Genomic DNA, 72,089 nt, shown 5'->3' with positions numbered 1-72,089 from the left:
GCTGGTTTTTCCTACTGTTGGTAAGGGTATATTTGCCTTACTCACTAGAAGTGTCATGTGTGGGTAGGATTCTCACTGAGTGTATCACTTCAGGATTATATATTTTCTTGAGCACAAGTGTTATTTTTTTCTGGAATGTTTCACAAGTGTTTCACTGCTTTTTGTCTCACTTAGTGTTGCACATTCTTTTTGATATACATATGTGTGTGCATGTATGTGTATTTATATATATACTTAGATATATATAAGTTTTCTCTTTTTTTTTTTTTCTCCGTTTGTGTTATGTTAATGCACTATTTTGAGTTTCTTTATTTTTGAGGTTTCTCATAAAAGTTATTGGACACAATCAACATTGCAAGAAAAATTTCAAGTTCTACACTTTTGATTTATTGACTACCGAGACACTGGACTTTATGATTTTTTTCAGTTTGCGTATATAATTTTCACTGATATGGGGGAGATTTTGGGGTTTTAATATAGGTGATAAATTTGTTGAAAGAGGGAAGATTCTTTTTTTGGATTAATATATTTGATTTTAAACTTTCAGGGGTCGAAAGTATTTTTCTAATTAGGAATTAAAGTAGGTTTAAGGGTTTTTTGGTTTGATATCATATTCACATTGTATTTATAAGGATGAAAGAGAGTATCATGAAAACAATGCAAAATCACTTATGATAACAAATGATTGGGGGTTGTCAGCGATGGAATCGTAAATTCGATCAATTGGGATAATGACTCACTGGAACAATGTGAAAGATTGGGGGGATTCAGGGGAGGATCGAAGAGGGGGTGGGAGAGGACAAGGGGGGAGGGGGGAGAAAAAAAGGTGAGAGTAACAGCAATGACTCCATGAGCGAGAGAGAGGAGCATGGTGACACTCATGCACCACGTGAGGTGGGGCATGGGCAGTGTCCAAGGTGTGCCGTATAGGAATCAAGGGAGAAGAAGGTATTTGTCAAAGTTAGGCGGAAGGAAACAATCTACCCAGGGGCTCCAAACATTTAAGAATTTAGGGATCGTGTCAAGAATTGTGGCTTCCACCTTTGCATGTATCATAGCTTGTGTTATTCTGGATCTAACGGCTGTGATGTTTAGGGAGGGGGATTTCCAGGATTGGCTGCCGTAGTGACTTGCAGAAGGAGTTTGAATTCCGAATTGGAAATACCGGGAGGGCGTTGATTGAGTAGGGCTGTAGCCGGATTGGGTTGTAACGTGGTAGCGCTGTGGATAATATATTGAAAATTTCAATCCAGAAGGTTTGAGCAACTGGACAATCCCACCATACGTGCAAATACATTCCTGGGTCTGTACAGCCTCTAAAACAATTGGGCGAGTAGTTAGGGGGGTATTTTGCGATTCTCGTTGGGACCAAGTACCATCGCGTTAAGACTTTATAATTAGTTTCTAGAGCAACAATGTTCTGAGATGACGACTTTGTATTATACAAAACATTTGTCATCATATTTCTCTGCACGTTTCCACTCCATGGACAGTCACTCATACTGGGTCTTAGGGTCCCCCTCTGATACTGGTCATCTCCACTAATAATCACCACCGGGTGGATTCATAAATGACAAACAATAAAAAAAAAAATTCCCAGCTTAATTTACCAACCAGCCTACTTATCCTGTCTAACAATTGATGTTAAAAACAGGGGTGTAGTTTGCACACATTTTCAAATATGTGCATAAGCTGCAGAGGCCATGTCGCGGCACCCCAGTATAATCTGCAGTCCTTACTGTATAAGTTTTGAGAGCCTCTATAGTAGGAGCACACATATAATAATGGATAGATTGAGGGCAGGTATGCCTGGAGGGAGCCCACCCTCCTTAAAGGCACAGGGGCACACTGGACACCCAGCATACAGCCAAGGTGTCCAGTGCGCCCCTCATAAATGAACCTTCAATTTAATATTAGACTTGATTGAACTTATTGTACAACCAAACTTCAATATCTCCTGTTCCTTGCACACATGTCTTCGGCAATTTCCCCCACTGACTTTTGAAAAGAACTTTCTTCATTAGTACAACTAATGTTGGCCAACTAACCAGTAAACACACAAAAGAACACATGTTCTATGGCAGGGGTGGGCAAACTTTTTGACTTGAGGGCCGCAATGGGTTCATATATTGGACCCGGGGGCCGGACCAAGAGTAGATGAATGATGTGTATGTGTCATCCATAGTAAGTATAGTAATATTCCCCCATAGTAAGCATAGTAATTAATCCCCCATAGTAATTCATCCCCCATATAGTAATTCATCCCCCATAGTAATTCATCCCCCATAGTAATTCATCCCCCATATAGTAATTCATCCCCCATATAGTAATTCATCCCCCCTATAGTAATTCATCCCCCATAGTAATTCATCCCCCATATAGTAATTCATCCCCCATAGTAATTCATCCCCCATATAGTAATGCATCCCCCATAGTAATTCATCCCCCATAGTAATTCATCCCCCATATAGTAATTCATCCCCCATAGTAATTCATCCCCCATATAGTAATTAATCACCCATAGTAATTCATCCCCCATATAGTAATTCATCCCCCATATAGTAATTCATCCCCCATAGTAATTCATCCCCCATATAGTAATTCATCCCCCATAGTAATTCATCCCCCTTATAGTAATTCATCCCCCATATAGTAATTCATCCCCCATATAGTAATTCATCCCCCATAGTAATTCATCCCCCTTATAGTAATTCATCCCCCATATAGTAATTTATCCCCCATATAGTAATTCATCCCCCCTATAGTAATTCATCCCCCATCTTAATTCATCCCCCATATAGTAATTCATCCCCCATATAGTAATTCATCCCCCATAGTAATTCATCCCCCATATAGTAATTCATCCCCCATAGTAATTCATCCCCCATATAGTAATTCATCCCCCATATAGTAATTCATCCCCCATAGTAATTCATCCCCCATATAGTAATTCATCCCCCATATAGTAATTCATCCCCCCCTATAGTAATTCATCCCCCATATAGTAATTCATCCCCCATAGTAATTCATCCCCCATATAGTAATTCATCCCCCCTATAATAATTCATTCCCCATATTATTTCATCCCCCATATAGTAATTCATCCCCCCCTATAGTAATTCATCCCCCATATAGTAATTCATCCCCCATAGTAATTCATCCCCCATATAGTAATTCATCCCCCCTATAATAATTCATTCCCCATATTATTTCATCCCCCATAGTACTATTCCCCCCCAAGTAGTAAGCCAAGTCCCCCCTGTGTCAATTCACTTACCTTTGCTCCGCGCGTTCCTCTTGCCGTGTTCCCGCGCCGTGTTCCCGCGCTGTTGCGGTCTTCGGGGCGGACTGTGAGAGGAGCCTAGCTGCCCTCACGTTCGTCACGCTGCCCCGCCTACACACATTCTGACAGCCGATGTTTGCCACTCTCCGCGGGCCGGATTAAAAGGTCCGCCGGGCCGTATACGGCCTGCGGGCCGTAGTTTGCCCATTGCTGTTCTATGGTAATGTGTCAAAACCTTTAATTGTGAATGGCCAAGCAAATTTTGGTGTTATAAGTCAAATGCAAAAATGTCTGCACTCAACTCATCTTGAACCCCCTCAGCCCCATCTGCTGTACAAATATCTAAAGGCATAACACAATTCTCTTGCAATGCACCTACTTTATGTCGCCAGGATGTGCAAACCAGTAAGTTGGGGCTCTGCAGACCCCCTGACACCTAATGGCTGATTCAAACGCATCCAAAAAGTTGTGGAAATGGAAGAGCTCATAAGTATAGCTTAAGATTCCTCTTCCAAATGTACCCACATCAGGGTCTGTTGGCTCCGTTACCAAGAACCTACAGATTTCACCCGACACATAGTGAGCCCTTAACAAATCAGGCCCTAGACCGCTCTATATTTCCAGCATACTAACAGTATCCGAGAGAGGCGTAGGCCACTCAGCTCAACCTACCCCCAACTAATCCACCTCCTCCTCCCCTCTATCCTATACCTCCCCATCACCAACCCCCTTCATGGGCCCTGGGCCCTGACATCAACAGATAATAGATTACATCCTTAACCGGCTAACTCCTTCTATGACTCCTCAAAGAAGGAACATGGTTCTTAGGTGCTCTGTTCAGTATGAACTATGTCACTATGTCTTCTACAATGGTTCTTCAGATCCTTCCTACTTACACCTTGTCTTTGCTGTTCAGATGTACACTTCTTACTTCATGTACGAATTCATGATACTGAGTGACACATTGTATTGATGGGAACGGTTACCCCAGTCTATTTGTAACATTCTTGATTTCCCTGGTTTCCTCACTTGAGGATTTGTCTATATTTGTTGTAATGTTACTTACTTTAAAAAAAACTCTAATAAACGGAAACCTTATCTGCAACATACATAGTTACATAGTAGGTAAGATTGAAAAAAGATACCAGTCCACCCAGTTCAACCAGTGTGTATGTTCATGTCAAACATGCTATCCCATATCTCTGTATATTGTGCTTGCTAAGATGCCCATCTAAGAGTGTTTTTAAACTATCTATACTTCCTGCTGACACCACCGACTGTGGAAGGAAGTTCTACATCCTTACTGCTCTGACAGTGACCCCCCCTATGGAGTTTAAGGGTAAACCGCAGTTTCTCCAATTTCATTGAATGGGCCTGTGTCTTCTTACATTCCCTGAGACTGAATAGTTTATTCCCTATGCTAGAATCGCCATTAAGATATTTGTACATTGCTACATACAAAGCTACTCAAAAATAAATATACAAAACGAATAACTCTCGCCATAAGAAATAATCTATACAGATAGAAAGAAGAGTATTCAATCAGTGCATCAATAACTATATACATTTATTTTTAATAAAAAAAATAAATATATATATATTTTATACAGTATATATATATTTTATATTATTATTATTATACAGGATTTATATAGTGGCAACAGTTTGCGCAGAGCTTTACAAAATAAAGGGAGACAGTACAATTACAATACATTTCAGTACAGAAGGAATAGGAAGGCCCTGCTCATGGAGCTTACAATCTAAAGGTATCTAATATAGATACCTTGATGTGTTGATTTAATGCACTTCAATTTTTTTTGAATAGTATGAATGATTATTTTTTTACATATATTTATTCATGGGTACCGCTGTATTTTTCAAATAAATTTTAGTGCTATGAAACAAATACAAACATTTCTGCACTCCCCCTAAGCACCCTCAACCCCAGATGCTATAAAAATATTACATTTTATAAAAAAAAAAAACTTTATATGCAACACACAGCGCTACCAAAAAATAAATATACAAAACATTCCTACTATAACAAAAAATCTATACAAATACAAATAGGTGCTGATTTGGTGCAAGCTATCTGAGGTGGCTACCTCACTGGTGGGTACCCAAGTACGGTTGTCTATGCAGACCTGCTTACTGGGGGCTCATATCCTGGGGGTCTCTGATGCCATTATGAGATTGATACATACTATATGTATTGCCACTTTATGGTCTATTGCCTTGCATTGGAAGTCCAATGCTGTACCCTTGACCTCCGTCCTACACAGAATTGATACTGTAATGCACATGGAACGCATTCATTATACCCTATTGGATAGGATGCACTTCTTTGATAAGAAGTGGGAGTCGTGGAGGGATTGTAGACATCTACTGTATGATTAATAACATTCCCAGTGGAAGTCGTATGGCACATACTGTTGACAGATGTATCATTTAATCTACCTCATCATTTACACTTTTCATGTTTCTGCAATCTTAATTTTTCTTTTCTTTTTCTTTCTTACATTAATATACTTCTCTGTATTGTACTATTCAAAAGTGCCTTGTTATTGTTGAACGTTCTATTTGACAATGTTCTGTTGTTTTACAGTCTACTTTTATGCAATAAAATAGTTTGTAAACAAAAAAAATAGAAATAGGTGCATTCAATTGATGCATCTATAACTATATACAAATATTTAATTTATTAGATTTTTAAAATATATTGATTGATAAATTGACGTACAGTATTGATTTAATGCACTTCTTTTTTTTAAGTGTATAGATTATTTTGTGAAGTATTATTTGGGTTTATATATATATATATATATATATATATATATATATATATATATTTCTTTCTGGGTAGAACTGAATTTTGCATACAAATTTCACACCATAAAAACACTAGAAAAGTCACACCAATAATGGATAAATTCTGATTGGCTATGGCATAAATTGCTATATATTGTGATATATTGCTCTAGCTTGCAAGAAAGATAGACAAAAACTCTCTGAATCATGCTGGTATTATTTAGACAGATTTGGCTATAGCAGTGACCTGATTGCCCGATACGTTTACCAACATCTGTGTAATGTGATGGTCTAGGGTTGATTCACTAAATGCAAATAGACTGTTCATTTTAAAAAAAGAATTTTCCCCAGAGCTTAGTGAGTGAGGTGAAGTTCGGTTGACTTTCATCATCTTATCATGTCCAAGCAAAAATGCAGTTTTTTTCCCTTTCAATACACATGATTGGGTATTCTTTGCAAAAGGAAGTTTCACTACATTAACTAAGCTCTAGGCAAAATTCCCTTGCAAAGTAAAACTTACCTTGTAAAGTTAACATCTTCTTTGCCTTTATTAAATCAAACCTTTTCTGTCTGGAAATAATGAGAAAGAATAGTCTGCATGGGTCACCATAGTTGTTGTTTAAATTTGTTGACCTGCTATATGAGCCAGCTTATTGAACTCAGAGTAGACCTGTCACCTCTGGGTACTCACCCTCCGTCATGTTGTCTCCATTCACTGCACAGAACAAGGAGACCCCATGTAGAAGGAGGAGGGGTAAAAGTAGACAGACTTCCATCCTGCAGGCTGAGCACCGAGCAATGAAAGGAACATCAACTGATGAAACTCACGAGGGACGATCCTTACCAGTGGAAGAGCGTGAGCTGTTATCAGAACTTAGAGATCATAGCTCACAATTTTGTATATTTGGTTATAGTGATAAAACGGGTTTTTCAGATAGTTAGGGTTGGAATTGCTCCAAGTGCCACTTGCAGTCAGCTGACAAATAAACTGTTGAAAAATCAGTTAGTGTCCATCTCGAGGAATTAGAAGTATTAATAAATGTCTAAAAGATAATGTCTTCTTAAAATGTCTTATTTAAAGAGACCATGTTGGGTCTCTAAAAAAAGGAAAAAAGGCCCTTCCCTCTAATAAAGTAGATAGCATACATGCCTCTTCAATGACTTGTTTCTCCTACCTTCCTTCATTCCAGGGCTGCAGCCTCCATAGTCTCTTTAGCCTTCAACACTTCCGGGAGTGTTGGATGACTATGTTCCTCTCAACATGTCTAAGTCTCATCCTCTGACCTCTGTCACAACTGGATAGAGTTCAGGGAATTACCAGGATATCTAATGCCAGTGATAGAGGATCCTTGGTTCTGACCACAAACAGTGGTAACTTGTTATTGAACCTGAAGGCCAGAATGTACACATCTAGAGTCCCCAGTTTCTAACCTCTACGTCAGAATGAATGTAGCATTGTCTAACTGTACCCGGATCAGGCATCTCATTTCCAAAGTCAGGTTGGAAATTCACCAATATAAGGAGTTCCTTGATTAAATGGAGAGATGCAGAGAAAGATTGATAGAAGGAATGTGTTGGTTCTAGCCCAACTGAATGTTATGTTGAAGAAGCCGTGAGTGGAACTGGGTGAAAGAAACAGACTCGAATAAGGCTACCAAAATGTCCAGGACCCTTATGAAGAATCTCATAAGTGATATCTTTTTGATCTTAAGGTCCAAGCATGGGATCTTAGGGAGGCAAGTTAGTTTGCTGGAAAGAAAACCTTTGCTTAGACCATGTCTAGAATAAGGCCTAAGTATTCTAGGCAAAGAGAAAGCTGGAGAGCAGACTTTTAAAAGTTGATTACCCATCCAAAGGCCTGAAGAACCTGGGTAGTCATTTTAATGTTTTCAGATAGTTTTGAGGGTGAAGAAGAAGATTATCTAAGAACCCTGTGACCTGAATTCACTGAGCCCTTAATAGAGCAAGCCAGGGTGCAAGCACCTTTTTGAATAATCTGGGGACAGAGAATAGGCTGAATGGCAGTTTCAGTCTATGGCAAACACCTAAGATTTCCTTAGACCCAGATATCATTCACACCAGTTTTAAATCCAAATCCAGTTTCTTTCCAGTACAGTCCAAGGGACCATACATCGAGACCTTCTACCAGGCAGCTTATAAAGATCTTCTCAGCTTGTGCAATAAGCCACCTATCAGTTATAACATGAGCAATTCCGAAGCACAAGCCCTAAAAGACTTAGAGAACAATAAAAACATTGTCATCAAGCAAGCTGATAAAGGAGGAAGTCTTGTTGTACAACACACCAGTGATTACATCAATGAGTCCATTCGTCTCCTTTCTGATATCGATATATATCAGTTACTAAAGGCAGATCCCTTACCAGAATATCAAATAGCCCTCAAATTACTCATTGACAAAGCCTATAATGATAGCGTAATTAATAAGAGAGAAAAGTCTTTTCTCCTTCCCCCTATTTGTAGTACCCCATATTTTTATCATTTGCCAAAAATACACAAATCTACTACACATCCCCCTGGCCGCCCTATTATTGCAAGCACCAATAGTTTTACTAATGGCCTTTCTAAATACATCGACCATTTTCTCCAACCATTAGTTGTACAATTGCCGTCATACATCAGAGACTCCAGTCATGTGATAGAAATCCTCAGCCATTATCAGTGGAAACATGGGTATCATTGGGCATCACTTGATGTAACTTCCTTATACACATCAATCCCCCACCACATAGGCCTACAGGCTCTTCAATATTTCTTATCTTCTGAAAGTTCTATCAACTCCACCCAAGCCAAATTTATTATTGAATGTACAGAATTTTGCCTTACCCATAATTATTTTACATTCCTTGACCAATTTTACTTGCAAACTAAAGGGACTGCGATGGGAGCGAATTTCGCCCCTTGTTACGCCAATCTCACAATGGGCTTTTGGGAGAAACAATATATACAAATAAACAACCCCTTTGCCAAATATATCATTTTTTTTGGGCGCTATATTGACGACATTTTATTAATCTGGGATGGTGATTTGAATGAATTTTTATCTTTTGTCGCATATTGCAATTCAAACTACCTTGGACTTTCTTTTACTCATGTTTTTAACTCCCAAGATATAATCTTTTTAGACTTGGTTTTGTCAGTCACAGATAATGAAATTTGTAGTACAAATTACACCAAACCCACTAGTGGGAACCCATATCTACACTATTCTAGCTGTCACCATCCAGCCTGGAAAAATAATATTCCCAGTGGCCAATTCCAAAGACTAAGGAAGAACTGTTCAAAATTATGTGATTACCAAGAACAAGGTTCTCTCCTTTCAAAAAAGTTTTCTGAGAAAGGCTATCCCCCTTCCCTTATAAAAAACGCATATACCAAACATAGCGTATTGATAGACCGAACATACACTCAGGCCCGTGACCAGTCTAACTCGGTTAGGTTCATCACTGGTTTCAACACATCACATCGTGATATTACAAACATCATTCGCAAACACTGGCACATTTTACAATTAGATCCTAGATTAGCACCTAATCTCCCACGCGCCCCACAAGTAACTTTCAAGAGAGCCCGTTCTTTGAAAAACATTCTAGCCCCAAGCAAAATGTCACTGTCCACCTACATAGACAACGGCCCCCTTCCTACATTTGACGACAGAATTGGTATCTACAGATGCAACAAAAGAGGTTGTCTCACCTGTCAGTCCATCACCCATGGCAGATCACAGTTTTTGGACTCCCAGGGCAACAGCTACCACATTCGTCAGTTTATAACGTGTGCAACTGACCACGTCATATACGTTCTCACATGCCCGTGTAAGCTCCTATATGTAGGCCGAACCACACGCCCTCTACGCAAACGCATAGGGGAGCACAGAAGACTTATAAGAGATGGATGCGATAAGCATAGTGTCCCTAGGCACTTTTTGCAATCCCATCAAAATAATTTCAGCCTTCTTGAGGTCTTAGCAATCGAACATATTCCAAAGGGTACATTTACTGACAATGAAAGACTAGCCCGTTTGTGTAAGAGAGAGACGTTCTGGATCTACAAATTAGGTTCTATGACCCCCAATGGTCTCAATGAGGATCTTGAAATCCATAGCATTATTTAACAAGTTTGACTTCTAGTCCCCGGAACTGGGATCCTCCAGTGTGTTTTTTATTACATACAGTATTGTCTTCTTTTAATCCTTGTTTTTTAATCTGCACTGTCACCATGTATATATTCTGTGCACTCAATTACGAATACATGTTATTACGCATCTATTATATTTATTTAATTATGAACATATGAGCTACCTAATTTGATACCAGGATTGATTTTATTATATTCCTTTTAGTCATACCTTTTATACAGTCATTTTCATATGCCAAGCATTCACTTCTCCCTACTCCCTTCTTTGCCCATATACCCATAATTACCTCACTGTAAACGCAATTTTTGACATAGCTTCCATGAACCAGCGATGTCATTTTTAACTTGTGTGGTTTTTTTTTTTTTTTTTTTTTGTTATTGTATTACCTTTTATTTTACTAAAGATGAACGTATATCATGCTTTCCAATGCTATTGTTTTTATACATATCATTTTTTATAACTTGCAATCTGTACCTTTAAATTTGTATTCAGCATTGCTTCAGGACGAGCCGTCCGCTCTGATTGACACCCCATCCCCTGCTAATTACACTCAGCCAGCCTTCCCTTTAATGGTCTTCTATATAATGGCCGCCGGCCATGGTTACCAGAGACTTGACAAAGCGCAACTGCGCGAAACATGTCGTCTTGGTAACCCCACATATGCTCCCAGCTGAAGCCAACGCCGGACACTGCCTTCGTTTGCCATGGTGACACCACCCAGGACGCTGGTACGCTGACACCACGTGATTTGAAGCCGACAGGAGCATTCTTCGATCTCAGCTCCCCTCAGAGCGGACGGGCCATCCATTGGAATCACACTGTCCACTTCAGGCTGGTTAATTTTATTATACTTGCTACTTTATCTCACCCAATAAAGATGCACCTCCACTAAGGTGCTTGTCTGAGAGCATTTTCCACAGCGCCTTTTTTTCCAGTTTTCTGAATGGCAGTTTGACAAACTGGAACTGTTTGTCTCCTACTGCAAAGTGCAGAAAGCACTGAAGTGGTGGGTAAATGGGAATGTGTAAGTAGGCATCTGGAATATCTACTGATATCAGAAATTCCCCTTGTATCAGAGAGACAATTACAGACCTTACAGCTTACATGCAAAACAAGTTTGAAAGTAATCTTTTAAGTTATCTAGAGGGGCCAGAACAATCAGTCCTTTGGACAAATGATGGTTCAGGACAGGGCCGGACTGACAACTCATGGGGCCCCTGGGCAATAGGGGATCATGGGGCCCCTATGTCCTTGCCCAAATTCAAAAAAGACTATGAAAAAGGTACCAGGAGCATCTCAAGGGGCCCCCTACTGACCCCGGGCCCTCGGGAAGTGCCCGAGTTTCCAAATGGTCAGTCCGCCCCTGGTTCAGGATGGTCTGCAAATCTGACTGTCTTTGGTTGACTGGTTTGAGAGAAGAAATCGGTGAGATGGTAGAGTTTGAAACTTTATTTTTTTACCCTTTTGAAACCACTTATAGAACCCATAGGTCTGGGGTTGCAAACTGCATCTTACTCTTAAGAACAAAGTCACCCCCTTGATTGTGTTCCAAGTCTTGTGCTGAAAAGAAGGGCTACATTTTAGCTTAGAATATGAAGCCTGGGAAGAGCAGTGGGGTGCTCCTTGGTTAAGAGGTAGAAGCCTACAGCCAAATGTTAGATTGAATGTAACTGCAGTTGCAAAGTGCACAGTCTATTTGCCTTTAGTAAATCAAGGCCATTGACTCAGAGTCATCCCTTTGCAAGGGAAGTTGAATTTTGCAAGGGCATTCTCTCCAGAGCTTAGTGAATGGATTTTCATCCTTCAGGTCGAGCACCGAAAAAATCATCAACTGACAAAACTCTTCCAGCACACGTCTGGTACTCACGGAAAGGTCCCAGTCTCCTCTTTCGATCGGGACCTTTCCCAATCACATGACCCCTAAACCTTGCCCCGCCCGTCCCGCCTCCCAGCTTTTGAAACTCTTAAAGGGTTGGGAGGCGCTGGCGTGAAGGGTTAAACAATCCAGAAAGTCGGTCACTCGAATCCTCCTCCAGATCACCAAAACAGCAGCTAAGGATCTTCTAAACAATGGACCTTAATTAGGGTAGCTAAACCATTCAGGATAAGACTTGGACTCTTAGTAGAAAACATGCAAATAAAGAACGCTCCACATAGTGTAAAACCATAATCACAACATTTATTTAAAGTATGGTTGCACTCACATGTAAGCAAACCTCATTAGGCATTGATTGGCAAAAAAATTCAAAATTTTCCAGTTTCCAAAATGGCCACCGGTCATTCGCACATGCACAGTAGCGTATGCGTGGCTCCACCCTATGCATTTCATCACAGGTAACACCATCAGGGCACAAAACTAAAATAAAATGTGTCCTCAAGACTAGAGATGAGCGAATTATTCAAAAATTTGATTCGGCTGATTCGCCGAATTTGAGGAAGAAATTTGATTCGATGCGAATTTATTTGCTACGAATTTAACTTATAAAAAGGGTTTCTAGGCTTCAGAGAGCCTTTAAATTAGTGCAGAACACTGTACCTTTAATTTAAATGCCCTTGGAGATGAGGAAGGAGAAAGAGAAGGATGAGAAGAAGGAGAAGGAGAAGGATGAGAAGAAGGAGAAGGAGAAGGATGAGAAGAAGGAGAAGGAGAAGGATGAGAAGAAGGAGAAGGATGAGAAGAAGGAGAAGGATGAGAAGAAGGAGAAGGAGAAGGAGAAGGATGAGAAGAAGGAGAAGGATGAGAAGAAGGAGAAGGAGAAGGATGAGAAGAAGGAGAAGGAGAAGGATGAGAAGAAGGAGAAGGATGAGAAGAAGGAGAAGGATGAGAAGAAGGAGAAGGAGAAGAAGGAGAAGGATGAGAAGAAGGAGAAGGATGAGAAGAAGGATGAGAAGAAGGAGAAGGATGAGAAGAAGGATGAGAAGAAGGAGAAGGATGAGAAGAAGAAGAAGGATGAGAAGAAGAAGGATGAGAAGAAGAAGAAGGATGAGAAGAAGGAGAAGGATGAGAAGAAGAAGAAGGATGAGAAGAAGAAGGATGAGAAGAAGGAGAAGGATGAGAAGAAGAAGAAGGATGAGAAGAAGAAGAAGGATGAGAAGAAGGAGAATTCCAAGCCGGCAAAAAGTGTATCTGCAGAGCTCCGCTATTTCTTAGCGGAGCTCTGCAGATACACTTAGCGGAGCTCTGCAGATACACTTTTTGCCGGCTTGGAATTCTTCTTATTTTCATCCTACTTCTTCTTCTTCTTCATCCTCATCCTCATCCTCTTCTTCTTCTTCTGAGGATGAGGATGAAGAAGAAGAAGAAGAAGAAGTAGGATGAAAATAAGAAGAATTCCAAACCGGCAAAAAGTGTATCTGCAGAGCTCCGCTAAGTGTATCTGCAGAGCTCCTCTATTTCTGACAGTTCTCTGACATTCACATTTACAGCGGTTGAAACATTGTATCTATTTGTTTCCATAAATGGAAACAAATAGATACAATGTTTCAACCGCTGAGCTCTGCAGATACACTTAGCGGAGCTCTGCAGATACACTTAGCGGAGCTCTGCAGATACACTTTTTGCCGGCTTGGAATTCTTCTTATTTTCATCCTACTTCTTCTTCTTCTTCTTCTTCATCGTCATCCTCAGAAGAAGAAGAAGAGGATGAGGATGAGGATGAAGAGGAAGAAGAAGAAGAAGAAGAAGAAGAAGAAGTAGGATGAAAATAAGAAGAATTCCAAGCCGGCAAAAAGTGTATCTGCAGAGCTCCTCTATTCTGCAGATACACTTAGAGGAGCTCTGCAGATACACTTTTTGCCGGCTTGGAATTCTTCCTATTTTCATCCTACTTCTTCATCCTCATCCTCATCCTCAGAAGAAGAAGAAGAATGAAAAGAAGAATGAAAAGAAGAAGAATGAAAAGAAGAAGAAGAAGAATGAAAAGAAGAATGAGAAGAATGAAAAGATTCTTCTACTTCTTCTTTTCATTCTTCTTTTCATTCTTCTTTTCATTCTTCTTTTCATTCTTCTTCTCATTCTTCTTTTCATGAAGAAGAAAAGAAGAATGAGAAGAATGAAAAGAAGAATGAAAAGAAGAAGAAGAAGAATAAAAAGAAGAATGAAAAGAAGAATGAGAAGAATGAAAAGAAGAATGAAAAGAAGAAGTATTCCAGTACAGCAAAAAGTGTATCTGCAGAGAGCTCCGCTATTTCTGACAGTTCTCTGACAGTTCCTTCACATTTACAGCAGTTGAAACATTGTATCTGTTTCCGAATAAAAACATCTGTATCCTAAATGGAAACAAATAGATACAATGTTTCAACCGCTGTAAATGTGAAGGAACTGTCAGAGAACTGTCAGAAATAGCGGAGCTCTCTGCAGGGACACTTTTGCCGGCTGATCGGGAAAAATCCGATTCGCGCACCCGAATTATGCTAATATTCGGATTCGACGCGAATCGAATTTTTCCTGAAATTTGAAACGAATTCCACTTCGCCTGGTTTGATTCGCTCATCTCTACTCAAGACCCCAAGCAAGAAGGAAAAAAAACAGACTAAAGCTCAACCTTTGTGTATCAAAGTCTCTATTGTATCTGTGAGGGACCGCCGAGCGGCACCACTAGCACTCCACCGGTCAGGCGTGCCCAGAGCGCGGAATCTAAGCCCCAGGGTACTTGTTCACCAGGGCCCCTGATGGTGGGGATGGACTTGTAGTACCCTGAGACCAGGTCGCCTCTACTGAGCACACCTGTCAGTGGTAGGGGTGTCCGCCAGGGGTTCCAACCAGGGAGAGCCAAATGTGAGGAGGTCGGGTGACCCTGATGGGATGGATGGATGGATGGCTGAGCAAGTGCGTAGTCAGAAAGGCCGAGTCGGTAATGTAGAGGACGGTAAGGTACAAGGGAGCAGGCAGAGAATCGTCGGGTCACACGCCAGGTCAGCAACAGGAGGTCAGATCTACAGAGGGGCATCCAGGGAGAGAGGTCAGGCAAGCAAGGGTCTGGGCAGGAGAAATCAGCAAGGTCAAGAGCAATCCGGGTCAATAACTTACAGGATACAGGTTCACAGGATCAGGAATGCAGGTAAGACCAGAAGGCAACGAAATGACAGCTCAGGGACCTTTAAATGTCCCGCACTGCGCTGCCATTGGTGCCCAGCGGGCGGCCGCGGCTTCTACTGCGCATGCGCGAACTCGAACGCCGCGGCCGGCCCGGACCTAGTGCCCGTGTACTGGGAGGAGCAGTGCGCCTGCGCCGGGACCATCGAGGGACGGATCGCGGGGATCCCTGACATTGCCCCCCCCCTACGGGCAACCTCCGGATGCCCACCCGATCTCTCCACCACGGGTGATCACAAAGAAACCTCCGGACAAGCCTAGGTGCATGGACATTATGGGCTGGTTCCCACGAATTGTCCTCAGGGCCGTAGCCCTTCCACTTGATGAGAAATTGGGTCTGGCCCCCCCTTCGACGGCACTTCAAGATTGCCTCCACCTCGAATTCCTCTTCCTCTTCAACCGTTACGGCCTCCGGGGGCCTGGATTCCCGTTCCGGGAAGGCATCAGGGACTACCGGTTTCAACAGGGACACGTGGAAGACAGGGTGGATCTTGAGTGTGTCAGGGAGAACAAGTTCATAGGCCACCTCATTGACCATCCGTTTGATGCAAAAAGGGCCTATGAATTTAGGTCCCAACTTCTTCGACGGGCAAAGCATCCTCAAGTTTGACGTAGCCAGCCAAACCTTCTCTCCGGGCTGCAACACCAGGTTCCCTCTTCGCTTCCTATTGAAAGCCTTCTTGTAGTCTTCTTGGGCTTGACGGATGGCTTCCTGTAATTTCTTATTGTTGGAGGTGAAGAAGGTCAGTGCATCCTGCGTCGCTGGAATCGGGCATTCCGGGACCAAGTCCGGGAGGAAGACCGGATGAAACCCATAGTTGGCGAAGAACGGGGACTGCCCAGTTGCTGAATGGCAAGCGTTGTTGTACGCGAATTCTGCCAAAGGGAGGAGTGGCGCCCAGTCGTCCTGAGAGAATGATGTGTAGCATCGCAGGTATTGCTCCAGGGTCTGATTGGTCCTCTCGGTCTGGCCATTGGTCTGAGGGTGAAATGCCGAGGAAAGAGACAGCTTGATATCCAGGGCTTTGCACAGCGCCCTCCAAAACCGCGAGGTAAACTGCACCCCTCGGTCCGAGACGATGTCTTCGGGAACCCCATGCAGTCTAACGATCTCTCGAATAAAGACTTGTGCCGTCTCGGCTGCAGATGGAGTCTTCCGTAAGGGGATGAAATGGGCCATCTTGGATAAGCGGTCCACAACCACGAGAATTGCTGTGTGGTCCAGCGAAGGAGGGAGCTCGACTATGAAGTCCATGGAGATTCTCTGCCAGGGCCGTTCAGGGATGGGCAATGGACGTAGCAGGCCCCATGCCTTGTTCCTTGAAGGCTTGTTCCGCTGGCAGATGGCACAGGAGCCCACGTAGATCTTACAATCCTTGGCCATGTCCGGCCACCAGAAGGAACGCCGGAGAAGTTCCAGGGTCTTGACCGGTCCAAAATGCCCTGCCAGTGGGTGATCATGGCAATGTCCCAAGACTAAGGTTCGGGCATCCTCTGGCACCACAATCCGGTCCTCCCTCCATAGGAGTCCCTCCTTGTTCTGGAGGGGGGCCCCATCGGAGGTAGACATTGCTGTGAACGCCCTCAGGATCTCGGAGCGAAGGTTTGTCTGAAGGGCCAAGAAATTCCCTGCCGGAAGAATAGTGTCGGGCACTGGGATCTCCTTGGTGTCCTCATACATGCGCGACAATGCGTCAGGCTTCGTGTTTTTTGAGCCGGGCCTGTATGTGATGTGGAACTGGAACCTCGAGAAAAACAATGCCCATCTTGCTTGTCGTGGGCGTAGACGTTTGGCCGTCCTCAGATATTCCAGGTTCTTGTGGTCCGTGAATATCAGGATGGGATGGGAGGCACCTTCCAGCAGGTACCTCCATTCCTCTAAAGCGGTTTTGATAGCCAGTAGCTCGCGATCCCCAATGTCGTAGTTCCTCTCCGCCGGGGTAAGTTTCCGTGAAAAGAATGCTACTGGGTGAAGTAATTCCTTGGCGCCCTTCCGCTGGGAAAGGATGGAGCCAACCGCGTTTTCAGATGCATCTACTTCTAAGATGTAGGGCAGGGAGGCGTCGGGATGACCCAGAATGGGTGCCGAGGTAAATAACCTTTTTAGTGCCTCAAAGGCTTCCTGTGCCTCGGGCGTCCATCTGAATCGCGTCCCAAGCTTAGTTAATTGAGTGATAGGGGAGACCAGACCCGAGAAGTTCTTGATGAACTTCCGGTAGAAATTTGCGAACCCAATAAAACGCTGGACACTTTTCCTGTCCGTGGGTTCAGGCCAATCTAGGATCGCTGAGACCTTCTGAGGGTCCATTGCGACCCCCGTGGTGGAGATAATCAGACCCAGGAATGTAACGCTAGTCTGTTCAAAGCAGCATTTCTCTGCTTTAGCGTACAACCCGTGCTGCCGCAACCGCCCCAACACCTTTGTTACATGTACCCTGTGCTCCCCCAGGGAGGATGAGAAAATCAAAATGTCGTCTAAGTAGACGATGACAAAGATGTCCAGGAAGTCCCTAAAGATGTCGTTTACAAAGTGCTGGAAGGTGGCTGGCGCATTGCATAACCCGAAAGGCATGACCAGGTATTCAAAATGGCCGAAACGGGTGCGGAAGGCCGTCTTCCACTCATCCCCCTCCCTTATGCGAACCAAATTGTAGGCTCCCCTTAAGTCTAACTTGGTGAATACTACCGCAGCCTTTAAGCTCTGGAACAATTCAGGTACCAGAGGTAATGGGTAACGATTTTTAATGGTGACCCTATTCAGCTCCCGATAGTCAATGCATGGCCTCAAAGTCTTGTCCTTCTTTTCTACAAAGAAGATCCCTGCACCTGCTGGGGAAGTGGAGGGACGGATGAATCCCTTACGGAGGCTATCCTCAATATAGTCCTTCAGGGCCCCTAATTCCAGCTCAGAAAGGGGAAAAATTCGTCCGAACGGGATTTCAGAACCGGGCAACAGATCAATCGGACAGTCATATGGGCGGTGGGGGGGTAGAGCATCTGCTCCCCGTTCACTGAACACGTCAAGGAACTTGTGATAGGCTGCAGGAACCACTTGTTTCAGGCTGTCATCCCCTTCAGAGCACAGAAGAACCTGGGGGACCCCCGGGCCCGAAGTTCGACACAGTTCCCGACAATATGGGGAAGGGAACGAGACAACCCCAGTTTCCCAGTCAATTTGGGGGTTATGGGCCCGCAACCAAGGGAGCCCCAGAATGACTGGGAAAAGGGGTGATGCAATAGCATCCAGGCGGAGGAGTTCCCGGTGCTGACCGGCAATGGAAGTCATAATGGAAGGGGTCTCCTGGTTGACTACTCCTGACTTTATCCGGGAACCATCAGCTAAAAAGATATGAAACCCCTTCTCCTTTGGGCGGAGGGGAATACCCTGCTGGTGAGCAAAATTGATATCCACAAAACAGCTGCATGCCCCCGAATCAACTATGGCCGACACCTCCACGGTCCTTTCGGAAAGCTGAAAGGAGAGGGGAACAACTAAGTACTGGGACGGGGTCATATCGCCAACAGATAAAGAAGATGAAGTGAACTTACTCAGTTTCTGCGGGCAGGAACGCACCATGTGACCAGCTTCGCCGCAGTACAGGCACAGATTCTGGGAGCGTCTGCGCTGGTGTTCCTCAGGCGATAGTTTAGGCCGAGCCAGGCCTAGCTGCATGGGTTCGGGGGCATCTTCAGCCGGCAGGTTCTGGATGCTTGGCCTAGTATGTTGACCGGATCCCTGAAATGACCCCCAGGGATTTCCGCGACCCTGACCAGACCTCTCCAATCTGCGCTCCCGTAGCCTACGGTCAATTTTAATAGTGAGTGCAATCAAGTCCTCTAATATCTCGGGCACCTCTACCCGGGCGAGCTCGTCTTTCAGAGCCTCAGATAGGCCCATACGAAACTGGTGTAAAAGGGCGAACTCGTTCCAACGAGTGTCACCCATCCAGCGCCTAAAGTCAGAGGCGTATTCCTCAGCCGTCCGCCGACCTTGTCGGAGTGCGTATAACGTGGCCTCGGCTGAGGCCGCCCGTTGTGGGTCATCATATAAGATGGCCATAGCGTTAAAGAAGCTGTCGACCGAAACCAGGTGAGGGTCATTGTTTCCCCTTAGTCGGTGGGCCCAGTCTTGGGGTTCACCCTGCAGCAGGGAGACAACAAACCCCACTTTCACTGACTCTGTCAAAAAGGTCCGTGGCTGTAGTTCAAAAAAGAGCAGACAAGAGTCACGAAATGACCGAAAACGTGTGCGATCCCCATGGAAGCGCTCGGGTAAGGGTACTCGGGGTTCCGCCATAGGGAGTGATGTGGGAGGCCCAGGAGCCGGCTCGTGGGCTGCTGCGACTGGAGGTGCAGGAGCCGGGGCCTGTGAAACAGGAACAGATATGGTGCAGGCCTGAAACCGATTCTCGATCTGCAGACATCTGTCCTGTAATGTGTTTACAGCTTGCGTCAGGGTAGACAGGTGCCTGCACACCTCGTCCAACGGGGTGAGTCCTCCTCGAGGCTCAGTCATGGCCTTCTGGTACTGTGAGGGACCGCCGAGCGGCACCACTAGCACTCCACCGGTCAGGCGTGCCCAGAGCGCGGAATCTAAGCCCCAGGGTACTTGTTCACCAGGGCCCCTGATGGTGGGGATGGACTTGTAGTACCCTGAGACCAGGTCGCCTCTACTGAGCACACCTGTCAGTGGTAGGGGTGTCCGCCAGGGGTTCCAACCAGGGAGAGCCAAATGTGAGGAGGTCGGGTGACCCTGATGGGATGGATGGATGGATGGCTGAGCAAGTGCGTAGTCAGACAGGCCGAGTCGGTAATGTAGAGGACGGTAAGGTACAAGGGAGCAGGCAGAGAATCGTCGGGTCACACGCCAGGTCAGCAACAGGAGGTCAGATCTACAGAGGGGCATCCAGGGAGAGAGGTCAGGCAAGCAAGGGTCTGGGCAGGAGAAATCAGCAAGGTCAAGAGCAATCCGGGTCAATAACTTACAGGATACAGGTTCACAGGATCAGGAATGCAGGTAAGACCAGAAGGCAACGAAATGACAGCTCAGGGACCTTTAAATGTCCCGCCCTGCGCTGCCATTGGTGCCCAGCGGGCGGCCGCGGCTTCTACTGCGCATGCGCGAACTCGAACGCCGCGGCCGGCCCGGACCTAGTGCCCGTGTACTGGGAGGAGCAGTGCGCCTGCGCCGGGACCATCGAGGGACGGATCGCGGGGATCCCTGACAGTATCCCTAAAGAAATTGCGTATGTAAGAGACCCAGCAAACTGCTTTCTATCTTGTGAAGATAAAAAAATATACTTTTATTGGGAAAACCTTGAACATACAAAATCTCACTGTCTAACCTATAAAATCATAATTGGCCAATTATTAAAAAAACAACCATAGCAACTGTGGAATAAATTGCATATACAAAGCTTCACCAGCAAGGAAAACGACAAAATTGCATAGACCAAACCACACAGAAGCAATGTAGAGTCAGAGCAAGTTATGGCAAATATGTCAGAAATAACTGGAAGGCTCCAAGGGAAAAGGTGCCCATGTCGTCACATGCATCCTTGTGTGTAGCTTATAGCATGGCACCTTTACTATTCCCCTATTGGTAATTGATCCTCATTGGAAAGTTCTCCAAACTGTGTGACCCAGTAATTGCCTAGTGATAGAGCCACCAACTTAATCCATTAAAGTTCCAAGCCATATAATGCTTAAATAGAGTAATACTTAGCCGTCCATATAGGTCTTGACGAATCCAAACTGTTCCCAGAGATGGTGGTCTATAGATTTGTATCCAGAGAGATCATGGTCTCTCCTGTGAATGAAGGAGATGGGGGGGAACATCCCAGAACCTGACATTATGGGAGAGAGGCTGGAAACCTGACCCGCTGCTTTAGAGGTAAATATCACCAATGCACATGGAAGATGTTTGTAAATGTGCTTAAAAATAATCCTTTGTTTGGAGGTTTATGTGTGTCTGTGAGATTGTCATTTTTGAAAGAGGCATTAGGAGTGGTTTAGTGGGTACGAGGACTGTGGCATGTGTGCACTGCTCAAAAAAATTAAACAAACACTTTGAAAACACATCAGATCTTAATGGCAAAAATCTCCTGCTAGATATTATACTGATATAGACTGAGTAATGTGTTAGGAACATAGGGATGTCCCAACATTTGATGGAAATGAAAATGATCGACCTACAGAGGACTGAATTCAAAGACACCCCGAAAATCAAAGTGAAAAAAATATGTAGCAGGCTAGTCCATTTTGCTGAAATTTTATTGCAGCAACTCAGAATGGTCCTCAGTGGTTTGTATGGCCCCCACGTGCTTGTATGCATGCCTGACAACATCGGGGCATGCTCCTAAAGAGACAATGGGTGATGTCCTGGGGGATTTCCTTGCAGATCTTGACCAGGGCATCACTGAGCTCCTGGACACTCTGAGGTACAACCTGGTTGCATCGGATGGACCGAAACATGACATCCCAGAGGTGTTCTATTGAATTTAGGTCAGGTGAGCATGGAGGCCATTCAATGGTATCAATTCCTTTATCCTCCAGGAACTGCCTGCATACTCTCCCCACATGAGGCCAGGCATTGTCGTGCACCAGGAGGAACCCAGGACCCACTGCACCAGCGTAGGGTCTGATAATGGGTCCAAGGATTTCATCCCGATACCTAATGGCAGTCAGGGTGCCATTGTCTAGCCTGTAGAGGTCAGAGCATTCCTCCATGGATATGCCTCCCCAGACCATCACTGACCCACCACCAAAATGGTCATGCTGTTACAGGCAGCATAATATTCTCCACGGCTTCTCCAGGCCCTTTCACGTCTGTCATGTGCTCAGCGTGAACCTGCTCTCATCTGTAAAAAGCACAAGGCACCAGTGGTGGACCTGCCAATTCTGGTGTTCAATGGCAAATGCCAGTTGAGCTCTATGGTGCCAGGCAGTGAGCACAGGGCCCACTAGAGCAGTGTTTTTCAACCTTTTTTGTGCAAAGGCACACTTTTTTCATGAAAAAAATCACGAGGCACACCACCATTAGAAAATGTTAAAAAAATTTACCTCTGTGCCTATATTGACTTAGCTGCTTCAGGTCCGAGCATCTCCTCTACAATAGCTTTGCAGGCGGGAAGTATTAATGTCTCTGCCACAGTGTGCGACTTTTTTGACTTGGCTATAAGTTCAGCAACTTGATAGCTAGCTTTAAGAGCTCTTTCATTTACCTTTGTGGTTTTTCTCATGAAAGTTGCCTGTTTCTCCGTGTTTTCATGCAGGTGAACAAAAAAGTCCGCATTCTTGTTTTGAAGCGAAGGGTGTTTCGTTTGGAGATGGCGTTTAAGTTTACTTGGGACCATAGCACTGTTAGATAGCTTTTCACCACACACCACACACAGTGGAGTTGGTTTCTTTGCATCTCCGGTGAAAGTAAATCCAAATGAAATATAGCTTTCGCTATATTGCCTTGTGCCAGAGAATTTCCTTGAGCTAACCATCTTTGCTTTCTTTTGATCCCCACTCATACTTGGGCTCTTATCTGGCTCCGAATTTTGTTCAGAGTCCAGTTCTTTCCTTTTCAAAAATTTGTCCATCACTGCAGTATCTGTTCCTGTCTCACTGTCACTCAGTACTTACTGCGCTTGTCTCCTCCAGATAGCCGCTGTCCGTCACACTCCATCCAGATCCATCAGTCAGCGCTCTTCTGCTCCTGTCTCCTCCAGATCCATCACTCAGCGCTCTTCTGTGCTGAGTCCGCGATAATCCTCCAGAGTCCAGATCCTTCGGTGCTCTTCTGCGCATCGGCGATCTACTGCGATGTCTTCTCCTGTCAGTGTAACAGTGACACCGGAGCTATTTATAGTCCGTAACATGCGCTTCGGCTCACAAATAGACCAATCATTAGATTCTAACGATTGGTCTATTTGTGAGCCGAGGCCACATGTTGCGGATGAAATTGGAATTTTTCCCACGGCACACCAGACAATATCTCACGGCACACTAGTGTGCCGCGGCACAGTGGTTGAAAAACGCTGCACTAGAGGACGTCGGGCCCTCAGGCCATCTTTATGAAGTCTGTTTCTGATTGTTTGGTCAGAGACATTCACACCAGTGGCCTGCTGGAGGTCATTTTGTAGGGCTCTGGCAGGGCTCATCCTGTTCCTCCTTGCACAAAGGAGCAGATACCGGTCCTGCTGATGGGTTAAGGACCTTCTTTGGCCCTGTCCAGCTCTCCTAGGGTAACTGCCTGTCTCCTGGAATCTCCTCCATGCTCTTGAGACTGTGCTGGAAGACACAGCAAACCTTCTGGCAATGGCACATATTGATGTGCCATCCTGGGGGAGTTGGACTGCCTGGGCAACCTCTATAGGCTCTAGGTATGGCCTCATGCTACCAGTAGTTACACTGACCCTAGCCCAAAAAAATAGTAAAAAACAGTCATAAAAGATGAGTAGGAACAAAATGTTGGTGGCCTCCCCTGTAATACCATTCCTGTTTTGGAGGTTGTTTCATTGTTGCCCATCTAGTGCACCTGTTGTTAATTTCATTACCACCAAAGCAGCTGAAACTGATTAACAACCCCCTCTGCGACTTACCTGACCAGATCAATATCCCAGGAGTTTCATTGACTTGATACTATACTCTGATTAAAAAGTGTTCCTTTCATTTTTTTGAGAAGTGTAAACAAAATGGCCCATTGTTATATTTAACCCTAGGTTAGTCCATTTAGAGCTGTGGGCAACATTCCTCATGAGTGTCATTGTAAGACCTGACGGGGTACAAGGATGCTACGTCGTTGTCAGGGGCGTATCCACCGCGAGGCAAACAAGGCGTTTGCCTAGGGCGGAAATTTTTAGGGGGGCGGCACCGCCCTACCCTCGAAGAAGGGACCCTTTGAGCAGCGGCGGACAGCAGGAAGAGTGTTGTGGGGGAGGGCAGTTGCAGAGCAACGATCGTGCACCTCTCCCTCTAACAGCTGACAAGCCAGGACCAGGGGAATGCCTGGAGCAGGGAAAGAAGCGATGAAAGAGCCCGGAGGAGATGAGCTGTATTGTCTTCTGTGGGTTCTGCCTCCTGTCATCCATCCAGCAGATTACACACTAACAGATCGTATGGGGCTGCACACACCTCCCCCCCTTCCTGCTGCACGGAGATCAGCAGCCCTTGGAGGGGGGGTGGGTGTGTGTGTGTGGTCCCATACGATCTGAGGGAGAGGGGGGGAGAGAAAGAAAGGGAAGAGAGAGAGGGAGAGGGAGGTAAGAGGGAGGGGGGGGAGAGAGAGAGGGGGAAGAGAGAGAGGGAGAGGGAGGGAAGAGGGAGGGGGGAGAGAGAGGGGGAAATAGAGAGAGGGGGAAGAGAGAGAGGGGGGGAGAGAGGGGGGAAGAGAGAGAGGGGGAGGGAAGAGAGGGAAGAGGGAGAGGGGGATAAAGAGAGAGAGAGGGAAGAAAGAGGGGGGGGAGAGAGAGGGAGGGGAGAGAGAGGGAAGAGAGGGGGGGGGGGAGAGAGAAAGAAAGAAAAAGAGAGAGAGAGAGAGGGAGAAAGAGAGAAGGGGGAGGGGAGAGGGAAAGAAAGAGTGAGAGAGAGGGGGGCGAGAAAGAGGGAGAGAGATGGGGGAGAGGGAGGGGGGGGGAAGAAAGGTAGAGGGGGGAGAAAGAGAGAGAGAGAGAGGAGGGAGGGAGAAAGGGATGGGGGAGAGAGAGAACAGAAATAAAGGGAGAGAGAATCATATATACATACACACACTTATTGAACTCTCTCGCTCTCTCATTGGGGAGGGGGGGGGGGTGCAAAATTTGTGTGTTGTCTAGGGCAGCACAAAATCTAAATACCCCACTGGTCGTTGTGTTGTTTAGATAAGTCTTTGTGTTGGTTAAATCTTGGGGCAGTCTCACGGGGCGTGAGAGGTGACAATTGGAGGATGCCACTGAATCTGCTCTTGAGAGAACCCACCACTGTGTCAGAGTTAGACTGTGCTGCTGCATTTGCACAGAGGCTTCAGCCATCACAGAGATTAATCAGGCTGGAGGAAAGGAATGTCATCTGGTTCATAAGAGATCACCACTACGGAGTCCAAAGTAACCAGCAATGCTACAATGAAACAAACAATGAGAGGATCCAGTATTTTTGTACCTGAGCCCTTAATCTAGGGAGGGGGGACTAAGTAAATGTGGTATGAGAAGCTAAAAGGTCCTTGAGTCTTTCCAAAACCCCTCCCACTAGCCAGTGTAGTATTGAACACTGGGTCCCCAAGTCCAGGGTGAAAGTTCCCAAACTGTGTTCCGAGTTAGTGTGGTGATATCTCTGCAAGAGAAGATTAGGGGGGTTGTAACCAGTGGCCTCTCACCATTATGGATTCTGTTATGAAGTCTCCTCCCACTCTGATGACCGGACCGGTGGTGAGAGGCCACTGGTCACAACTCCCCTAATCCGCTTACAGAGATAGAGGTGCCCTAAATTTGGAACATTGTTTGGGAACTATCACCCTGGATTCTGGGACTCAATGTTCAATACTACACTAGCCAGTGAGAGGTGTTTTGACTCAAGGACCTTTTAACTTCTAATATCGCATTTAGTTAGGACCGCCTAGATTACAGACTTACAGTATATACAGAAATACTTGATTGTTTTTGCTGTTGCTGTTTTCCTGTTTTTGCCTTGTTGGGTGTTTTGCACAAATAAATTCTCCTTTTTTAAGCCTTGGTGTGTCAGAGGGTGTGGCATTGCCAGAAAGATCATCCAGAATAAGGGGATCCATACATCAGGAGTAAGCACTACCTGGGTATGTAAGCTTGAATTTTATGGATGGTGCAGTTTTCATCTTTTTTACATTTTGGTATTCCCAAGGAGCTCCAGTACACCTTATTCTGGTGTCGGTAGCCCAAGGCACATGTTGCAGGTAAGAGCCATCAGAGTGGCTGACCTAGAAGTGGTGCCTTTCTGTGTTGTATACTAATGTAGGACCTGGAGAATTAATATTAAAAGGTAATTATGTGCACTATTGCTCCCCTGACCACTTTTATTAACAGCACTGGTCCCTATTAATTAGTGACTACGCGGACTGCTCTTCTACTACCTGTCCATGATTTAGGCTAAATGAATGCTCTGGTCAGTGACGGTGTTGTCACAATGCTACACAGTGACATAATGGAGAGACCCCATCAAAATGTTGCTATGTGGCCCAGAGGCAACTGGGGCACATGCTCCACATGTCCTGCTTGATACCCCAGGTAATGATGTCTTGACACCAGGGGCGGACTGACAACTCATGGGGCCCTCGGGCAATAGGGGATCATGGGGCCCCTGTGTCCTTGACCAAACTCAAAAAAGCCTATGAAAAAGGTACCAGGGGCATCTCATGGTGCCCCCTACTGACCCCGGGCCCTCGGGCAGTGCCCGAGTTTCCAAATGGTCAGTCCGCCCCTGCTTGACACCATTCTCTTCTGGTGCTCCTCACAGTTCATACACAGACCTCCAATACTAGGGCTGTGGCTCAAAGCCAAGAAGACTCTTCTAGGTTGCTCTTAGGGACTGAAGAGAGGTGAAGAGAGGAAGGAGTTTTTTGGCGTGGGATGAGGGATTTTTGCTCTGTGTGTGTGTGGAGGGGGGGGGGTTGTTCTTTTGGGGAAGAGCTCTTTCCTGGGTATATGATTCTGCTGTGAGGGATTCTGGTAGGGAGGAGCTCTTTGCTAGGGAGGTGGTGATTCTGCTGTGGATGTTTTATTAGTAGGACCTCTCTGCTGGATGGGTGATGATTTTTGCTGTGGGGGGGAGATGTTTTCTTTGCACAGTATTTGCACAGGCAGTTTTGGGGGGTTAAGTGGCAGTGGAAGGGCAAATCATAAAGTGAAAAGAATGTTCTGCGTAATGTAAATTTTCAATTTTAAAGACATTGTGAACCTTCCTACCTGCACCTTGTGTTTTTTTCACCCGCATAAGTTCATTGATCATGTAGTTTCATTTGCTGCCCTGTGTGCACCACTTATAATTTAAATCTTCCCATTCTGGTGTCAGCAGTCTCTGTTTGTGTTCAGATATGAAGCATGTGACATGGTACTGCACAGGTTAATGCATAAACTTTGTATTTTGAGGCCTGGGAATAGGGACAAGCTAGGTAAATGAATACATGGAAATAAGGGAATCGATCATCCATGCCGCTACACAGGGCTGTGGATAAGGGGGTACCACTAGTGCTCCTGTATGGGGCCCAGGCAAGCAAAGGGGACCAGGCAACTAGGTGAATCGGATGTGGGCAGGGATGGTGATCAGCACAGCATGGAGGGCAGTTACTGGAACCGATCCCCTGTATGACTCTCTCTGCAGCAGCTTAAAGCTGCCATTTTCTTCTCTCCCTCCCACTGGCCCTCAGCTACTGTAGAGAGAGCCATACAGGGGTTCGGTTCCAGTAATTGCCCCCTCCCGTTGCACCCATCTTCCTCCCTGTGCACCATACATTTCCCCCTGCTGCCCCAGCCCCCCTGTGTGCCCCCCCTCCCCCACAGTGCTGCCGGCTTCTCTCCTGTCCTTCCCACCGCCAGATGCAAGCACACAATTGGATCGTTTAGGTTGGAAAGTGGGAGAGGGGTCCGGTAAATATGTCACATTTGCCAGCCCTTTCCTTTCCTGAATGAACACAATGAGTGATCAGTACCAATCACTAACTGTGTCCATTCATAACTGAAGCATAGTGTTTCTTTGGGGGGGGGGCCCACGTTGGCTGTATGGGGCCCCGTGGTTTCTAACAGCAGCCCTGCCGCTATAAACTGCAGTCACAACATGTGAGCCCATCAGGGTAAGGCAAACAAACGACTAGGGGGAATATAACTACATGAACACCTACTAATACAAAGCCCCAAGCAGCACTCTGTGTGTATCACTGTGTGTATCAGCCATGTTCAAAAGTAAAAGCACAATCTTCAGCTACAGTCCCTGTCCATTGTTTCCCCTACAATTAAGCCCGATTAGGGTGAAACGCATCAGAGGGGCATGGTCAATGGGCAGGGACTGTCGCTGAAACTTGTGCTTTCACTTTGGAACCTGCCATGTATTAAAGGAGAAGTACAGCCAAAGCTCTTTGCAGTTCCTTCTGCACTCCTGTGACCAGTTTTCAGCTGACAGCCGGCTGAAGTCCGCTATCAGCTGATGTCACTCAGCCAGTCCAGGCTGGGGAAAGATCCTGACTTTAAAGTTGGGATCCACCCCAGAGCCTGGAGCAGCACCTGGCTCAGCCTCCCAGTGAGCTGCTGAGAGCCTGAGCCAGCTGCTCCCTCCCCCTCCACAGCCCAGCACTCCAGTGAGCACAGGGGGTGGGGTGGAGTGGGGAGCAGAGAGCGGTGACTGACAGTCACCGCTCTCTGCTCACAGCAGTGGTGAGAACTCAAACTCATGTGATCGCTGAGTTCTCACCCTTAAGTATGCAGCATACTTAGGAAAGTATGATTTGGGGGAAAAAACAAACCCATACTTCTCTTTTAAACCAATACCCGTTAAAAACAAACAAAAATAAATCAATAAAGCGTACAATGCCTTTAATTATGTCCATAGGTTCACTTTAGGAGTATTGGAAGTGAAACCTTCCCAGCCCAAACTTCCCCTTTAGAATAACCTGATGTCACTTATAGTTTAAAAATATGAATGAAAAGGAAATGGCTGTACACCACTTCAAGTTTGTTAGAGTTTTAGTACTTTTTTTTTATTATAAATGTGTGCAATGTACTATTTTATATGTATATTGTTGGGTACATTTTGACATTTTATTTTATAATTATAATGAAATTGGTCCATTTTCAGCTTTAACTCCAGTTCAACCCCTTTGCAGTTGTGAGCAGCTTTCCTCATTGGTGCTGTAGTACGATCTGACAGAGGGTAACTGGATGGATGTCCTTGTGTTGTTTAGACAAGTTTTTGTGTTAGTTAAAAATTGTACTTTTAGCATGGAGCCTTCATTTTTATCAAATTACAAAAATGCCAAGGACTGAATTTCTGGGTAGGAAACATAAGCCATGACCAAGGGTGGCTTTGTGCTGCCCTGTCCACCTTGCCACCCTTGGTCAAGGCCTATGTTGGCTTTGTGCTGCCCTATCCACCTTGCCACCCTTGGTCAAGGCCTATGTTGGCTTTGTGCTGCCCTGTCCACCTTGCCACCCTTGGTCAAGGCCTATGTTGGCTTTGTGCTGCCCTATCCACCTTACCACCCTTGGTCAAGGCCTATGTTGGCTTTGTGCTGCCCTATCCACCTTACCACCCTTGGTCAAGGCCTATGTTGGCTTTGTGCTGCCCTATCCACCTTACCACCCTTGGTCAAGGCCTATGTTGGCTTTGTGCTGCCCTGTCCACCTTGCCACCCTTGGTCAAGGCCTATGTTGGCTTTGTGCTGCCCTGTCCACCTTGCCACCCTTGGTCAAGGCCTATGTTGGCTTTGTGCTGCCCTGTCCACCTTACCACCCTTGGTCAAGGCCTATGTTGGCTTTGTGCTGCCCTGTCCACCTTGCCACCCTTGGTCAAGGCCTATGTTGGCTTTGTGCTGCCCTGTCCACCTTGCCACCCTTGGTCAAGGCCTATGTTGGCTTTGTGCTGCCCTGTCCACCTTGCCACCCTTGGTCAAGGCCTATGTTGGCTTTGTGCTGCCCTGTCCACCTTACCACCCTTGGTCAAGGCCTATGTTGGCTTTGTGCTGCCCTATCCACCTTGCCACCATTGAAGGCCTATGTTGGCTACCCAGAAATCCAGTCCTTGGCATTTTTGGAATGGGTATTTTTAACTGGGTATGTACAGTACATATATGCAAAATATCTTGTGGACGCAAAAAAATCCATAAAAAAGGGAACTACAAAGGCTTTGTACTGAGGACAATTGCACTGAGTACAATAGCACAATTAAGATTCATAAAACATACAAAATTTTATTAATTACATAGTAAAACTGTATCCCACAATCCACATATATAATCACAAAATTACATAAAAGAAACTGCACCAAAAAGTGCTAAAAACTTTTATACAAAGTCCAGCATGATGCTTGTGCATTCTCCAGTATTCTAAAGTCCAACGTGTTTCACAGCTTGAGCCTCTGCTTCTTCAGGGACCGTGTGCGAGTATCTAAAGAGCTAAACATATTGCTGGTACAATCACATTTTTACAAGCTGTCATAATTTTACACCATATACCCTCCAAAAAGCTTACCACAATGATTACAGGTCTATTGAGCATGCATTCCATCTCAGGGCACTATAAGGTCACTGCCAGCAAAAAACACATCCACTTAACCCCCAACCTACATAGATAAGTAAGCCGCATTTGAAAAGGACACACAGCATGTAGTTTCATCCAAAAATCAACATGTGTTTATATTTCACAGAAGAAAGGAATAAATATTGTACAAACTCAATGGAAAATATTCCAATATATGGAGTAGGCTGCATTTTCAAAAATGACACACAGCATGCAGCTTTCTATCCCAAAAATCAGCATTGGAGTATATATATATATATATTTCATAAACAAAACTGAAGAAATATTGTACAGACTCCATAGACATTATTTAAACACAGGGCCAAGTGTAGCCTATCTGATGCAGAGGTGTAATAAAAAATGTCAGGGGGGTAGAGGATGGGAGGACAGCAGGTAGTATACCAGTGCAGGGCAGAGGATAGGGGTCAGCAGAGATGAGAATGGGGGTCATAGGGGGGAGGAAATGGTACAGCAGGACTGAGGATGAGGTCACTGTTGGCAGAGCAGAGGACAGGGGTCACAGCTGGCAGAGCAGAGGACAGGGGTCACAGCTGGCAGGGCAGAGGACAGGGGTCACTGCTGGCATGGCAGGGCACAGGGGTTGATGCTGGCACGGCAGGGCACAGGGGTTGCTGCTGGCACGGCAGGGCACAGGGGTCGCTGCTGGCACGGCAGAGGACAGAGGTCATTGCTGGCAGGGCAGAGGACAGACATCATTGCTGGCAGGGCAGAAGACAGGTGTCACTACTGACAGGGTAGAAGACAGAGGTCACTGCTGGCAGGGCAGAGGACAGGGGTCACTGCTGGCAGGGCAGAGGACAGGGGGCACTGCTGGCAGGGCAGAGGACAGGGGGCACTGCTGGCAGAGCAGAGGACAGGGGTCACTGCTGGCAGAGCAGAGGACAGGGGTCACTGCTGGCAGAGCAGAGGACAGGGGTCACTGCTAGATTAGTAGAGTGGCAGGCTAGGGCAGGAATGTATTTAAAATTTTTGCTGCCCTAGGCAACACAAAAAATCTTGCGCACACACCCCTCCGCTGCTCACCAGCCCCCCACCATGACCTCCCCACACACCACAGCTATCCTGTGACTCCGCACCCACTCTGATGGAATGTATTGGTGACAACAGGCAGTCCATGTGATCAGCGCTCCCATAGATGATCATTGTTCATGGGATTACCTGGTACTCCAGTTCCAGGGTAGTCCCCCATCTTCATAGGCTGTAAGAAGCACTCCCCCTGTCCGGCAGGCAGGGTGAAGGTGAAGTCTCCATCCACCATCTGGGTGTGGGTCAGTCTGTGCTGTACACTCATAATCCTTTCTTCGGGGGGGCATTCCCCTCACTCTGCTCTGCTGGCCAGCCCCGGTACCCAGAAGAATCAGCGTCCCTTCTTCCGGTGGGCGGAAAAATGCCTGAAAAATGCCGCTGAAGGCAAATGCCTTGTTTGCCTTGCGGAATATACAGTATGCCCCTACATTCCTCCTCTTACCTTCTTCAGCTGTGGGTTCAGCCTGAGTGAAGGAGTCTGAGTGGAGGGGACAGCTACACCCCATCAGCCCTGCTTATCAACTCCAGAGATATTGAAGATCCCTGAGGGACAACCTCACATAATTAGAGGACAGGGGAGTGTTACAGGCAGCCTCCTCCACCTTGCTGGGCCCCCTGCTACCCCATTCATCAACTTAGTAGAGCAGTATATATATTACAGAGTTGATTTACTAAAACTGGTGTAATATCTGGTGTAGCAATGCATGGCAGCCAATCAGCTTCTAACTTCAGCTTGTTCAATTAGACTTTGAAAAACCTGGAAGCTGATTGGTTTTTAGAAACCAAAAGCTTGGGCACAGCTGCACCAGATTTTGCACTCTCCAGTTTTAGTAAATCAACTCTAATGTGTATAAAGCTGCAAGGTCAGGGAAAGTACAGCTGTCTGCAGTATGGTTCAATGGCCAGGTACAGTGTCCAGGGTGGAGAGGGCAGAAGTTGGCCTTGGGAAGGGGGGGGGGGGGTGCAACTGATTTCTGGAGGGGCACAGCCTACCCAGGACCTTTCCTGGATCCAGCCATGTTTAAACACTTGGTGTAGGCTGCATTTTCAGAAATCAACACTAGTGTGTATATATATCACAGAAAAAAATGTACAGTCTCCATAGACAGTGTATACTGTATACACAAATAAAAAAAAGAAACAGTTATTGTACAGACTCCATAGACAGTGTATACTGTATACACAAATAAAAAAAAGAAAAACAGTTATTGTACAGACTCCATAGACAGTATTTAAACACTTTGAGGAAGCCCCGTATTTAAAAGGACACAGCATACAGCATTTCATCCAAAAATCAATACATTTATGTATATATTTTACAGCAGAGGGAGAAATATAGTCCATAGGTAGTATTTAAACACTTGGAGTAAGACACATTTTTCAAAAGGACACTTAGCATGCAGCTTTTCATCCCTAAATCCACATTAGAAATTATATATTTTACAGAAAAAAAAAAGAATAAATAGAGAACATACTCCATAGACAGTAAACACTTGAAGTAAAGTATATTTGGAATGTTGTGCGCGGAAGCCAGACTGTAAGGGATCGAGAAGGCTGTTGTCAGAGGGGTAGCAACTCATAAGGTTGCAGACAAGGTGTTCAAGAAGCTTGGAGGCAAACGGGAGCAGGGAGATGGGTCTTAAGTTTTTTAAATAGGTGGGCTCCAGCGAGGGTTTTTTAAGCATGGGGTAACCAGTACATGTTGGAGCTGGGAGGGAAAGGTGCTGGTGGAGAGGGAGAGGTTGAAGATGTGGATTAGAGAGTTTAGGATAGGACAGGAAGAGGGCTGGAGTAATTGTGAGGGGAAATTGTCCAGGTGACAAGTAGTGAGATGGGCCTCAGAAAGGGGTTTGGCAACTTCTCCAGTAGTAACCGGGTTGAAGGAGGAAATTATTGAGTGCGGTGTTGGACCTGGTATGTTGGTTGGAGGAGAAAGCTGGACACTGGAAAACTCATCACAAACTGTGTTGATCTTGTTTTTGAAATGACTAGCAATCTCCTGGGCAGTAAGTAAGTTACTGTGTGGAGGCAGTGGGGGATTGGGGGTGAAGTAAAGAATTAAGGGTAGAAAAGAGTCAATGAGGACTGAATGAGAAGGTTTTGACGAGAGTGGTGTAGTAGGCTTTATTAGCAGTGTGGAGGCAATTTGAGAAGGGCTGATTTGTAGAAGGTGAAGACTTGCAGAAAGTTAGATTTATGATGTGCTAACTCAAAAGCACGGCTGCATCTCTTGAGACTTCACCTATCATCTGTTTGCCAGGGCTGTAGCAGATGAGTTCTGGTTCCGCATGTAGAGAGAGGAGCAAATGTTTCCAGGGAGGATAATAGTAGGTTGTTGTAGACAGAAGTGGTTAGGTCTGGGCAGGCCAGGGCTGTGATTTTGTTATAAAGGTAATCAGTAGCAGGATGAAGAAGGGAAGGGTTGAGGTTGCGAGGGTTTCTACGGATAACTGTTTGCTGGTTGGAGGCATGAGAGGTTGGAGACAGGCACTGTGAAACTGATAAGGTTGTGACAGGAGAAAGGAAAAAGGAGATGAGAGGAAAAAGGGGTGTTAGAGAGCTTGCCAGGAGTGCAGAGGTGGGAGTAAACAAGGATGGAGGTGTTGCCATTGGAGGGAGTGGTGGTTTGTGTCCATTGTGTTAAGATAATAGAGAAGGGTAGGCCGAGTAGTTGAGAAGTGTCTCAGGTGTTAACATTGACTGGAATGTTAGTCACCAAGGATGATGGTGAGTACTTCAGAGGAGAGAAAGTAAGATAGCCATGCAAAGAAGTTGTCAAGAAAGGGAGACAATGGCATGGTTTGTCTCATCCATAACTGATACAGAACATCTGCAAGAGAACGTGTTCTTTTGAAAAGCAACAGACTTACTGGCTGGATCACTGGATGAAAATAGAAAAAAGAAAGCCTAAAAAAATATGAATGAAGCCATGACATCTAAGAATTGGCAAGCTGCAATAAAATAATTGTTTGCTTTTGGGTTTAATACTGCTTTGAGGGTATTGTCACAGGCCTCTGACCCGGGAAAACCCCTACTTGATCAATCAGCATTGGTAAGAGTGGCTGTTGTTCAAATGCAATTATTTTTGCATCTATTTTAGCTTGATGCTAAAAAAGGGAAATAGGCGGATAACTAGAGCAATGAGAAGGATCTTTACCTGGCTTTGGAATCAAGGAAATAATGGCTACCAAGGTCCAAAATAAAGGAAATAGGCAAACAACTAGAGCTATGAGAAGGATCTTTATCTGACTTTGGAATCAGGGAAATATTGGCTACTAGGGTCTGAAGCATGAATGGAATGTCTGCCGAGACTGAATTATAGACCTTGAGCAATAAAAGAAGAAAATGCTTCTTAAATGTCTTATGCAATTTAGGGTTGAATCCTTCAGGACCATGACACTTACCTGCAGGGTGGATTCAATAGCAGCTAAAAGTTAATCTTCTGCAAATGAATTGTCAAGAGTCTTCCTGGTAAAATCATCTAAAATGGGCAATGCAGTTTCTACTATATACAAAATTTAGATTTTAACGTGTAAGAAAAACATTTTAAATATTGCCCAGACACAAAGTACTTTAAATAACGAATCCACTCTTAGTGAATTGAACAGAATACATTTTCTCTATTGACTGTTCTTTGTGTTCAGGGGTCAACCTTTCTTCTACCCTTGAGCGATAATCTTTTTTCCAGCGCAGGAAGCTGTAGACATATTTCTGACACTCGGAGGATGCAAAATAATAGATAAGAGGATCCAGACTACAGTTTATACTGCTGATACTGGAAGAGAGGATGTAAGCAATATACAGCGAGAAATCATAATTATCAATCACCCGCGTGTAGTGAATTAAATAAATAACATTGGTGGGGCCAAAACAAAGGACAAACACACTCAGCACAACCACGGTGAGGCGGATAGATCGGGATCTCTTATGTGTGCGATTAAATTTTGATCTGCTGAGACTGCAGATTATTCCAATGTAACAGAAAGTTGTAATGAATAATGGTAAGAAATTAAAAAGTGAGAAAACAGTGCAGAAGTACTGAAAATTGAAAACGAAATAAGCCCCAAAGTGTTGAATATCATGACACATGGTGTTATCCAGCATAGGAAATAACCTGCTTTGTTCTCTTATGAGAAGAGGCACAGTGCTGGCCAATGAGATGACCCAGATGACACCACACACCAGCCAGGCTCGGTTTACTTTGCGCCAGGAGAGAGACCGCACCGGGTAGACTACGGCCAGGAAACGGTCCACGCTGATACTTGTCATGAGCAGGACGGAGCAGTACATGTTACAGTAAAATGCTGCCGTGACAAAGCGACACATTCCTTCTCCAATGAGCCAGTTAGATCCCAAGAATCGGTAGACAATATAAAAAGGCAGGACGCTAATGAGGAGGACATCTGCTATGGCGAGGTTCAGCATGTAGACCACTGCCGGCTTCCTGACCTTCATCTTCACCAAGAATATGACGATCGCCATGATGTTGAGAGGAAGAGCCACAAGGAACACAACAGTGTAGATGGATGGGGCAAGAATGGTGACACTCCAATGTTTGCTGGAAATACTTATTGCGTGATAAATTGCTGCACGGCTATCTGGAAAGTAAAAACATAACATTAACATTTAAAAAATGAACCAGATACATTGACCTTTTATTTAAAACAGAGCTAAAACTTGTATAAAACTGAAATGAATGACCAATACAGGTCTGGTATGGATTTTATGGGATATCTTTGTGCAAAAGAACAGAAAATGCACAAATTTCTAAAAATCCAAACCTTCGATACGATTGCACTCGTCGATTTTGATGGAAATTTGGATGCTTTGTTCCCAAATTTCTATTTTTGTATCATGATGCATATGTTTTTGACTGCTGGTCTTCCTTTGTATACAGGATTTTGCCCCAACTCTTGAACATTTTTTGGCCTGCTGTCACATAGCACCGATGAAACCATATTTAAAAAAGAGCTCACCTTGGGAGAAGTAGTGGGTGTGATTTAATGGGTTTACTTTCACCATGGTTGCTTTTAAAGTGGAAGGAAAGTCAAAACCTAACTAAGCCTAAATCTGTTACCTCCCCCCATTCTAAGCCTATCCAGTCTACCCTGTAAAAGGAGAGATGCCTATACTTACCTATTCTGCAGTCATTCTGGTCCTGTCACATGACCGGCTCCCCGCAGCAGCTTCAGTATAGAGGAGGGACAGCCGATAATGGATGCCCCAATGTAAGCATATGGATGATATCATCACCTAGGATCTGCAGCCATTGTCGGTGATCTCTTCTCTACACTGAAGCCGGCCACTGGAGAGATCATGTGACCAGACCAGAGTGTCTCAGCATACAGTAGATAATTATAGGCATCTTTCCTTCTACAGGGTAGATAGAATGTGCTTAGAATGGGGTGGGAGTAGATTTAAGTATAGGTAGCAGGGGCGGACTGACCATTTGGAAACTCAGGCACTGCCCGAGGGCCCGGGGTCAGTAGGGGGCCCCATGAGATGCCCCTGGTACCTTTTTCATAGGCTTTTTTGAGTTTTGGCAAGGACACAGGGGCCCCATGATCCCCTATTGCCCGGGGGCCCCATGAGTTGTCAGTCCGCCCCTGGTAGTTAGGTTTTGACTTCTTGGCCTTCCACCTTAACCCCTTGCCTGTCGGGCACTTTTACCCCCTTCCTGCCCAGGCCAGTTTTCAGCTTTCAGTGCTGTCGCACTTTGAATGACTATTGTGCGGTCATGCAACACTATAACCAAACAACATTTTTATCATTTTTTTTAGACATATATCACTTTATTTTGATGGTATTTAATCACCACAGAGTTTTTGAATTTTTTGCTACAAACAAAAGAAGTGCAAACATTTTGGGGAGAAAAAGTTTTTCTTAGTTTCTGTTATAAAATTTAGTAAATAAGTAATTTTTCTGCTTCACTGATGTGCGCTAATGAGGCTTCATTGATAGGTGACACTGATGGGCACTGATAGGAAGCACTGACGGGCACTGATAGGTGGCACTGACCAGCACTGATAGGCGGCACTGATAGGAAGCACTGAAGGGCACTGACAGGTATCACTGATGGGCACTGATAGGCGGCAATGATAGGGGGTAATGATGGGCACTGATACGCGGCATTGATGGGCAATGATAGGCTGCACTGATTGGCACTGATAGGTGGCACTGATGGGTGGCACTGATTGGTACTAATAGACTGCACTGATGTGGAGGCACTGATAGGCATCATTGATGGGTATTGACAGGCATCACTGATGGGCACTGATAGGCATCATTGATGCACACTGAGAGGCATCACTGATGGGCACTGAAAGGCAGCATTGATGGGCACTGAGAGGCAGCATTGATGGGCACTGATGGGGCTGTACTAATAATCAGTGTAGATCTCCCCTCTGAGGATTGCCACTTATCGGCTCTCCTCACGTGCTGTCAGTGTGAGCAGAGGACTGCCGATAACCGGCATCTCCTGTTTACATGCGATCAGAGAGCCTACGTCATTGGCTCTTCACTGTGATCAGTGATCTGCTGTGTCCAAGAGACACAGCGAACCACCAATCGCCGGGGCACACATGTGCAGCTAGAGTCAGAGGACAACATATGACATCCACCCAGAACAAGATTTCTCTCGCCCATCCATCATTTCCTAATACGGTGGGCAGGAGCTGGTTAAATACTGTATGTTTTAATGGTCTTAAATGGTGGACAAAAGACGTGCGTTTTGTTTCGTAACAAATAGATTGTCAGATAAAAATGTTATTTTCAGAGATTCAGATGTATCCAAATCTCCAAATAGTAACAAATGTCAACAAATCTGACTTCACATGATGCAATAGTAGTTCGGAATTATAGGGAAATTAATAAAAGTTTCGAATTTGTTCGATATTTCGGATTCCAGTAAATTTGTGATTTAAATTTAGTTTGTAATTGTCACAGTCAGTCAGTTCTTAGTTCTACAGTCTAATGCAAGTCTTAGGTTTGAAAACTTTAGGGCCACCGAATTTTGCATTATATTTATTCAGTTGCATCTGAAAATATTGAATAGTTTTGATATATTGTATGAATAATGAATCCACCCGAAATATCAAAACCAAAAACGAATGTATAGCAATCTTCAGAAAAAACGGCAACATTTTTCGAACCCACCCAGACCAACAAATATATGAACCAAATGCCGAAGATATGATCCAAAAATAAATCAGTTCAGCATATGATACAGTTCCACATAATGATCTAATACAAAAGTTGTACAAGCTAGGACTCGGCCCTTGGGTGGTGCAGTGGATATGCAGCTGATTAAAGGATAGATACCAGGGTATGGTTGTAAAAATGGAGCTCACTCAGAACAGAAGCCAGTCACTGGTGGTGTACACAAGGCTCTGTACCAGGTCCTGTTCTATTCAGTCTATATGTAAGTGATATAACTAAAGGCTTGTTGGGTAAGGTATGTATTTTTTTGCTGATGACACAAAGGCGTGTAATAGGTTTGATATCCCAGGAGGTGTCTGTAACATGGAACAGGATTTGGCATTGCAGGAAGATTGGTCAAAAAAGTGGAAATTGTAGTTCAATGTTTATAAATGTAAAATAATTCACCTAGGGAAAAATAATCCCTTGAGAGAGTAGAACATTGGGGGTACAGTGTTGGCCAGCACTTTGGAGAAAAAGGACTTGGGGGTACTTATTTCAGATGATTGCAAAATGAGCAAACAGTGTGGCCAGGTGCTGGGCAAAGTGAATAGAATTCTAGGATGCATCACTAGAAGGGTCACCAGCAGGAGGAAGGAGGTCCTGATTCCTCTATATACAGGTGAAACTCGAAAAATTAGAATATGGTGCAAAATGTTCATTTATTTCAGTGCAGCAACTTAAAAGGTGAAACTGATATATGAGACTCATTCCATGCAAAGCAAGATAGTTCAAGCCGTGATTTGTCATAATTGTGATGATTATGGCTTACAGCTCATGAAAACCCCAAATCCACAATCTCAGAAAATTAGAATATTGTGAAAAGGTGGAATATTTTAGGCTCAAATTGTCCCACTCTAATCAGCTAATTCAGCCATAACACCTGCAAAGGGTTCCTGAGCCTTTAAATGGTCTCTCAGTCTGGTTCAGTAGGAATCACAATCATGGGAAAGACTGCTGACCTGACAGTTGTGCAGAAAACCATCATTGACACCCTCCATAAGGAGGGAAAGCCTCAAAAGTTAATTGCAAAAGAAGTTGGATGTTCCCAAAGTGCTGTATCAAAGCACATTAATAGAAAGTTATGTGGAAGAGAAAAGTGTGGAAGAAAAAGGTGCACAAGCAGCAGGGATGACCGCAGCCTGGAGAGGATTGTCAGGAAAAGGCCATTCAAAAGTGTTGGGGACTTTCACAAGGAGTGGACTGAGGCTGGAGTCAGTGCATCAAGAGCCACCACACACAGACGGATCCTGGACATGGGCTTCAAATGTCGTATTCCTCTTGTCAAGCCACTCCTGAACAACAAACAACGTCAGAAGCGTCTTACCTGGGCTAATGAAAAACAGACCTGGTCTGTCCTCAGTGGTCCAAAGTCCTCTTTTCTGATGAGAGCAACTTTTGCATCTCATTTGGAAACCAAGGACTCAGAGTATGGAGGAAGAATGGAGAGGCCCAAGGACCCCGAGTATGGAGGAACAATGGAGAGGCCCAAGGACCCTGAGTATGGAGGAAGAATGGAAAGGCCCAAGGACCCCGAGTATAGAGGAAGAATGGTGAGGCGCACACTGCAAGATGCTTGAAGTCCAGTGTGAAGTTTCCACAGTCTGTGTTGATTTGGGGAGCCATGTCATCTGCTGATGTTGGTCCACTGTGCTTCATTAAGTCCAGGGTCAAGGCAGCCGTCTACCAGGAGATTTTGGAGCACTTCATGCTTCCTTCCGCAGAAGAGCTTTATGGGGATGCTGACTTCATTTTCCAGAAGGACTTGGCACCTGCCCACACTGCCAAAAACACCAAAACCTGTTTCAATGACCGTGGGATTACTGTGTTTGATTGGCCAGCAAACTCTCCTGACCTGAACCCCATAGAGAATCTATGGGGCATTGCCAAAAGAAAGATGAGAGACATGAGACCGAACAATGCAGAAGAGCTGAAGGCCGCTATTGAAGCATCCAGGTCTTCCATAACACCTCAGCAGTGCCACAGGCTGATAGCTTCCATGCCACACCGCATTGAGGCAGTAATTGCTGCAAAAGGGGCCCAAACCAAGTACTGAGTACATATGCATGCTTCTGCTTTTCAGAGGTCCGATATTGTTCTATGTACAATCCGTGTTTTATTGATTGCATGGAATATTCTCATTTTCTGAGATTGTGGATTTGGGGTTTTCATGAGCTGTAAGCCATAATCATCACAATGATGACAAATCACAGTTTGAACTATCTTACTTTGCATGTAATGAGTCTCATATATTAGTTTCACCTTTTAAGTTGCTGCACTGAAATAAATGAACTTTTGCACGATATTCTAATTTTTCGAGTTTCACCTGTAGATCTTTATATCACTAGAGGAGTCACCAGCAGGAGGAAGGAGGTTCTGATTCCTCTATATAGATCTTTATATCACTAGAGGAAACACCAGCAGGAAGAAGGAGGTCCTGATTCCTCTATACAGATCTTTATATCACTAGAGGGGTCACCAGCAGGAGGAAGGAGGTTCTGATCCCTCTATATAGATCTTTATATCACTAGAGGAGTCACCAGCAGGAGGAATGAGGTCCTGATTGCTTTATATAGATCTTTATATCACTAGAGGGGTCACCAGCAGGAGGAAGGAGGTCCCAATTCCTTTATATAGATCTTTATATCACTAGAGGGGTCACTGGCGGGAGGAAGGAGGTCCTGATTCCTCTATACAGATCTTTATATCACTAGAGGGATCACCGGCAGGAGGAAGGAGGTCCTGATTCCTCTATATAGATCTTTATATCACTAGAGGGGTCACCAGCAAGAGGAAGGAGGTTCTGATCCCTCTATATAGATCTTTATATCACTAGAGGGGTCACCGGCAGGAGGAAGGAGGTCCTGATTCCTCTATATAGATCTTTATATCACTAGAGGGATCACTGGCAGGAGGAAGGAGGTCCTGATTCCTCTATGTAGATCTTTATATCACTAGAGGGGTCACCGGCAGGAGGAAGGAGGTCCTGATTCCTCTATATTGATCTTTATATCACTAGAGGGGTCACCGGCAGGAGGAAGGAGGTCCTGATTCCTCTATATAGATCTTTATGTCACTAGAGGGGTCACCAGCAAGATGAAGGAGGTCCTGATTCTTCTAAATAGATCTTTAGTTATACCTCATTTAGAATACTGGATCCAGTTTTGGGGACCTCACTTACAAAAAAATATTGATAAGATAGAACAGGTCCAGAGACGGGGAAATAAAATGGTGAAAGGTCTGGAGAATAAAACATATCAAGAGCGACTTCAGTAACTTAACCAGTACAGTCTGGAGGAAAGAAGGGGAGATACAGTCAGGTCCATAAATATTGGGACATCGACACAATTCTAACATTTTTGGCTCTATACACCACCACAATGGATTTGAAATGAAACGAACAAGATGTGCTTTAACTGCAGACTGTCAGCTTTAATTTGAGGGTATTTACATCCAAATCAGGTGAACGGTGTAGGAATTACAACAGTTTGCATATGTGCCTCCCACTTTTTAAGGGACCAAAAGTAATGGGACAATTGGCTTCTTAGCTGTTCCATGGCCAGGTGTGTGTTATTCCTTCATTATCCCAATTACAATGAGCAGATAAAAGGTCCAGAGTTCATTTCAAGTGTGCTATTTGCATTTGGAATCTGTTGCTGTCAACTCTCAAGATGAGATCCAAAGAGCTGTCACTATCAGTGAAGCCATCATTAGGCTGAAAAAACAAAACAAACCCATCAGAGAGATAGCAAAAACATTAGGCGTGGCTAAAACAACAGTTTGGAACATTCTTAAAAAGAAGGAACGCACCGGTGAGCTCAGCAACACCAAAAGACCAGGAAGACCACGGAAAACAACTGTGGTGGATGACCGAAGAATTCTTTCCCTGGTGAAGAAAACACCCTTCACAACAGTTGGCAAGATCAAGAACACTCTCCAGGAGGTAGGTGTATGTGTGTCAAAGTCACCAATCAAAAGAAGACTTCACCAGAGTGAATACAGAGGGTTCACCACAAGATGTAAACCATTGGTGAGCCTCAAAAACAGGAAGGCCAGATTAGAGTTTGCCAAACGACATCTAAAAAAGCCTTCACAGTTCTGGAACAACATCCTATGGACAGATGAGACCGACATCAACTTGTACCAGAGTGATGGGAAGAGAAGAGTATGGAGAAGGAACTGCTCATGATCCTAAGCATACCACCTCATCAGTGATCATGGTAGTGGTAGTGTCATGGCGTGGGCATGTATGGCTGCCAATGGAACTGGTTCTCTTGTATTTATTGATGATGTGACTGCTGACAAAAGCAGCCGGATGAATTGTGAAGTGTTTCGGGAATATTATCTGCTCATATTCAGCCAAATGCTTCACAACTCATTGGACGCTTCACAGTGCAGATGGACAATGACCCAAAGCAGACTGCAAAAGCAACCAAAGAGTTTTTTTAAGGGAAAGAAGTGGAATGTTCTGCAATGGCCAAGTCAATCACCTGACCTGAATCCGATTGAGCATTTCACTTGCTGAAGACAAAACTGAAGGGAAAATGCCTCAAGAACAAGCAGGAACTGAAGACAGTTGCAGTAGAGGCCTGGCAGAGCATCACCAGGGATGAAACCCAGCGTCTGGGGATGTCTATGCGTTCCAGACTTCAGGCTGTAATTGACTGCAAAGGATTTGCAACCAAGTAATAAAAAGTGAAAGTTTGATTTATGATTATTATTCTGTCCCATTACTTTTGGTCCCTTAAAAAGTGGGAGGCACATATGCAAACTGGTGTAATTCCTACACCGTTCACCTGATTTGGATGTAAATACCCTCAAATTAAAGCTGACAGTCTGCAGTTAAAGCACACCTTGTTCGTTTCGTTTCAAATCCATTGTGGTGTATAGAGCCAAAAATGTTAGAATTGTGTCCATGTCCCAATATTTATGGACCTGACTGTATAACTGAAACCTTTATATACATCAAGGGGGTGAATAAGGTTCAGTTGGGCAGGATTTGCAACATGAAACCAAAATCAAGAACACGAGGACATGACCTTAAACTAACTGGAGGAAAGTTCAAAACTAATCTCAGAAAGTACTATTTTCCTGAAAGAGTAGTTGATGCTTGGAATAAACTTCCAACAGAGGTAGTGAGCCAGTCAACAGTAAATAGCTTAAACCTGGGTTCACATACATGCGGTGCAGTATATCGCATGTGATGCGCACAGGAACCAAACTGCATTCCTGTGCAAATCACATGCGATTTGTGTGCGGTGATATTAGAGCCGTACATTTTGTATGGTTCTCATTGCACTGCACCCATACCAAAAACGTGCAGGACCCTATTTTTGGTCCTCACAAGAATCGGATCTCATGCGTATTCACACCTACGTGATCTGATTCTGCATATCGCACCGCGTTTTGAGGACCGCTTTCAGGGTGTCGTTAACATACACACCCGTAGCAGTTCACATGAACGGGGTGCGATTCTGATGTGGTGCCAAGTTTGCACAGAAATGGCTGCAAATTCCGCACCGCCTCAGTGTGAACCAGGGCTCAAACATGCTTGGGACAAGCATAGATCTATACTCAGACAAAAAAAAATTAACAAAAACAAAAAACACCCCCCCCCCCCAGAAAAAGAAACAAACAGACGGATTCAATGGACCACTCAGTCTTTTTCTGCGGTCACTTTTCTGTTCTTATAGTGGATATAACAAAATAAAATTGTTCAATGAAAGATTTCACCTGAAATGAAAATGTTTGGATTACAGAGACATCTAGAGGACATGGCTAAAGGAATATTAATTACTTGACCATTGTATGAGGATTATTGATGTACAGTGACAATCAATTATCCATTTCAGTCTGACAGGGGTGTTTGAGTTTTTCATCTGTAATATGAAGTGATATGCAGGCCGCCATTGTTGGAACTAAAGCGGTCCCATCTCAGAGGAAAGAGATTTTCCTTCAGAGCCAACAATATACTGTTACCAAAGACAAAAAAGCAACAAAACTTGGAGATATGTTTGAAATCAAGACAGTAATGTTTTGAAAATGAAAATGCATTTTACGATAATTTTCTTACCATAGATAATAAATGTGGATTCATCATCTGCAAAAATGTAAGAGTAAAGAGTTAGAGAATCACAAACTAAGAACATATAATTTAGCGGTTTTTAACATATATATTATTTAAAAAAAAATAACTCTCCTATTTATGTTGATTTCTATGATTCCAAGCTTCAGGAGCAATGAGCGGTAAACTGATTGATCAGATCAAACCCATGTTTAGTCTACTTTCTGTGTTCTGTTACAAAGTTATGCTTTTTGTGGGTTCTTCAGAATAACAAGTGATCAAGACGTCCCTACAGACTGGGATCTAAGGACGCATGTCATTGCTTAAAGGACCATCTGAAACGGAACAGTACAAAGAAATATGGGCAAGAGTGGCTTCAAGGTGAAGGGTGAAACCTCAACTCTTCTTTTCACCAGTTCAAAGTTCATTAAAAACATAGCCGTATCTAAGAGTGACCCAAGTTTCTCAGTCCTTGACTTGAGCATTCCTAGCCCCTCCATCTACAAGAAGCGAAGGTCCTACCACTAAATACAGAAACTCTAGCAATGTTGCCTTTATTCAGAAGACAGGAGTTACATCCAGTACCAGTGGTGACACACAGAGGAAGGGAGAGATGCAGGAACACACAGGGGAGTGAGAGAAGCAGGAGCACACAGGGGAAGGGAGAGAATCAGGAGCACACAGGGGGAGTGAAAGAAGCAGGAGCACACAGGGGAGTGAGAGAAGCAGGATCACACAGGGGAAGTGAGAGAAGCAGGAGCACACAGGGGGAGTGAGAGAAGCAGGAACACACAGGGGAAGTGAGAGAAGCAGGATCACACAGGGGAAGTGAGAGAAGCAGGATCACACAGGGGAAGTGAGAGAAGCAGGAGCACACAGGGGAAGTGAGAGAAGCAGGAGCACACAGGGGAGCGAGAGAAGCAGGATCACACAGGGGAAGTGAGAGAAGCAGGAGCACACAGGGGGAGTGAGAGAAGCAGGAACACACAGGGGAAGTGAGAGAAGCAGGATCACACAGGGGAAGTGAGAGAAGCAGGAGCACACAGGGGAAGTGAGAAAAGCAGGAGCACACAGGGGAGTGAGAGAGTCAGGAGCACACAGGGGAAGGGAGAGAATCAGGAGCACACAGGGGGAGTGAGAGAAGCAGGAGCACACAGGGGAAGTGAGAAAAGCAGGAGCACACAGGGGAGTGAGAGAGTCAGGAGCACACAGGGGAAGGGAGAGAATCAGGAGCACACAGGGGGAGTAAAAGAAGCAGGAGCACACAGGGGAGCGAGAGAAGCAGGATCACACAGGGGAAGTGAGAGAAGCAGGAGCACACAGGGGGAGTGAGAGAAGCAGGAACACACAGGGGAAGTGAGAGAAGCAGGATCACACAGGGGAAGTGAGAGAAGCAGGAGCACACAGGGGAAGTGAGAAAAGCAGGAGCACACACAGGAATTGAGAGAAGCAGGAGAACACAGGGAAGTGAGAGAAGCAGGAACACAAAGGTGCAGTGAGAGAATTAGGAAGATGCAAGTGCGGTGCGAGAAGTAAGAACTCACAGGGGAAGTGAGAGAAACATGAACATCAAGGTGCTCAAGGATGGTCCCACCTAAGGGTCAGTGACACGTAAGCACACCAGAGCAGAAAACAACTGGTGGCTGCAACTGGGAAGCATGACCCTTACTTGATCTACATCTTGTTAAAGTGCTTGAGCATGGTCCTACATGAAAGCTGGTAACTAGTGATGATAGAATGTGCCGGGGTTCAATTTGTGGGGCGTTCACTGAGAAATGAAATATTGCACAGGAATGCTGCACACCATTTACTTCCACAATGGAAGGAGAGAAGAGGCAGTATATTAAGAAGTTAAAGTCACATTTTAATAAGTCAAAGACAAAAGCCTGAAATACTGCACTGACATGCTGCACATACATGGTTTTACTAGGTCTCAAGAGAGCAGAGAGAGAGATCAGGCAGGTTTTTTAACCACTTCAATACCAGGCACTTTTAACCCCTTCCAGCTCTGGCTACTTTTCAGCTTTCAGTGTTCTGAAAGCACTTTATATGACAATTGAGCGGTCGTGTTGAGAGAAGTACCCATAAAAAAATTGTATCCTTTTTTTCACACAAATAGAGCTTTATTTTGGTGGTATTTAATCACCACTGAGTTTTTTATTTTTCGCTAAATGAACAAAAAAAACCTCTGAAACTTTTGAAAACAAAACTAATTTTTATTTGTTTTTGTTATAAAAGTTTGCAAATAAATAAAATGTCTTCATAAATTTAGGTCAACATTTATTCTGCTACATTTCTTTGGTGAAAATACCCCAAATTAGTTTATATTATTAAGTCTTTTGGAAAGTTATAGAGTTCACAAACCATGGTACTGTATATACAGTCATGGCCGAAATTGTTGGCACCCTTGATATTTCTCCAGGAAATCATGTATTTCTCACGAAACGTATTGCATTAACACATGTTTTGCTATACACATGTTTATTCCCTTTGTGTGTATTGGGACAAAACAAAAAAAGGGAGGAAAGAAAGCAAATTCGACATAATGTCACACAAACCTCCAAAAATGGGCTGGACAAAAGTATTGGCACCCTTTCACAACTGCGGATAAATAAGAATGTTACAAGCATGTGATGCTCCTGTAAACTCACCTGGGGCAAGTAACAGGTGTGGGCAATATAGAAATCACACCTGAAAGCAGATAAAAAGGAGAGACGTTCACTTAACCTTTGCATTGTGTGTCTGTCTGTGCCACACTAAGCATGGACAACAGAAAGAGGAGACGAGAACTGTCTGAGGACCTGAGAACCAAAATTGTGGCAAAATATCAACAATCTCAAGGTTACAAGTCCATCTCCAGAGAACTAGATTTGCCTTTGTCCACAGTGCGCAACATTATCAAGAAGTTTGCAACCCATGGCACTGTAGCTAATCTCCCTGGTCGTGGACGGATGAGGAAAATTGATGAAAGATTGCAACGCAGAATAGTCCGGATGGTGGATAAGCAGCCCCAAACATGTTCCAAAGACATTCAAGCTGTCCTGCAGGCTCAGGGAGCATCAGTGTCAGCGCGAACTATCCGTCGACATTTAAATGAAATGAAACGCTATGGCAGGAGACCCAGGAGGACCCCACTGCTGACACAGAGACATAAAAAAGCAAGACTACAGTTTGCCAAAATGTACTTGAGTAAGCCAAAAGCCTTCTGGGAAAACGTCTTGTGGACAGATGAGACCAAGATAGAGCTTTTCGGTAAAGCACATCATTCTACTGTTTACCGAAAACGGAATGAGGCCTACAAAGAACAAAACACAGTACCTACGGTAAAATATGGTGGAGGTTCAATGATGTTTTGGGGTTGTTTTGCTGCCTCTGGCACTGGGTGCCTTGACTGTGTGCAAGGCATCATGAAATCTGAGGATTACCAAAGGATTTTGGGTCGCACTGTAGGGCCCAGTGTCAGAAAGCTGGGTTTGCGTCCAAGATCCTGGGTCTTCCAGCAGGACAATGACCCCAAACATACGTCAAAAAGCACTCAGAAATGGATGGCAAAGAAGCGCTGGAGAGTTCTGAAGTGGCCAGCAATGAGCCCAGATCTAAATCCCATTGAACACCTGTGGAGAGATCTTAAAATTGCTGTTGGGAAAAGGTGTCCTTCCAATAAGAGAGACCTGGAGCTGTTTGCAAAGGAAGAGTGGTCCAAAATTCCGGGTGAGAGGTGTCAGAAGCTTATTGATGGTTATAGGAAGCGACTGATTTCAGTTATGTTTTCCAAAGGGTGTGCAACCAAATATTAAGTTAAGGGTGCCAATACTTTTGTCCAGCCCATTTTTGGGGTTTTGTGTGACATTATGTCATATTTGCTTTTCTGCCTCTGTTTTATATTTGTTCCAATACATACAAAGGGAATAAACATGTGTATAGCAAAACATGTGTTAATGCAATACCTTTTTTGTGTGAAATACTTGATTTTCAGGAAAAATATCAAGGGTGCCAACAATTTCGGCCATGACTGTATATCTGAGATTCAATTTACTGACTGCCAATCTCTTTTCTTGATGCCCGAAAATGCCATCATAGTACAAATACACCCTAAATAAGTAACACACTACGCCGCCAGGGACTCAGATCCTGCAGTGCCAGACGTGTCCCCCTGCTTAAGCCAGTACATGTCCGGGCCCGTCTGAAGTTTGCTAGAGAGCATTTGGATGATCCAGAAGAGGATTGGGAGAATGTCATATGGTCAGATGAAACCAAAATAGAACTGTTTGGTAGAAACACAATTCGTCATGTTTGGAGGAGAGAGAATGCTGAGTTGCATCCAAAGAACACCATACCTACTGTGAAGCATGGGGGTGGCAACATCATGCTTTGGGGCTGTTTCTCCGCAAAGGGACCAGGACGACTGATCCATGTACAGGACAGAATGAATGGGGCCATGTATCGTGAGATTTTGAGTGCAAACCTCCTTCCATCAGCAAGGGCATTGAAGATGAAACGTGGCTGGGTCTTCCAACATGACAATGATCCCAAACATACCGCCCGGGCAACAAATGAGTGGCTTCGTAAGAAGCATTTCAAGGTCCTGGAGTGGCCTAGCCAGTCTCCAGATCTTAACCCATAGAAAACCTTTGGAGGGAGTTGAAAGTCCGTGTTGCCCAGCGACAGCCCCAAAACATCACTGCTCTAGAGGAGATCTGCATGGAGGATGGGCCAACATACCAGCAACAGTGTGTGCCAACCTTGTGAAGACTTCCAGGAAACGTCTGACCTCTGTCATTGCCAACAAAGGATATATAACAAAGTATTGAGATGAACTTTTCATATTCACCAAATACTTATTTTCCACCATAATTTGCAAAAAAATTCTTTCCAGATCAGCCAATGTGATTGTCTGGATTTGTTTTTCTCATTTTGTCTCTCATAGTTGAGGTCTCCCTATGATGCCAATTACAGGCCTCTCTCATCTTTGTAAGTGGGAGAACTTGTACAATTGGTGGTGACTAAATACTTTTTTGCCCCACTGTATATAGTGTGTGTGAATAAGGCACTATTTTATGTGGATAATCGATATATTATATGAGTTTTTATTCACTAATTTATTCACTTTTATTTTGTACACTGGAGTTTCTAATTATATGCACTGTATAATAGGTTTTTTCACAGTGTGTGTTAATACAAATACATTTGGTTGCACTATTTGTTTTCTCCCACTAGAGGGAGACATTATTGTGTACTACATAGATTTGTCACATGAGAATATGAAATTTATATTATTAATTTTTTGAATGCACTTTAATTATATTTATTTATTTTTTATGTGATATAAGCGCTTCACTATTTTTTTCTTTCTGTTTGGACTTGTTGGTGTAAGTTGAGTGACAGCAGCTGTATAATAATAATCATTCCATTTTGCGCAGGAGGATTTTTTTTATATATGCAAGGTATTGGCAAGGGGTATGGGCACTCGGATACTGGCCTGAGAGGCATGAATCAGAGAAAAATAAAATTCAAAAAGTACCATTTTGAAAGGGGCAGTCATTTTTCATTGCTTAAAGTAGAAAAAAAAAAGAAAAATTCCTTTAAATATCATGCCTGGGGGTCCCCTTAAACTACCTGACAAGCTGCAGTTCTGTACAATGTATAGAATCTGCTGCAGCAGGACTGACTTTTTTTTTTAAATTACATTTTTATTAAAAAGAAACAAAACAAAAAACAAAACAGCAGGGGTCCCCCCCAATCCATCCCAGGACCTTTAGGTCTGGTAGAAAGGTTAGGTGGGACCATGCAGTAATTTTTTTTCTCAAGTGCGAGGGGTTCCCCCTAAAAGCCATACCAGGCTCTTTAGGCCCGGTAGGAATTTAAGGGGAACCACAACCCCATAAATGGGGGAAAAAAGCATGCCCCCTTCCCCCTAAATTCCTACCAGACCCATGATCCAAGCACAGGCCTTGCAGGGCCTGGATCGGGGTGTGGGGGGGTAATCTAGTAGCCCACCCCTGCCTGCGGCTTACCAGCCCACATGCCCTTGGCACATGGAACAAAATCCCCTTGCTATTGGGGACAAGGGCCTCTTTCCTACAACCCTGGCCGGTGGTTGTGTGGGTCTGCGGGCAGGAAGGCTCATTAGCATCCAGGTACCCCTTTAAATAAAGGGACATCCTGATGCTGCCCCCCACCCCTTGTGAATGAGTAAGGGGTACTAGTACCAATAGCCATTCACTAAAGGGTTAAATTCAGTAAAAAATAAAGAGACCAGTCTTTTGAAAAATTCCTTTAATTAAAAAAAAAAGCGATAAAAATGGTTCCATCATTGTAATCCATCGTCAGTCACGATGTCCAGTGTTGTCACGATGACGTCGACTCGACGAAATACATAAAAAAAAACATGACACCCGCCGACCCATCCGCACCTGCTGAGCACTTGCCGCAGTATGACAGGTCTAACATTTGCCGGATGTAAACAACTAGGCGTGTCTAGCGGTGATGTCAGCGGTGATGTCAGCGGTGATGTCATCGCTAGCTCTGCCAAATTACGTTTGGCTCTTACATCGAGCCCAACACTACTTAGTAAGCATAAGCAGCAACACTCAATATCACTCAATGCACATTTAGCTAACTTTATGTCCCACGTCCTTTGCAATGTCTCAGGAAAAGCTGTGCAATGATATATTGCTACTTGTATCTCTGGGGAAAAGGATCACTCTAAGCCAAAGCCACCGACATTTCTCCAGGCCCAAGCGGAGAAGAGGCCTACAACACCACCAAAAAAGAGGCAAGGATGTGTGTTATAATGGCACAAACCTGCTGCCTACACTTTGCCTAAGGAATCTCACACATGAACCTTGCCAGGTCCAAGTCCTAAACTTCATAGTGCAGATTTTCCTTTCCAAATATCCTGGATTCCAAGACATGTTACACCATTCCAAAAGGTTTATGGAAACTTTCAGTACTCCTACCTCGCCATGGCTCACTTGGCAGATGTGCAGCACCAACACCATCTGCCAGACAAGAAACTGATATGCAACACCCCTACCTGCTGAAATTCCATCGTAAATATGGTGCAGAGGCTACAGCAGTAGCAGTGAGCCATCACCCAGTACCTCTGTGAATATGGGATGAGGACAGGCTCTGGAGAGTCTAGATCAGCAATGGGCAAACTACGGCCGTATACGGCCCGGCGGACCTTTTAATCCGGCCCGCGGAGCGTGATAAAAAAAAAAAACAGCCAGGGCAGGCAAACATTGGCTGTCAGGATGTGTGTAGGCGGGGCAGCGTGACGAAAGTGAGGGGAGCTAGGCTCCTCTCACAGTCCACCCTGAAGACCGGAACGGCGCGGGAACACGGCGAGAGGAATGCGCGGAGCAAAGGTAAGTAAATTGACACAGGGGGGACTTGGCTTACTACTTGGGGGGGGAATAGTACTATGGGGGATGAAATACTGTATGAGGGATGAATTAATATGAGGGATGAATTAATATGAGGGATGAATTAATATGGGGAATGAATTACTATATGGGGATGAAATACTATATGAGGGATGAATTAATATGAGGGATGAATTAATATGGGGGATGAATTACTATGGGGGATGAATTACTATGGGGGATGAATTACTATATGGGGGATGAATTACTATATGGGGGGATGAATTACTATATGGGGGATGAATTACTATATGGGGGATGAATTACTATAGGGGGGATGAATTACTATATGGGGGATGAATTACTATGGGGGATGAATTACTATGGGGGATGAATTACTATATGGGGGGATGAATTACTATATGGGGGATGAATTACTATATGGGGGATGAATTACTATATGGGGGGTGAATTACTATGGGGGATGAATTACTATATGGGGGATGAATTACTATATGGGGGATGAATTACTATGGGGGATGAATTACTATATGGGGGATTAATTACTATGCTTACTATGGGGGAATATTACTATACTTACTATGGATGGCATGGTAGTGGCTGGGCCGGCCAGCAGCTAGTGGGGGGCATAAAAGTTTTGTAAAATAACTCTTTTTATGCTTTTCTACCTTAAATTAATCTAAACATTTAATGTTACAAATTTTAATTTAATTTATATTAATTCACACATACACATCATTCATCTACTCTTGGTCCGGCCCCCGGGTCCAATATATGAACCCATTGCGGCCCTCAAGTCAAAAAGTTTGCCCACCCCTGGTCTAGATACTATCACCCCAGCATTGGATGCCCATCAAGGATATATGCACTTTTTTTACTCCTTTTGAGGAGATGGCTAAAACGGTCTTGAAGTACAGCAGCATGAGACAAGGGAGGATGTGATGCTATCCTGTGGTCATCAGCAACCTCTCTTTACTACTTGGGATGCAGAGGCAGCAGGTGACAGCAGAGGGAAAAGATGGACAGCCTTCAAAGGGGGACTTTTTATCCAGCAGTTGGTGGTCAGCATTGTCTTCAGTTGCCTGTAATTGACTAGGCGTCCTAAGATGCAAGCAATTTTCAGGATATGGAGTTTACTGTGCTCCAATGTCTATGCCAGCTCCCATGCACTTGATGGGTGATTAGGGGAGAACCACTATTTAGGTGGCCTCCCTGTTTGATCCCTGGTACAAGATCAAAATGGCTAATCGTTTTCCCCCATCCCACAGAATGTGCCACTGCTGCTTTGACAGTGCTTCTTTGCTACACTTCCCAGTGGGGTAAGAGATTCCCTTGCTGACCAACATCCTTCCACTGCTGACAACTCCACATGGATTAGCAGGAACAGCAGTCTTAGCATGGAATTGCATAGATTATTAAAGCCACAGCAGCCTGACCTCAGCTACTACTGCCAATCATAGGCGGTACCTGAAACTATGACTGCTAACTGTGTAAATTCCAGAACTGATATTGAAACACTAAAAAGCAATATCCTACTGTGTGTCCAAGATGGATCACTGGGTGGAGCTTGCCTAATAGGCTCTGGAAGTACTGGCCTGCTCTGCTGTAAATGTGATATCCAAGAGGACCTTCAGGACAGCGAAAAAAGTTGTCATTCACTGAAATATTTTGAAAAAGCTGTGTCAGATTAGGGGTTAAGACTACTATATTCATAAAAGAACTCAAAAAATGTTTTTTTTCTTCGGTACTTGTTCCTTGGGGCAGTGGCCAGCCCCCAATGATATTTCATTGACAACCCCTTGCCTATTGGCCTAAAAAACGTCCATTACTTTTTTAACATTCAATGTTTATTGGGATTGGTACCTGAATTTCAGTAATGCTTGGTGAACCCGCTTCAAATCGAATGCAGGTATATTCGACTCATCCCTACTGTAGATGTCACACCTTTCCCAGCACAATATGGTGTAGGTTTAGCCACTTCTCAGCCTGCCCCTAAAGAAGTGACAGAATATCTGCCCCCATTTGGCTCCTGTTCCCAGGCATATCAGCAGGAAAGCAGAATGGCAGCATTTTCCATAGCCATTGCACAGACTCTTGGTCACTTGAGGGGACTGGAGGTTCTGATGACAACTCACCAGAAGAAGTGATTGAGGAGGAGGACTGGAGGTGAATGATCTATCACCATCATCAAATTTTAGGATATGCAATGGCACCACCAGCTCCAGCAGAGTGCTCCCTCTTACATCCTTCACGGCCATTAGGAACATTACACAATGGGCTAGAAATGAGATGTAACATCCTCGCCTATGCGTGTTGTCTATGTTCGTGTAGACCCTGGTCCTGCTACATCCAAACATTAGCTTTCACATAATGGGGAAAGGCAGGGATAGCCAAGGTCCTCTCCCCACTGCAATAGATAACTGCTCCTTTTGCCTAGAGCAGGGGTGGGCAAACTTTTTGACTTGAGGGCCGCAATGGGTTCATATATTGGACCCGGGGGCCGGACCAAGAGTAGATGAATGATGTGTATGTGTCATCCATAGTAAGTATAGTAATATTCCCCCATAGTAAGCATAGTAATTAATCCCCCATATAGTAATTCATTCCCCATATAGTAATTCATCCCCCATAGTAATTCATTCCCCATATACTAATTCATCCCCCATATAGTAATTCATCTCCCATAGTAATTCATCCCCATATAGTAATTCATCCCCCCTATAGTAATTCATCCCCCATAGTAATTCATCCCCCATATAGTAATTCATCCCCCATAGTAATTCATCCCCCATATTAATTCATCCCCCATATAGTAATTCATCCCCCATAGTAATTCATCCCCCATATAGTAATTCATCCCCCATATAGTAATTCATCCCCCATAGTAATTCATCCCCCATAGTAATTAATCCCCCATATAGTAATTCATCCCCCATAGTAATTCATCCCCCCTATAGTAATTCATCCCTCATATAGTATTTCATCCCCCCTATAGTAATTCATCCCCCATAGTAATTCATCCCCCATATAGTAATTCATCCCCCATAGTCATTAATCCCCCATATAGTAATTCATCCCCCATATAGTAATTCATCCCCCATAGTAATTCATCCCCCATATAGTAATTCATCCCCCATAGTAATTCATCCCTCATATAGTAATTCATCCCCCATATAGTAATTCATCCCCCATAGTAATTCATCCCCCATATAGTAATTAATCCCCCATATAGTAATTCATTCCCCATATAGTAATTCATCCCCCATAGTAATTCATCCCCCATATTGTAATTCATCCCCCATATACAGTTGTGTCCAAAATTATTCAACCCCCACTGAAATTGAGTGTTTTGGCCAGTTTGACATTGCTTTTGATCATTCAGTCATCTTGCTTACATTTACATTAAAGAGGCACTTGTAGGTCAGACAAATATAACATAACAGTTATAATGAAATAACCACAAATGTCTTTTCTGTGCTCACAGCATTATCAGTTTTATTCAACCCCCAAGTGACATTCAATCTTAGTACTTAGTACAGCATCCTTTTACAGTTATAACAGCTTTTAAACGTGAAGCATAGCTTGACACAAGTGTCTTGCAGCGATCTACGGGTATCTTCGCCCATTCTTCATGGGCAAAGGCCTCCAGTTCAGTCACATTCTTAGGCTTGCGCACTGCAACTGCTTTCTTTAAGTCCCACCAGAGGTTCTCAATCGGATTTAAGTCTGGTGACTGCGATGGCCACTCCAAAATGTTCCAGCCTTTCCTCTGCAACCATGCTCTAGTGGACTTGGAGGTATGCTTGGGATCATTGTCCTGTTGAAAGGTCCAACGTCTCCCAAGCCTCAGGTGTGTGACGGACTGCATCACGTTTCCATCCAATATCTCCTGGTACTGAAGAGAATTCATGGTACCTTGCACACGCTGAAGCTTCCCTGTACCTGCAGAAGCAAAACAGCCCCAAAGCATGATTGACCCTCCACCATGCTTCACAGTAGGCAAGGTGTTCTTTTCATCATAGGCCTTGTTCTTCCTCCTCCAAACATAGCGTTGATCCATGGGCCCAAACAGTTCTAATTTTGTTTCATCAGTCCACAGAACACTATCCCACAACTTTTGTGGTTTGTCCACATGGCTTTTGGCATACTGCAGTCGACTCTTCTTATTCTTTGGAGACAGCAAGGGGGTACGCCTGGGAGTTCTGGCACGGAGGCCTTCATTACGCAGTGTGCGTCTTATTGTCTGGGCTGAAACTTCTGTACCCACATCTGACAAATCTTTTCTCAGTTCCTCAGCAGTCACACGGGGACTTCTCTCCACTCTACGCTTCAGGTAGCGCACAGCAGTCGAAGTCAGCATCTTCTTTCTGCCACGACCAGGTAGCGTTTCAACAGTGCCCTTTGCCTTGAATTTGCGAATGATGCTTCCTAAGGTGTCTCTTGGTATGTTTAACATCTTTGCAATCTTCTTATAGCCATTGCCCTTCCTGTGAAGAGAAATCACCTCTTCTCTTGTCTTCCTGGACCATTCTCTTGCCTTCACCATGTTTGTAACCACACCAGTAAATGTCTAGAAGGAGCTGAGTATCACAGTCATTTTAAAGCTGCCTAATTGGTGCTTATTATGCTTGATTGCTGCTCGGTGACATCCACAGGTGTTTTCAATACCTGATGGAAAGCACCTGTATGAACCTCTGTTCTTCAGAGTGGTAGTCTTTAAGGGGTTGAATAATTGTGGCAATGAAGAAACCACATAAGAACCATTTACTACTGTATTACATAAACAATTGATGTCATTTTAGTTGCATTTGGGTAGTTACAACGTCCTTGTAGGATTTGATTCTGAATACAATTCCAAATGTACACTATAGTCCCTAAACCCCTTTACAGCATTGGGGGTTGAATAATTTTGGACACAACTGTAGTAATTCATCTCCCATATAGTAATTCATCCCCATATAGTAATTCATCCCCCCTATAGTAATTCATCCCCCATAGTAATTCATCCCCCATATAGTAATTCATCCCCCATAGTAATTCATCCCCCATATTAATTCATCCCCCATATAGTAATTCATCCCCCATAGTAATTCATCCCCCATAGTAATTCATCCCCCATAGTAATTCATCCCCCCTATAGTAATTCATCCCCCATAGTAATTCATCCCCCATATAGTAATTCATCCCCCATAGTAATTCATCCCCCATAGTAATTCATCCCCCATATAGTAATTCATCCCCCATAGTAATTCATCCCCCATAGTAATTAATCCCCCATATAGTAATTCATCCCCCATAGTAATTCATCCCCCCTATAGTAATTCATCCCTCATATAGTATTTCATCCCCCCTATAGTAATTCATCCCCCATAGTAATTCATCCCCCATATAGTAATTCATCCCCCATAGTAATTCATCCCCCATATAGTAATTCATCCCCCATAGTAATTCATCCCTCATATAGTAATTCATCCCCCATATAGTAATTCATCTCCCATAGTAATTCATCCCCCATAGTAATTCATCCCCCATATAGTAATTCATCCCCCATAGTAATTCATCCCCCATATAGTAATTCATCCCCCATATAGTAATTCATCCCCCATATAGTAATTCATCCCCCATAGTAATTCATCCCCCCTATAGTAATTCATCCCCCATATAGTAATTCATCCCCCCTATAGTAATTCATCCCCCATATAGTAATTCATCCCCCCTATAGTAATTCATCCCCCCTATAGTAATTCATTCCCCATATTAATTCATCCCCCATATTAATTCATCCCTCATACAGTATTTCATCCCCCACAGTACTATTCCCCCCCAAGTAGTAAGCCAAGTCCCCCCTGTGTCAATTCTCTTACCTTTGCTCCGCGCGTTCCTCTCGCCGTGTTCCCGCGCCGTTCCGGTCTTCAGGGCGGACTGTGAGAGGAGCCTAGCTCCCCTCACGTTCGTCACGCTGCCCCGCCTACACACATCCTGACAGCCACATCCGCGGGCCGGATTAAAAGGTCCCCCGGGCCGTAGTTTGCCCATTGCTGGCCTAGAGGATGATAAATAGGATAAAATACTTACCTTATACGTCGCTTCCTCAGCAGCAGGAGCTCTCTTCCACTGTCCTATGCTATGAGCTGTGGATGGGCCCTTGGTGTCCTCCCATACATTGCAGGACTGGTGGTACTAGATGATGTCAGAGAACTGTGACCAGCAAGGAAGTGAAGGAAAGAGACTTTGGGGGACTGGTCACATGAGGAGGAGGAATCCTGCTGGAGCGAGGAATAAGACATGTATTTCACCATATCCATCACCCCCTAGGCAAACCAGATAAGGCTTGAAGAGAGATGGGACCACTGCAAGGGAAATCTTTTTTCCCAAAATTTAGCTTTAACCGTTTCAATACCATGCAATTTTACACCTTCCTGCCCAGGCCAGTTTTCAGGTTTCAGCGCTCTCACACTTTGAATGACAATTGCGCGGTCATACAACATTGTACCCAAACTAAAATTTGATCATTTTCTTCACACAACTAGAGCTTTCTTTTGGTGGTATTTAATCACCGCTGGGGTTTTTATTTTTTGCTAAATTAACAAAAAAAGACCAAAAATTTTGAAAAAAAACCAAATTTTTCTTTGTTTCTGTTATAAAAGTTTACAAATAAATAATTGTTCTTCATACATTTAGGCCGAGATGTATTCTGCTACATGTCTTTGGTGAAAATAACCCAAATTAGGATGTATTATTTAGTTTGTAGGAAAGTTATAGAGTTCACAAACTATGGTATAGATCTGAATATTGATCAATCCTGAAGTACTGACGGCCAATCTAATTTCTTGAGGTCCAAGAATGTCAGGACAGTACAGATATCCCCCAAATGTCAGGACAGTACAGATATCCCCCAAATGTCAGAACAGTACAGATATCCCCCAAATGTCAGGACAGTACAGATATCCCCCAAATGACCCCTTTTTGCAGAGTAGACAGTCCGACGTACTTCATAAGAGGCATGGTGAGTTTTTTGAAGTTGTATTTATTTGTCATAATTTTTCGGAAAATGAAAAAATTAAAAAAATTATTTTCACTATTTTTTTTTTTACATACTGTCACCAGTGCAGTACAGCGTCATCATATAACTGGCATGGCGGTGATCAGGGACACTGACTGGTGACAGTATGAAAAAAAAAATATATATATATTTTTTTAATTTTTTTATTATATTTAATTTTTTATTACATTTTTTTTTATTTTTTTTAACATTTTTTTTCATATTTTACTATGACCAAAATAGTACAATGTTACCATAGTAACACTGTACTACTTTGGGGAAGTGATCAGTATTTTTTTTTTTTTTTTTTTTTTACACAATTTGCTTATAGCAAAGAATTACTTTGCTATAAGCAAGCATTTACCTTGAATGAAATCGATTCATTCAGATTTTTTTTTTTTTTTTGTGCTTAGCTGTGATTTGGTCACAGCTAATCACATGACATGTGCATGTGATTAGCTGTGACCATTCACAGCTAGACACTAGTATACAATGGATGGCATCATGAATGAAGCCATCCATTGTATACAACTGTCATGTGACCTGCTGTGATTGGTAACACCAGGTCACATGGTACCGGCAACGGGAGCCGGTACTCGGATCTGTCATTGGCCGTGTCCGAGGTGCACGGGCGGTGACAGATCGCACTGCTGCGTCGCTCTGCAACCGCGCAAACCGCGCATGTGCGGGAGCACGGCAAATGGCGTGCACCCGGAAAGCTGCAGCGCTTTTCAAGCCGCCAAACGGCCATTGGCCGGGCGGCTAATGGTTAAGATGAGAACCCCATGGCCTAAATCCGGCATCAGAAAATGCTGTGTCCCTAACATAAGAATATTATTGTAAACCAAATAAAGTTGTAAATTTAAAAATGGAAAAATGTGACAAACAACTTGATAGGACAACTCTGCAGTTTGGTTATCCTGCCTACAATGGTAAGGTCAGACCATCATAACTTAACCACTTCAAGTCCGGACACTTTCCCCCCCTTCAAGTCCAGACACTTTCCCCCCTTCCAGTCCGGACACTTTCCCCCCTTCCAGTCCGGACACTTTCCCCCCCTTCCAGTCCGGACACTTTCTCCCCCTTCCAGTCCGGACGCTTCCCCCCCCCTTCCAGTCCGGACACTTTCCCCCCCTTCCAGTCCGGACACTTTCCCCCCTTGCAGTCCGGACACTTTCCCCCCCTTCCTGTCCAGGCCAATTTTCAGCTTTCAGCACCATCACACTTTGAATGACAATTGCGCGGTCATGCAACACTGCACCCATATGAATTTTTTAGCATTTCTTTTGAGACAGATAAAGCTTTATTTTGGTGGTATTTATTCACCGCTGGGATTTTTATTTTTTTTGCTATATAAATGAAAAAGTCCAAACATTTTGAAAAAAAAAGTGTTTTTCTTTTTTATAATTTTGCAAATAAATAATCTTTCTTCATAAATCTTGATCAAAATGTATTCAGTTATCCATTTATTAAAACAAAACCCAAATTAGTTTATAACCAAAAATTTAAATTTTTCAAATTTTTTTTTACATTTTTATTTTTATATTATTATTATTATTTTTTTTAACATATTGTCACCCTAGCTGTACAGTGTCTCCATAGTGACTACTTACACTGATTGCTTTCACATCCATCAAGGCTGTAAAAGCAATATATTCTCCTTCTCTCTGGCTGCATTCTTGCAGCCATTGAGAAATACTGTGAGAGCTGTGATTGGTCACAGCTTGTCACATGATACAAGGCTGTTGTGAATAGCCCTGTACCATGTGACCTCTGTGATCATTCACAGATTTCACACGTAGTAAGCAATGATGTCAGAAGTGACATCTTGCTTACACCTATTCATGTGATCACTGATTGGCCAATCAGTGATCACATGATCGGGAACTCACACAGAGGTCCAGAGGACACAGCGGGAACCGGATCGCGGTGCTGCGTGCTCCCAAGGAGGGCTCACAGTTCAAAGGTGGCGGCGCCATTTATGAACGGCAACTCGCCCCTGCACTGCCACCGTCCAGCCGTTTATATACATGGGCCGGACGGGAAGTGGTTAAAGATGCACATAAAATGCTACATAATGAGTGTCAATCCTAGTTTGACTTACCGCTTTCAATATTGCCTCTTTCCAGTTCAAAGGCCCGAACCTTGAAATCCATAAGCACAACGCTCACCTGAGGACTAACCCTAAATTTCACTTCTTCATGGGTTACTGAATGCCCAAGCGGAGTAACCAAGGCTTGTAGTGCCTTATATGCGATTATGAAGGCCCCCTCTGTAAAATAAAGAGAGATAGAAAGCTTACCTTTAGGCATGACTGCCATGTTTAGAAACACAAATCAAATCATGTATGGTCAGGGGGCTGGTATACAAAGAAAATGAGGTTGGTCAAGTCTAGAGTTAGTATACAAGGTGTAACACCCTGCATTAGTATTGGTTTCAGGATGTTAATTAAACACAAGATGGCAGTGTTCTGGGTTCCGTTATGCAGACTCCATTGAAGAAAAACCTTTTTGGACTTCAATGCTGGTAGTAGGACTTATGTACTCAGCTAAGGAGTGAACAGACTACATTTCCCAGGAGGGCTGGCAAAGGGCTGGGGGCATATATATTGAGAAGCCCAGGAACTTTACAGGAAGGAAGTGGATGGTGAGAGGCAGAGGACGGGTGTGTATGGAGAAGGCTGGATCGGGTCACTGGGCGGAGAAGTATAGGAGGACCACTGTATCGCTGATAAACAGGACAGTCAATCCTGCAGGCAGGTGGATCATAGTGGTGTCATCGGCATCGCTCCTTAACAGAGGGGCCAAAGATCACAGCCCCCCCCAAACTGAGAAACTACCTATTACAGATCGGGTGAGAGGGTTCCATACTCCGTTCATCACAAGTTGCAAGTGACGGTGTTAATCTCAGTTATTCAGATAAGTACACCTTACACCACAGCTTATCACACTGAGGCCCAGACTGTCAAGCGGCCTCCTGCTTTAATGCCCCGCTAACACCCTGAAACCACAGGATTCCGGCTACAGCTCATGGCCCCTGCGGAGGATTACACTAGTATCTCACTTCAAGCCACAGGACTCCGGCTACAGCTCATGGCCCCTGCGGAGGATTACACTAGTATCTCACTTCAAGCCACAGGACTCCGGCTACAGCTCATGGCCCCTGCGGAGGATTACACTAGTATCTCACTTCAAGCCACAGGACTCCGGCTACAGCTCATGGCCCCTGCGGAGGATTACACTTGTATCTCACTTCAAGCCACAGGACTCCGGCTACAGCTCATGGCCCCTGCGGAGGATTACACTAGTATCTCACTTCAAGCCACAGGACTCCGGCTACAGCTCATGGCCCCTACGGAGGATTACACTAGTATCTCACTTCAAGCCACAGGACTCCGGCTACAGCTCATGGCCCCTGCGGAGGATTACACTAGTATCTCACTTCAAGCCACAGGACTCCGGCTACAGCTCATGGCCCCTGCGGAGGATTACACTAGTATCTCACTTCAAGCCACAGGACTCCGGCTACAGCTCATGGCCCCTACGGAGGATTACACTAGTATCTCACTTCAAGCCACAGGACTCCGGCTACAGCTCATGGCCCCTGCGGAGGATTACACTAGTATCTCACTTCAAGCCACAGGACTCCGGCTACAGCTCATGGCCCCTACGGAGGATTACACTAGTATCTCACTTCAAGCCACAGGACTCCGGCTACAGCTCATGGCCCCTGCGGAGGATTACACTAGTATCTCACTTCAAGCCACAGGACTCCGGCTACAGCTCATGGCCCCTGCGGAGGATTACACTAGTATCTCACTTCAAGCCACAGGACTCCGGCTACAGCTCATGGCCCCTGCGGACAGGATTACACTAGTATCTCACTTCAAGCCACAGGACTCCGGCTACAGCTCATGGCCCCTGCGGAGGATTACACTAGTATCTCACTTCAAGCCACAGGACTTCGGCTACAGCTCATGGCCCCTGCGGAGGATTACACTAGTATCTCACTTCAAGCCACAGGACTTCGGCTACAGCTCATGGCCCCTGCGGAGGATTACACTAGTATCTCACTTCAAGCCACAGGACTTCGGCTACAGCTCATGGCCCCTGCGGACAGGATTACACTAGTATCTCACTTCAAGCCACGGGACTCCGGCTACAGCTCATGGCCCCTGCGGAGGATTACACTAGTATCTCACTTCAAGCCACAGGACTCCGGCTACAGCTCATGGCCCCTGCGGAGGATTACACTAGTATCTCACTTCAAGCCACAGGATTCCAGCTACAGCTCATGGTCCCTGCGGACAGGATTACACTAGTATCTCACTTCAAGCCACAGGACTCCGGCTACAGCTCATGGCCCCTGCGGACAGGATTACACTAGTATCTCACTTCAAGCCACAGGACTCCGGCTACAGCTCATGGCCCCTGCGGAGGATTACACTAGTATCTCACTTCAAGCCACAGGACTCCGGCTACAGCTCATGGCCCCTGCGGAGGATTACACTAGTATCTCACTTCAAGCCACAGGACTCCGGCTACAGCTCATGGCCCCTGCGGAGGATTACACTAGTATCTCACTTCAAGCCACAGGACTCCGGCTACAGCTCATGGCCCCTGCGGAGGATTACACTAGTATCTCACTTCAAGCCACAGGACTCCGGCTACAGCTCATGGCCCCTGCGGAGGATTACACTAGTATCTCACTTCAAGCCACAGGACTCCGGCTACAGCTCATGGCCCCTGCGGAGGATTACACTAGTATCTCACTTCAAGCCACAGGACTCCGGCTACAGCTCATGGCCCCTGCGGAGGATTACACTAGTATCTCACTTCAAGCCACAGGACTCTGGCTACAGCTCATGGCCCCTGCGGAGGATTACACTAGTATCTCACTTCAAGCCACAGGACTCCGGCTACAGCTCATGGCCCCTGCGGAGGATTACACTAGTATCTCACTTCAAGCCCCTTCTAACTACAAAGGAACCTGCTTCACTAGACTAATTCACCATCTTTAGGGGGTCAACCTCTGCTGAAGTTTGCTTCCACCCGTTTCTATAATCTTAGCTAAGTCTTGCTTTCATCCCTTGTGCTAAAGAGACCTTACCCAAATTCAACATCATTCAAAGGGGGAATCTTTCAGTGATTATACCTTCTTAACCCCTCGCCCTCCTGAGAATTTCTCCCCCTTCCTGACCAGGCCTTTTTTTGCGTTACGGCGCTGTGTTACTTTAACTAAAAATTGCACGGTCATGCAACGCTGCGCTCAAATTAAATTTACATCCTTTCTTTTGGTGGTATTTGATCACCTGTGTGTTTTTTATTTTTTCTGCTATAAAAAAAAATGTCGACAATTTTAATAAAAAACTATATTTTTTACTGTTTGCTATTAAAAGTGTCCAGTAAAAAAATAGAAAAATCAAATTTCGTCATAAATTTAGGCCAAAATGTATTCTGCTCCGTGTCTTTGCTAAAAAAAATCCCAATACATGTATATGAATTGGTTTACGTGAAACTTATAGTGTCTACAAATGGCTGTATAGATGGCATTTGTTTTTCTTTTACTAGTAATGGCAGCGATCAGTGACTTATAGCGGGCGGTGGATATTCTGACACTGGGGGGGAACTGACTTGGTGTCACCGACAAACCCAGTGACACCAATACATTGATAAGTGCTAATAAAAAGCACTGACACTGTACTAATGGCACTGGGCAGGAAGGGGTAACATGAGGAGTGATCAAAGGGTTAACTGTGTGCTGGATGTGTTTTACTAGGAGGCAGTGTCAGTGTGCTTCACTGTAAGCACACTGCTTTGGATGGCTGTGCTGTGCTCGAGCTGACAGGGAGAACTGTTAGTAAACAAAACAGTTCTCCTCCCCATTGGAGATCTTTGGAAATCACCGGGCGCCGGTGAGTAATCACCCACCAGAACCCAGTGATTGACAGCTGTGGCCACGATTGGTGGCGTGGGTAGGTAACACGCGCGGCTAGCATGTGTCCCCTACGCTGAAATACAAAATCACGTATATATACATGATTTTGTGCAGCCATGCCACCCAGTAGCAGTATTTCTGCTTTAGGGCAGTCGGGAAGCAGTTAAGGAAATCTTTCTCATACACAAGGAAGGATCTGAACCCTAATGTGCACCAACTAGGGCCCCATCAAGCACGCAGAAGATCTGACATCCTTACTTAAAGAGATACAAAAAGTGGACACTATTGCTTATGTAACCCATTGAAATGGTGTTAGATGTAGTACTTTAAAATGGACATTAGAGGGCGACAGCCTGCCATTCAGGGCCATTGACATTTGGCAGAACAGCCCTCTGGAACTTGTATACTGAACAGTAGGACTTGAATGGTGAGTAGGGTGCTCAGGGATTGCATTTACCAGGGGAGGTAGTGTGTGGCGGGGGGCATATAAATATCAAAGCCCGGGAGACTGGAGAGGAGTAGAGTGGAGGAAGTGTGCTGATGGCTGAAGTGCTTAACTAGGCACCAGGAGGGGCATTACCCAAAGAAACAACCTAACCACTTGACCTCAGGAAGGTTTTACCCCCTTCATGACCAGGACATTTTTTTCACTTTAACTGGCAATTGCTCAGTCATGCAATGCTGTCTGCAAACTAAATGTATATCATTTTTTTCACACACAAAGAGCTTTTTTTTGGTGTTATTTAATATCCACTGGGTTTTTTTTTATTTTTTGGCTATATAAATTTTGAAAAAACCCCAAAAAACACTTTTTTTAGTTTATCCACTTGCCCTCCAGAGGATTTTCTCCCCTTCCTGACCAGGCCATTTTATGCAATATGGCACTGCTTTACTTTAACTGACAATTGCATTGTCCTGCAACACTGCACATAAATAAAATGTATGTCATTTTTTCCCCACAAATAGAGCTTTCTTTTGGTGATCACCTCTGCTTTTTACATTTTTGGGTTATAAAAAAAAATATGGGCAATTTTGAAAACAAAAACAATATTTTTGACTTCGTTTGATTTCCTCATAAAGTTAGGCCAAAATGTATTGCTAAAAAATCCCCAATGTGTGTAAATTAATTGGTCTACGTGCAAGTTATAGCACCTACAAATGGTAGTATATATACTGGAATTTTTTTTTTGTTAATACTAGTAATGGCAGCGATCAGCGACTTATAGTGGGACTGTGGCGGGCATTCTGATACTGGGTGGGAACTGACTGCCACTGACATCCCCAGTGACACCAATACAGTGATCAGTGCTAATAAAAAGCATTGACACTGTACTAATGCCTCTGGGCAGGAAGGGGTTAACATCTGGGGTGATCAAAGGGTTAACTGTGTGCTGTGTTTTGCTTACACTGTGTGCTGTTTTCCTAGGAAGACTTGCTGCTTTGTATCTCTCTGTTGTGCACAGTGATAGAAGGCAGCATGTCCATGCTGATGGGGTAGAGATCTGTGTTGTTTACTCACAGATCTCTCCCTTCTCAAGTTTAGCAGCAATCACCTAGTGCAGGCCGTGAATCGCCTGCTGGGACCCGGTGATTGACATCCGCTGAAAGCAATGGCAGCACAGGTAAGGCGGTGCGCGCATGCGCCCCCCCCCCAGAAATGCAGAATCGCGTATATTTACGTGATTTTGCACAGAGCGGCTACCCTATAGCAGTATATCTGCTATAGGGTGGTAGGTAAGTGTTTATACGTGTGGTGATTGGCTCTTTGCTCAAGACCCCTCAGCAGACGGAGTGACCCCCCCACGGCAAGTGGGAATGATATAGTCAGCACTGAACCTGGTAGAGACTCTCTTCTCACCTGTAGGTAAGTGTTTAAAACCATTCACACCGGTGCCTCCCAGCCCTTTAAGGGGTTTCTGACACCGGGAGGTGGGGCGGGGTTTAAAGTCATGTGACCGCCGTGACACGACATCACGGCGGTCACATGATCGGGAAAGGTCCCAATCGAAAGAGGAGATCGGGAGCGTTCCGTGAGTACCGAACATGTGTGCTGGGAGCAAGCAGGGCGCACTCTCTCAGCACATATGTCTTTTTTTAATAGAATGCAAATGTGCGTCCACTTGGCGTACGGCCGGCGTGAAGAGGTTAAGTTACAAAATATTGCAAACAAATATTCTTTCTTAATAAATGCAGAAATTCAGACCAAAATGTATTCTGCCATATTCCCTTTGTAAAAATATCCCAAATCAGTATAATATTTATTCTGAATGAAAGTTATAGAGTCTACAAACTACGGGATTTGTACTTTATATTTGAAAATGCATTTTGATGTATCTGATCACCTCTGGGTTTTTTATTTTTCTTTATTATATAAACGGAAGAAGACTGAAAGGTTTGGAAAAGGTTTTCTGCTTTCTGTTATAAAACATATCCAATTCTAAAAAAAATTGAATAAATCAAATTTTCTCATAAATTTAGGCCACAATGTATTCTGCTAAATGTTTTGGTAAGAAAAAAAAATCCCAATGAGTGTAAATTCATTGGTTTGTGTGAAAGTTACTGTATAGCATCTACAAACCATGGGATAGATACTGGAATTTACACAGCTATGACGCAATACTGGAAATGGTGGTGAACAGAAACTTATAGTGGGCTGTGATAGTGTGGCAGGCAATCTGGTGTTAACAGAACCTCACTGGGAGGTATACTAACTGATATCACTAGTGACACTAATACAGGGATCAGATATAATACTGTACACTGCCACTGCACTAATGAGACTGGCTGGGAAGGGGTTAACATCAGGGGGCAATCAAGGGCATACCTAAAAAGTGTAATGTGTGTAATATGTGCTGCTTTTACTAACAGATCCTGCTTTTTTTACTCCCTGCTTTGCAGGGAGAGGAACCAGCCAGATCGCTAATCTGTGTACAGAGCCCTGTGTTGTTTGTAACTCTCCAGCATCTTACACACTCTAAATTATCAGTTTTTGGTTGGTTGACCTTTTAACTTTGTTTAGTACATTTGAACACTGAGCTAAAAAGGTTTTTTTTTAAAAAAAATGTGAATTTGAGGTTGTATTTGGTGTATTACCTGCATCTATCATCCACATTTCAATGGACCCCAGGTGAAAAGAATTGTTCTTCTTGTTCTGTAAAAAGAATAGTGCACAAATATTCCATAAGTATAATATTTTAATACAGAATACGTAAATCCCATCTAATATTGTGTGATAGCTGGAAATCAAATAGCCCCCTCTTATTATAAAAGGCTTTCTATGACACCTGTCTGTCCGCACTTCTCTACTCAAAGGACAGCCTGTCATTCTCCTCTCCCATGTCCTATCCACCCATTACACCCCACCCCCAGTCTGTACCCACCTTACCTCTATAAACACCAGGCTAAGATCTCCTTCTGGAAACTCTAATATCAGTTCTGCTATGCCGTCCTCACAAATCGCAATGGCCTCTGTGATTGGAGGTGATGGGATTGTCATCTGAAGAACACAAGGACTAGAGTCAGACAGACTAGCCGGATAGCTTAAAAATGCTTTTATAATGTAGCACTACCCCACTTGACAACCGTTGGTTTTGGGTCCCCCTTTTTGTCCTGCACAGCCAGGCAATATGCATTTTCCAACTTTTATCCAGACTCAAAAAACAGTCCATGGGGATTTCAACTTGGATAGGGAAAAAGGGCTCATGGGATGTCCATCTTGACTCGAAGAACAACAAGAATGAGGACAACTGCTTTCTCTGACACACTACAACAGATACTTGACTGTAGATCCCTCCGGAACAGCAACAGTCTTTAGAAAAGTAATCCCCTCCTAGGAGTCTGGTGTCCCCCCTGAGTGGATTTTTAGCAAAGTCTCAACAGTAGGAGCTCTTGGTCCCCTTAATGAAAAAAATACCAGCCCACCTGGCCACAGTATCTGAACCCAAGGCAGGGGATTGGGTAAGCAATAAACTGTCCCCTGAAGACTTGCTAAGAACTTGCATCCAGCGGACTTCTCCCTTCTAGACCTTGGTGGTGTAGAGGTACTCATACTGCCCTAGTCCTGCAGCTGTGGATAGAACTGCTTTCAGGCCTTCTGCTGGGCTGGTCCTTATGCAGGCTATGCAGGCTGTCCTTCCCTGGTGGACTGCAGGGTAGTTGAGCTCCCTCCTTCAGCTTTCCTCCTTCCTCCAGCCTGGAGGCAGAACCCCCCTTTTCTGGGCACCCTCCCAGGCTACACAGCAGCACTTCAACCAGCCATCTTCCATCCGACTCCCCTGCTATCATATTTATGGGTCAGTTTTCCACTCTGCCAGGCCATCCAGCCTTGGATGGCTCAGACTCCCATGATTATGCAGATCAGCTCCCCCTCACCTCCATTTACTGACTTCTAGAAGCATCTCAAAGCTTCCAGAGCCGGAGGGTGGGGCGTACAGACTTCAGAGTTCAAACTATTTCCGTACCAAAACAGGATGTCTACAATTTTCATATTGTCAAGATCACACGGGTCCCCAGTTAGAGGTACAGTTGAGGTCATCCTAGGTGAAGAATTGAAAAAGTGTGTTTTCCACCAAGTGCTATAAGGTTGTTCAAAGTATTGGTCAGCCTGCCTTTCCACACACATGAACTTTACTGGCCTCCCAGTCTTAGTCCGTAGGGTTCAATATTGAGTTGACCCCGCCCTTTGCAGCTATAACAGCTTCAACTCTTCTGGGAAGGCACAAGGTTTAGGAGGGTGTCTATGGGAAGGTTGGACCATTCTTCCAGAAGCACATTTGTGAGGTCAGGCACTGATGTTAAACGAGAAGGCCTGGCTCGCAGTCTCTGCTCTAATTGACATGAAATTGTCCAAAATGTCTTGGTATGCTCACACCTTAAGAGTTCCCTTCACTGGAACTAAGGGGGCCAAGCCCAACCCCTGAGAAATAACCCCACACCATAACCCCCCCTCCACCAAACTTTACACTTGGCACAATGCAGTCAGGCAAGTACTGTTCTCCTGGCAACTGCCAAACCCAGATGTGTCCTACGGATTGCCAGACAGAGGAGTGTGATTGGTCACTCCAGAGAACATGTCTCCACTGCTCTAGAGTCCAGTGGCGGCATGCTTTACGCCACTGCATCTGACACTTTGCATTGAACTTGGTGTTGTAAGACTTGGATACAGCTGCTCAGCCATGGAAACCCATTCCATGAAGCTCTCTATGCACTGTAGTTGTGCTCATCTGAGGGCCACACCAAGTTTGGAGGTTTTTAGCTATTGACTCTGCAGACAGTTGGTGACTTCTGCACACTGTGCGCTTCAGCATGCGCTGACCCCACTGTGTCATGTGACGTGGCCTACCACGTTTGAGTTGCTGTTGTTCTCAGTTGCTTCCACTTTGTTATAATACCATTAACAGTTGACCGTGAAATATTTAGTAGCCAGGAAATGTCCCGGATGGACTTATTGCACAGGTGGCAACCTATCACGGGACCACGCTTGGAGTCACTGAGTTCCTGAGAGCGACCCATTCTTTTACCAATGTTTGTAGAAGCAGTCTGCATGCCTAGAGGCTTGATTGTATACATCTGTGTCCATGGAGGGGATTGGGACACCCAAATCCAATGATTATTTGGAGGGGTGTCCCAATACTTTTGGCAATATAGTGTATATAAGCAACAAAACAAATATGCAAAATACACAATTCAATCCATATGGGTAGGTTGTACTATTGGTATCTTGGTACTGAAGTGCAATAGATTGAAGCTTTAGGTAGAAGCAAGTACCAAAAAGAAAGACAGAGTGGGCAACAGGTCCATCCCAAAACACAGTTGATACCCAGTCATCTAAGGAATCACATTGTTAAGCACAGAAATGTATTTTATTGCACACTTCATCTGTATCCAAAGATAAAATTAGAGAAGGCTTCCTATTCATGCTCAAACGGCATAACACATTTAATAGGCATCTGGTTCTGTCTGAAGCCTATTATCCCTTCACAAAGCTGACTTCATCTGGATCAATAGTAGTGGAATATCCAAGAGTTGATGGGCTATGGTCTTATCAAAGAGTTTGATATCTGAATTTATTAAAAAGAAAGAGGTCCATAGTTCCCTGCGTGGCTTTTTCTCTCAGAGAATAGGTGGAGGTACACCCTCCATTCTAGTCACCTCTTGTCTCCACCCCCTACCCACCTCATCATCCCTTGGTTCCACCCCCTACCCACCTCCCAGTAATATCCCTTTTAGATGTATAACTGGGGACTGTTACTAAAAATGCAGAACTCTATTTGCCCACAAGAAGGCAGTTGTCACCACTTTGCTTTGCTATAGTTCCAATATAGCCACCCCAAGGGATCTAGGAAATGTAGTGTCTGAGAAGGATCTTGCATACAGCAAAACTGAGGTCCAAACTACAAAACCCACAAGTACCAGCCAAGGGGACGGACAATAAAAAGCCATGTGCCTGGGAAGGTGCCCAGCACTTGAGGAGAGATGTGCCTACTGGAGGATGCATGTGTGACTGTGCTAAACCATGCTGTTTGAACTGGGCCAGCCTGGGCTGCATTCCACAGAGCTGCTGTTGAGATAAGGAGCAAACTGCTGTGCCAAGCGCTGAGCCAAGGAGACCACCTTGGGAGATCTTCCAACATCCGGAGCAGCTGTGCCACATCACCATTTAAGGGTCTCCCCGCTGCATGACAACGAGCATTCTTCCCGGACTGCCACAAAAGGATTGGGGGGAGCTGCTATTGTTATAACTTGCAGCTAGTTCTTGTTTGGCATGTAGTCCCAGCCAGGACACTATGGGGTGTATTTACTAAAGCTGGAGAGTGCAAAATATAGTGAAGCTTCCAGTTTTTGTTTGTCAA

The 72,089-nt window shown here is 44.5% G+C and overlaps 1 protein-coding gene across 1 annotated transcript; it reads right to left on the bottom strand.

The window, feature by feature from the left end:
* Window positions 1-32,870: 32,870 nt before the first annotated feature.
* LOC149434723 (proteinase-activated receptor 1-like) lies at window positions 32,871-68,737 on the bottom strand. Its single transcript, XM_089663469.1, has 5 exons — window positions 68,624-68,737; window positions 68,332-68,389; window positions 61,406-61,573; window positions 44,881-44,907; window positions 32,871-36,208 (listed from the first exon to the last, which is right to left on the bottom strand). Exons 1-5 carry the CDS (start codon window positions 68,732-68,734, stop codon window positions 35,184-35,186), a joined length of 1,389 nt encoding a protein of 462 aa, XP_089519595.1. The 5' UTR covers window positions 68,735-68,737; the 3' UTR covers window positions 32,871-35,183.
* Window positions 68,738-72,089: the final 3,352 nt, after the last annotated feature.

This window comes from Staurois parvus, unplaced genomic scaffold (assembly GCF_062004578.1).
Source record: "Staurois parvus isolate SC_StPar_1 unplaced genomic scaffold, SC_StPar_1.0 ptg001694l, whole genome shotgun sequence".
NCBI lineage: Eukaryota > Metazoa > Chordata > Amphibia > Anura > Ranidae > Staurois > Staurois parvus.
The sequence above is the reverse complement of the archived record's forward strand: the minus strand, read 5'-3'. Positions and strand labels throughout refer to the sequence as shown.

Excerpts from the sequence above, each read along its gene's own strand:
- LOC149434723 (XM_089663469.1), bottom strand. The coding sequence starts at position 68,734 with ATGACAATCCCATCACCTCCAATCACAGAGGCCATTGCGATTTGTGAG. Across the intron at positions 68,390-68,623 it reads TTAGCCTGGTGTTTATAGAG|AACAAGAAGAACAATTCTTT; the intron begins GTAAGGTGGGTA and ends TTCTTTTTACAG. Across the intron at positions 61,574-68,331 it reads AATGTGGATGATAGATGCAG|AGGGGGCCTTCATAATCGCA; the intron begins GTAATACACCAA and ends TTTATTTTACAG.